We start from the raw sequence: 62,379 nt of genomic DNA on the forward strand, positions 1-62,379 counted from the left end.
TCGATGCGGAAAGTGGCGTTTATTTGTCGTATCAGCATACGCACTGGCAGACTGAAGTTGTGTGACTGATAAAAACCGGTTTTATAAAGACCTGTCGTGACTGCTTCGGTCAGCAAAAAGCAGGGATACAGTAATACTGGCTTGTGATATGAGTGTTGGGGTTGAATGACCCAGGCCGGGAGAAGCACAATAGGATGATCGATTTGGAGTCGATGCTCAGTGTACTGATACTGGAGAGCTGCTGCTTCAGTTGTATGCTGATCACCATTTGTTCGTGGCCAGCAGGAGCTCCCAGTACAAACGCGCACACCCGAGATACTTGGAAGCCACCAACCGCAAGACAGTCATCGACCCACTTGACCACATGTCTGTCCGTTACCGATGGACAGCCTCAATTATAGTTTGTTTTTCGTTCTGGAGTACGCAACTTGACTGTGATCGTGACAATGTGCAAGTTCGGTCATCGCTTCACTTTCTCTCCGGATTACACAGGCCGAATTCCGTCCTCAGCTCCAGTAAGTTTCATTAACTCAACAGTATCGAGTTGGTCTGGCTGGAAAGTACAATAGCACTGCAGATCTTGAAACTACTAATTATTCATTTGTCAAATCCGATGACCTCGACAGGCAGTCCTAAAATCCCAGAGCATTACTGGGAGCCCTGGTGGATTTCGAAGACTGAAGAGCTGAAATTGCCTTCGCTTCATGCAAAAGCCACTTCCTAATTCAGCTGACTCGACAAACCGACCAAAGAAGGGCAAGTGTCCGCCAAACGCTTCTCGAAGTAGATGGAATGGTAATTCATCCGCAGAATCGTCGTTTCGAGCAACGTGCTTCGAAGAACACTTCAGTATGGTTTCTGAAAAAACCCTGTATCTCCAACAGAAATTGCAGGACGAGATGCCATTAACCCTAAGCGACAAGGCACCCGATCTTTATGGTTTATACGTTGCGCTTTTCAAAAGTAGTTAAGCTCTGGTGACCAATCTGACAGCTGTACTGTGGAGGATTCGGAACGATTTAAGAATGTCGGCGGAATAGTACCTGCACCTTGATCCACGTCTTCAAAAATGACCCCATAACATAATGAAGATCACATGCCTTGTGGGCGGGGCATTCAAAGTCACCTCTGGGTCTATTGTCGGGAGAGAAAGGTTCCTGAAAATCTAGCTGGATTTCGCAATGTGCCGGGAGGCGTTGTCCATATCTTGACTTGAGACAAGTTCTTGAATAGTACCATTCTTTGGAACGTATCGTATTGGTCGTTTTTTTGAAGCTGAAAGCTGCTCTTGACTCTGTCGATCGTCAGTGTATGGCCATCCCTTTCAAACTTGTATGCCTTATGAGGATACTGCACGCTAAATCTTGCGGACGGATACAAGTATTTGGCAGGCCTTCTCCTGAATTCAAGGGGCTCATTGGTACAAGACAAAGTTTCCCTCTCTCACCTTTTCTCTCCAAGTTTTCTATTAATGGGATTTTTGAAATTTCTCTTCCTGCCTCTGAAACCTCGGGACATTCACTCACAAAAATTGAATAGGCGGAGAATATTACTCTCCTTGGTTCTGATCCTTAAAAAATGCAAGCCATTTTAGATAACCTAAATGTTCCATTGCACGGTTTTGCGCGTACTTCACACTGCAAGATTTAAAGGGATGCTACGAGACTGGTTGGCATCGAACACAAACCTTATGCTTTCAGACGAGCCATTCAGTGTGGTAGATAAGTTTGTTTACCTGGGTAGTTTTATAAGTTCCGGTGCAATGACTGCAGACCAGATTACTTCTCGAACCCTGAAGGTCCTGGTAGCTTTTGCAAGCCTCTGACACCTACGTCGTCCACATGAAATCAGTTTGCCTGTCAAGCGTGACAGTGCAATTTATGCTGCTTCATGGATCAGAAACGTGGACTCTACTTGCAGGAGACGCAGAAAGGATGTCGGCGACTTCAAACTGTTGGAGGGGTCTTGTGGTAGCTTTGGATTAGTAATGCGGAGGTACACTGGGAGGAGGAAGAAAGAACTCTCCCGCGATAGTTTACTTACTCACGCGTCATAGATTATGCTAGTTAGGAGACGTGCTGTGCATGCCACGGGACTGACTGTCTCTCAGAGCTTTTCTCAGCCAGTACTGTGCTGAGTGGAAGCGACCTAGCGGTAGATGGTGTATGACCCGGCAATAATCAGCAAACTCTGCCGCCTCTGTAGATACGCGCTCCGGGACTCAGCTCAACAGTGGTTAATGACACTAGCAGAAATGGCCCAATGACGCAGTCAATGGCACTCGGCATATTTAGGGTACAGCATCCCACCGACCTGCTGTGAAGACAGAGAGGTTTCAGTTTCCAGAGTTCCGCTAGCATTTGAAAACAAACAACAAATTACAATACAATGCAACCACAGCCCTGGTTGCATGTGGTGTTGCAGTGTTCGTAATTCGACTCCGTGAAATCACGAGGCCAATATTTCTGCACTACTTTTCACTTTACAGTAGTAACGGCAGTTGCACTAATAAGATAGTGATCGTCATTAAATCAGTTGATCAAAGAAAAGATTTGAATCACGCTGTCGGGATTATGTACCATGCGTACATTGCAATGCGATATTTCACCCACGTTCTATAAGGGTTCATGGGCGACGTCAGCTTACTGCCAACGACCCACTGCGGCGAATCGAGATGAATTTCAGCCGACCGAGAGCAGGTGTTCTGTTGATCGGATAACGCCTGGGCAAATGGACGGCGTTTGACGGTCTCACCCACTGTGTTGGTTAGAGGGGCATATGTGCCGGGATCGGCGCGTCTCTGAGTGTTCCAAAACCAACTAACATGATGGCGGCCATAGCAAGAACATAGTGGATGTGGCCATCAACACTGTCCAGCTGCGCAGGTAACTTGCGGTCTACAGTACAACTGCTACCGGTTGGCCTAGTTTAACCGCGTCCCGCCAAACTGAGCTGTATGCGGTTAGCTGAGGTCGCTCCTGGGCTGGTGAGAATGTGGTCACAATATGGTGTCTCAATGTGCACGTGCAAGCAGGTTGCTGTCATTCGATCCCTCTGAAAGGTGTGTAGAATGCGGCGTTTGTACAACTCGACCGGTGTTTTTTATACTAAAAATGGCTGGTTTTCTGGGCTGCCTGTATGTATGTAACAGAGTGTTAATCTAAGAGTGGGGTTCCTGTTTGTTAATAATTTGACAGTGAGTTCAGACATATTCTTGATATTGGGACTATCTGTATGTAACAGAGTGTTAATCTAAGAGTGGGGTTCCTGTTTGTTAATAATTTGACAGTGAGTTCAGACATATTCTTGATATAAATTGGGACTATCCATCTGGCAATATGTTTCGCTCTTACTGTTGCTGAGATATCTTTTCCAAGGTTCTCTTGGAAAAATTCCATGAACGTCGATCGTTCTGTAATACACCGATGTTTCTGTTCCTCATTCCATATTTCTGTGGTGTTGTAATGTCTCCGCCCTCTTGAACAAGTTTTGAACGCACTTGTACTTGCGGTTCATTAAATTGTTGATGTGGTAGTTCAGTATTTGATCGGTAGGTGTCGCTTTTCTGTATACACAGGTTTGCAGAGTCCCATCCACTTTTTGGTTTACCAAAACGTCCGAGATTGGCAGTCTGTTGTTCCTTTCCGGCTAGACTGTTCATTTCGTATATTCAAACGTAGTATTGAGCAGTTCATGAGTGTTATTTATTGAAGACAGCCGATTATAGGGTCGAAAAAAAAACAGAAACACGAACCCAGTGCGGTCGACGACAAAGGTCACTCCAACACTGGCCGGAGTACTAGAGCGGGGAAGCCAACCCCGAAGATCACACGGCAGCCGGCCAGTCAGAACACAAGGTAGCGTGCCAACCGATGGGCCCACCCGACCAAACAACCACTCGTGATCGAAGGTCAATAGCACGTATTTTAACATCAAAAACCAACATTCACTCCACAACCACTGACCCATCGGTAAACTCCACTCCGTTCCTAACAACGTACCCCGACTGGTGATGAAACGTTTGCAATGAGATAAACCGGCGCAGCCAACAAACTAACGACCATCTACACTACATTTTCATCAATATTCTATCATATCTATGAATTTCCGCATTTATGGGATAGCACTTCCGGATTGGTCAAGAGAGCCTTATTTAATGTCTTTTTCCAAGGTTCGTATTTTTTTTTCTACTAACTGATACTTCATTTAATGTCTTTTTCCAAGGTTCTCGTTTTTTTTTAAACTAAACTGATACTTCTGGATCAGAAATACTACAGAAAAGTTCCTCTTTGAACAACCCAATGTTCGAGAAGCGGTTCCCGTCGCCAACAGTCTATGAAACCGGGAGTCAATTTACTCATCACCGTCGACACTAAAGTGAGCTATAAACCATATACAGATAAAGACACAACGTATTGTTTCCAGGTTAATTTTGTTAAATTCACTAATGGGTCATTTGTTTTTCTCTTGATATTAAAAGCCTGGATGCTCGATATACAAAGTGCGCCCGTTTTCTCGAGTTGACCATGTTTTAAATGTGTACTTTTTTCGTTTTGCCCTCGCCATTCATAGTTTAAGATTGTTACGGAGCAAAGCGAGGAAACGAAGACAAATGGTGCCTAAAATCATGCAGAATGATGCCGTATACGGTCCTCCAACGCGTTTCTTATCACTAGCCAGGGAAAAAGTGTGAAAAACATTTTGTTCATGCTGCAATTTCGTGCTCCTGAATTCTAGGCGCGAACTGACAACGATAGTAAAGTAATACCACTAACAACTTTTGAGTGATCTCCGTGGTGCTACGGGTCAGTTGCTTTGGGGTATCATAGCTTGGAATGATCTTCCGTGATATCACCAAAAAGGGTGAATAGTGTGAGATGAAGTTGGTACCACTGTGTCAGGAGACCGCTTTGTCGACTTCACAACCACTAGAAAATTATCATTCGGTGGGATTCCTATAACTCAAGTTTCTATGAGAGTTCTACCCACACATAGTGACAGAGCCAAAGAAAATAACGGGCAGCACGACAACTTTGGTTTCCGCCTGCGTGGGGCTTACAGTGCCGTGATGTAACAATAAAGAAACCGTATGAAACGGAAATTTAACAGCTTGCGAGCGAATTCCGCTTGTCCAGACCGAAACTTCATATCAGCTTTTTTTGAAAGGGGTTCCAACAAAATAGCCTGAATTCGGAGTAGTTCCTGCGAAAAAATTGCTCCAGCATAGATCGGCTTGCTTGCAAATAGACGCCCCACTAAAATTCTGAAATCTCCTCACACTACCAACAAATGTGTAGCTGTCAGACTAGTAAGGAACTGAGGATGAGACGCCACAAATAACTTCTGTGAACTGTCTTTTTACTGTACTTAAATTGACGTCTATACTTCACGAACAATGAAGTTACACGTTGGGTGCTGAATCGCCTGATTACAGAATAGAGGTGAATAAAATCAACCCACCAGAATCTCTGTGGTCGCGGCGACATACTGAAGAAATTGACACTAAACAAGGGCGCCTCAAATGAAAATCCGAGAATAATCTGAAAGGCGGTATAGTTGGGGACAACTGGGCTGACTGGATTTTGCTGATTTTTGTTTCGGAACCAGAGATTTTCGAAATCTAAGGGATGATTATCTTCCGACTGAACTCCAAATCAGTCACGCCAACCATTTAGCTAGCCTGAAAGATGCCCTACAAAATCGACCACGTCCCAGTGAACAGTTTCACGGTGGGCAAGCGAGGATTCCTTTGGGAATGATCACCATCATTCGTTTTGTCAGACTCCCTCCAGAATGCCAAAAGTGAGCAGTACTTTTTTCGCTGTTCGGAAGTATTGCATGTGCAACACCGCTATGTGTATTATGAGCTGGCATACTTGACAAAACTGTACGGGTTGAGAGAACCAACGCCTTTGTCTTCCTATCCTATAGTCGGCAGACACCGCCTGAATCGAATTAGTGAAGATAGAACGTGTTTGATGGACTGATTACCCGTTCATGGACACAGACTCACTGAATAGAGCAGGCTAATGGTATTCTATCCAATAAACGTTCCTGTTTCATTGCAATACTGACGCCAACAGATCAACATAAGAATAAATTAGGGGGAGGGTCTTGTGACGCGTCAGCAGATTCTATGGTAAACGGTCCAGTCCGTTCGCATATTTGCTGTCAAAAACCAACACAACGTAAGCAATAACACAAATGGGAGGTCTTCAGTTACCTGGGGGTAGTCCCTCTCCAGAATCGATACAAGGTGAATACTTGTGCGGATTCTTGGGAGAGGTTAACGTCAGAACTTTTACAACTTCATTCCAATACTGCCATAATTTGAGTAAACTACATAGCGCCCAACTTATTCAACATAAGGGCCAAAATTCGCCCAAATTATCTGTATCCAGCCTTTTTTCATCAGTTGCTGATTTGAAAACCTCCATTTGTGTATTTGTTAAACCTAGTAGACAATTCGAACAACGGGAGAGTTTTGGGCCGATATTCCAACGAAGTGGAATCGCAGTTCTCTTTAAGAGACTAGCAACAATACGCTCAAGTGACCGCTGAAGCCCCAGCAGTCAATCGCAAGAACTTCTCGGAAAGACTTGTTGTTCGACTATTCAGTAAACTCCGCATAAGCTGCGGTGACCTGATAGTTCGGTTCGGTGACCACATCAAACATACCAGAATTGACAATATTCCCGTAAGACCTGACAGTAGGATACTTCGTACGAGCACCTTCCTGCCTAGTAACAACGCATTCAGCAGGTTTGTTCTGCTGTGGTCCAGTCTTGAGGAAACAATCCCCACTTTATGTTCCTTAACTAGGTATCCCAAACCAAATTACTGAGAAGCAGAGATAGAGCTGCCTACTATTGACTCGTTTGCCAACCGGGTGTTACTTTTGCACACCAGCAACTAGGTCTGTCTGATTCTGATCGCAGTAATGAATGCCATTCTCAGTTGATGTCTATTGATAGTAGGATCAACTTAGTACTTGCGGGTTAAGTCAACAAGCACAGTCAAAGCTACGTGTTCGAAGAGACGAATGATCTACTGCAAACCAATCTACAGTCGTTCTCGGAAAAAACAGCCAGAGAACAGTTTGTTTTCCGGCTTTTTCAGGGAACTTTATTCACAGAAGTGACCTAACTCTTTCCTCTGTTTTCACAAAGCCCGATTTTAATGTGACCCTCCGATTTCTTCTACCGCTGCTTCTGTAGTAATATAGTCCATTCTGGCAAACCAGTATACGAAAGAAACAGTGTTTCAGTCCTCTCCGTGCGGCAGATATGCGTTCAATCATTGCATCATTATTTGATTACCTTTTTACGTACAAATATTTGTCTCGGCCACCTACACGGGTGAGAAGAGGTTCAATGTGCTGGCGATCTTGCAAGGGTCAAAGCTACGGACTTTGTCAGGAAAGCCCGCCTCATTTTAATGCATCCCCCCCCCCTAAGACCAATTTTTGTGCGGTATTAGGTTAGAAAATCTGAAGGCTGCTCATTCCACCGGCTACGAAAGAGTACAGTCCCACCTTATATACTGCTTTTGCTGTCAAACTAACTGGATACCGAAAAATAAAATCATCGTGTGGCTGTGGCACCCTCTGGGTGAAAAGCAGGCCATCTCGAGTTGTTGGAGTGCAAAAGCACCGCGAAACGATCTCATCTCTATTGAGAATCACAAGCATTGGCCAAGTTATTGACTTGAAGCGAGATCCCCACCTCTCCGATAAGAGATGGATGCTACCTTTGGTAGTAGATTAAACTTACAACCCATTAGGTCAATCTCAAACAGACGACGATGCGACCTTCGATTGTTGTTGTAACAGATGACATTCCCCTCAGCATGAAGCTGGCTAGAAAAAATATTGGTAATATTCTGATCACAGTTGTGTTTTTGAACTAAAAATTAACGAGGCCATCAAAAACTAGATCAGACATCAATTTGATCAACGAGATAGTCAATCGGAATCGCCACACCAAAATCGTAGTAGTCAGATCCGCACTATTGGGCTACCGAAAAAATCCCGACCCATTTTGACATGATTTCGATCCACATGTAACGGACGAATCAAATCGTTTCTGGTATATCAGAGAAAGGTTAAGGCGATTTTTTCCAGCATGTGAATTTATACACTGTCGCCTTAGTTTCTCCCATACTTCGCATTATCCTCATAACCCCCCCCCCAAACCTGGGTTGTTCCATTTCCGTTTACATGTACTTTCTAGATTTCTGTCACTAAAGTTCAACCAAAACTATACAATTGACCGTGTTGTGCTTAGTAAACGGCCTCGGATCGGAATGAAGTTTTCGTTCAGAGGGTCATGTCATCATCTTCTTACTCTGCATTCGCGAAGATGTGCTAAAACGTCACTGCCGAGGATGAGACGCTCGTTCTTAGATCGTATTCACAGCATATGCATGTAAGAGGTTCATTCACTATTCTGCAGATTCTGGTGTGCACCTAGGAAGCGGCCACGTGTCTGTTCATCACACGAAAATGCTCCCACACAGTCGCAGCACAAAGAAGAATGTCGGTCAGACTGAAAAGCGTCATCAGTTCGAAAACAAAAGAAAACAATACGGTACTCACAGGACAGAAACAGCCGGATGAGAAGCACGTAACACCAGATAAAAAAAGAACAACGCAGAGGCCAAATCGTACGCGCATAGGCATAAAGTAAACAGAGTTGCAAAATTATCACAGATGAGAACATGCGGTTGATAAGTTCGGGTGAATGAATCGTTGTACCGGACAGCAAGGAAGTCAAGCAAAAAACCACCTCTCTTCTGTGCGGACAATAACGATGTTAATCATAGGAATGGCCGAATGTACAGTGGGAACGCAAACGAAGTTAGCTCTATAGTGTACGCATTGCCTGCAGCGAATGCGTATCAACGGACGGAAAGGACAAAGGTTAATCTAGGTGAAATCACTGTATACAGATGAGTATGGGTCAAGTCACAGGGGTTAGGTGGGTGAAGATGAAATAAATGTATGTATACCTAAGAATCTGGCTGCTGGTTACCAGCTTGGTCGATCAACTCCGGAAACAGTACGGTGACTAGTTGGTCGAGAAGCACGTAAGTCAGCTGTTTATTCCACTTTGGATGCTGTAAACAGAGAAGCAACTTATCCACGCGTTCTTCCAGTTCCTTCGAGTCGATGATGAACGCAAGACCAGTGTCTGGATAAAAGACAGACAAAGATTGACACACGTGAAGCAAAAGGCGGGCAAATCATGTGGTGTGGGTAGGTTTTGGCCAGCGTGAATGGTGTCGTAATCTAACATGACAGTCAAAAAGGAAAGCATGTACTTCGCATCAATCACATACCAGGATCGTCTTGGAGTGCGACTGATTTAAAATAACCAACACAACGTACTGGGCAAGTGACGTGTCTAATCAGGCTGATATTTAAGAAGTCAAAGTGTACTTGATATCCTTAATGTGAGTTCGCGGGAAACGTCATGCAGCCTTCGGTTTTAGGATAATCGTACAGGAGATTCATTTGAGTCTCAGTTGAATTTGACGTTCACAGTGTCCGAGTTTTCGAGTCAGTATTCAACTCTACATATGTGCAAATTCGCGTTCACACAAAAAATATGACAAAGGGCAAAGCTGGTAGTACGCTATGAATGAATTTTCAGTAGTAAGGTCGCAACTAAGAATCCAGCTGATTTGCTTCACAGATTGGTCGCTTTCCTTGACAAAACCGGTTTCGCCACTAGCATGAATTAAAGGTGCTGATGAAAATGGTGGATGTGCATCATCGAACCCGTATTGCCGTAGTACCATGGACCTAGGACAATTCATACAACTGAGCGAAACTTACGAATACACCATTTGTCTCACGCCCTAACTGCATTGTTTCACACGACACTTCTGACCTTTCGCGGAGATAACGCCGGCTTAAGTGTGTGTTCTATGCCGTATACCATTGACTCAGGTGACTTCACATTAGGGCCAGGGCAAGCAGCACACAACGGCCTTGGATAAGCGTCTGTAGCGAGTAATGAAGCAGTCATACATTGATGCTGTGATCTATCTTACTGGCCGTCAAGAAGAGGCCGAGCCTTGTCGTGGTATTACGTTTTGTGTGTCTCCATTAACCTGAGAGGTATACTAGAGGGTGTCCTTGTGACACGTAGAATCTTATACGGATAAATAACGCTATTAGTTGAAGTAACGGACGTCATCGTACTTCTACCGAAGGCAAAGAAGCTTGGCGAGACGATAAGTTAATGAGCACACACCCCCCCCCCCGGAGTTACGAGGGATTGAGTCCATGCGTAACTGCAATAAATTGGTCAAAAGAACTTCATATGGTTTTCATAAAATAAACTACTCACAAGGTAGATGAAAATTTCAACAGCCTACGACCGGTTTCGCCCTTCTTAGGGTTAATCACGTAGACACAGTCCCCGAGTTTCCGTCAACCTTACGTTTCACTTGACCCCAAATCGGACTGATTGCGACCAATATACTCACTTGCAAATTAATTTGGCTTACACGGGAGACTCAAGTGAATCTCTAGTTTGTGATGTTCTTCAACTGAATGTGCTGCACGAAGGTCGTCTCATGTCTCAGTTGGTACATTATTCGAGATATCGCGGTATATTTTCATGAAGGAAACTACTCACAAGTTTGCTGAAAACTCTTCTTTATGAAAATATACTGCAATATCTCAAATACTGTACTGACTGAAACATGAGACGGCCTTTATGCAGTACATTCAATTGAAAAACATCACAAACAAGAGATTCACTTGAGTCTCCCGTGAAAACCAAATTGATTTGCAAACGAGTGTATTTGTCGAACTTAATATGGTTTTTCTGTCAATTATGACTGCGTGGAACAAATGTTGTCCATGTAAAACTCAATGCGCCCGTTCGCGTATAAGAACGCTTCCAAAAAGGACAGGACGTCTCGGGATGTTGTAACACAGTAACTGGTCCGGCTACCCAAGCTCGAGAGAACAATATCCGTACTATGATGGCTAGAATTTTTAGATTGAGAGTCGAAACGACGGGCCGGGCGATGGTATTGGAAGATATGTCTCCCATCTGAGAAGGGTATACGGGTAGCACAAGAGAATATATAGTACTTGGATTGATGGAACGCTTGGGACGGTGGACTGGTTGTTAGGCAGGAATCCACGCGGATCCCACTATACCGCACGTCTTTAGGCGCTGCTACGGCCGCGAGGCCTGGTTCGCTCGAGGCTGGCCCAGAATTCGGGACGCTTGCCGGTCCGGCATCAAGACGAGAGCTGATTGGTCAACAACATGGACCCAACAGCCAATCATGACCCAGTATTTGCCAAATGCCGGTTGCCAATGGCGCATCCAGAACGCGTCAGAAATTCCAGATTATAACCGCTTACGCTATATATACGAAGCGCTGTACAACTGTTCTTGACTTCGTTTTGGGCGTTAATAGACCTTGTGCACCTTTGGTGGTTGTTTTGATGTGAACACTAGCTTGGGAGGCTCAGACCGAGAACTAAGCTGAGGAAAATACCGTTACTACAACTGGTAAAAAGGTTACGAGATCCATGACCAACGTTATTATCGGTTTTAGGTGCGGCAAGCTGTGAAAATAACCCATTGATTTTAAGTGACCGGTGTTCTAAAGCGTTCGCGACGCCACAGCGCGAGCCAACGGTGGGGAAGCATTGATCACCAGCTACGATGTATGAGATGATTGGATCCCGGTTTTCGCAAATTTTTAGTTAAACGAATCGAATAACCGTCGACTTCACCAAAAACGGAACACAATATCGTACAGAACAGGAGTCGTGTGCACGATAAGTCAGAGACAATTAGGGCTAATAAACACCAAATGGTTATTACGAAGCCATGCATGTATCGGATTTCCTACAGGAATATGATTATGCATCTAAATTAAAGTTGCCAAAATTAGGACAGCCTGACTGTCAACTGTCGAGCCGGAGCAAAATGTGTAAGCAGAAGTTAACAAAGTTCATTCATGGTGAGAATGATCCAGTAACGAGACGGACCATCAAGGTCTATGATACTTAACTAACCGGTTTGCAAACTATGCAAACAAAGCATCGGCAGGAACGAGATTGCTGCACCGGTATGACCTCGATACGCAGCAACTCAGGTTTTTGGTGAGTGTTTGTGTGATAAACAGTCACCTCAAAAGTGAAGCAAAGACATTACGAAGGTTACGACGCGCGCACTCGAGTCCTGGGTATGATAATGACACGTGAACATAAACAAGTACGGTATGTGCTAAACAGAAGAACAGCAAGATCAGCCGCTCTGTAAGAGTCAATGTCGACGACATTAAATTAGCCATTAGTTATAGGCCCTGAATATTGACCAGGCAAGCTGCGTGTAACATGTGCGTGCCAAGGATAAAGTTGAGGTCTTCTCAAGGTGTAGGTATCAAAACAAAAAACAAATTCCCGGAAAAAATCCGACGCAGATGTATGTGTAGTGTAGAGTGATTTGAAGAAGTACAGACAGGTACATCACAACCTATGCATGAATTGTGAATATCCCAAGAATTATCCAAAACGGTAACGGGAGGCAAAATTCATGATGTGATTTGAAAAACTGGGGAGTTGGTGAGTCGCAGTAACAACGAAGAGACTGAGCCTTATGGTGGGGTGACGATTCGTGTACCCTGATGATTCACTTAACTATAATGAGGGATGCTCAGGCAACACTCACAGCCTCACCTACCAGTTTCGTAAATGGATATACGTCCAATAAGCATATTCCCCTAGCCCTCTAGTTTGGGGGTTGGAACAAGCATGACAATTTGCCGAGCCGACAGATTCACGAATGAACTCTAGCACTAATTCATCGAAAGACGACTGTCATGAACTAACCAGCCGCGTTCCATCACCGAGAAGTTGGCTATGGAGTGGTTCAGTCCTTGACTTCCAAGTATTCTACAGTATGCAGGTTGACTCAGATCACGCTCTCGTTCATTGTCGATTTTCGGGCGATTCCCGCCGAAAGGCTTTGTGGGCCATGAGTTAGGGAAACACACCAAAGTTTACTGACAGTGCTACCCTTGCGCTCCCCTCGGAAGGAACTGACTGCAATTGGAGTGAGTGAATAATGGCTAAACGCAACGCCGGAAACTGTCTGAATGCGCACCCACAAGCCCATTGGTCACTATCGTCCCTTGATGCGAGACGTAGCAGTTAAGCGCCAGTCTGTATAAAGACCGTCGATGATTACGACGGCGATAACCTGATGCGAGGTAATTTATCGATTCGGGCTCAGAGCACAATTCGATGAGGCAATCGATTAGAGATTAGATCGAACAGTGAAGTAAAGCAAGGGAGCATAGCAGTTGAGAATGCAAGGAAGTTGTTTCAGCAAATCCGCATAACAGGACCTAGGATGCCCTCGATTGTGAGGTAATTAAAGATAATACCCCACATAAAAACCTGAATCTTCAATGTGCACTTTTGAATCAAACGTTGTTAACAACGGATAGGAGCGCCATAGCGTTAGGGAAGCAAATGGATGAGGAAACCATTTGGCTGGCTGAAATGCAATCAAGCACAGCGAAAGAACAGAACCACGAGTAGACGGTAGTCTTTAGAAGTCGAAACATTGAGAAGAGGGGTCATATAACAACCAAATTTACGGTGGAAGTCCCCTCATGGTTTAGGATTACGGTGCTCTGGTTGAACCAGACGGTCTATTCCCACATTGCGATACTCCACGATCAATTCCTTTCGGTTTTCTCTGAACAGCGCAAAGGAGAAATGTCATAACAAGGTAACGCCTTGACTCGCATTGTCTAGTCAACAAGATCGATGGTTCACTACCAGGTTTTCGATTATCAGACTGTCGTGCACACAAATACGGGCACATTCCAATATGTATGAAACAATGACATGATCTGTGTATAGCTACGGAGAGATATGATTCGGTGGATAGGATAAAGAGAAAACCCATGGTTATGAGAGCGAAATTCCGCATAACTGAATGGGGAGTATTCAAAAGTTACTTTCCTTTAGTGGAATTTGATCTGTGGCACCATATGCCCTGCAACGGACTGATTTTTCACTCTTTGCATTGGACCTAATAGCGCTTAACACACCGGACGATGTTCGGTCGAGGAGTTCTACACTGTCTTGAGTGATGTGCTGAAAAGTCTAAGTTGGAGTGGTGCGGATAAAACTGAAATAACCAGGTGGCGTTAGCAGCTATACGCAACCTACGCTCCTAGTTAATTCGTCTTTAAGCTCTAATCACTAAAATCAATCGAGATTGGTAGATTTCCGATACCGGTGACAGTAATGCGAGATTAGTGGATGTCTTGAAAAAGTTCGTTTCATTCCACTCTAGTTGAAATAAGGTAGTAATGATGTCATCGGCTTACATGCGTAAGCTGTAAAGATGCCAGTGTCGCTTTAGTGCGTACGCTAGCTATCAAAGATATACGGCAACTATCTAACATGAATCAGTTAGACCCAGTGGATTGCTTGTGTGTATTTAATGAGAATATCGTCGAAGGACCCCTCTCCAAAAGAAAACCACCAGAATGTTGGACACATTCTGGTTCCCCAAATCGCTTATTCGTCCTCCAAGAATAAACGTCATGGTGAGGATCACCGGCTGGTCCGAATTTATCAGCACACCGTACAGTCATCATACCAACTTGCAATGCCGATACACCTTTTTGACTGGACTTGGCTCGACCTGATCGGTAATTTAGCCATGGATGCCATTCGCCGGAACGTTTCAACTGCAACGGAAAGCAACAAAACTGAAGGATGCAATAAAACGATGACGATTCGTTATGCTGTAGTATCAGGAGATTTGGGGTTTTGCCATAAGTGGAGTCCATCCATCTGTACAGCTGTCATTATTTTGCGAGTACGCGAACCTCATGAAATACGAGGGAGATTCGAACCCATGACCTCCGCTCGAGTAACTCAAAACTAAACCATTCGACCGTGCTTTCGAAGCTGGTCTAAGAAATCCCCCAGTGAAAAATTGCACCATCTCCTCCTGTTATCAACGACCCATCAGTGGCTGAGAAGGAAGCAGTCACTCGAAGTTCAGTCACCACATGAGCGCGTGATAGGAACTCCGTGAATGAAGGAGTTGTCTAATATCCTGTCTACTTACAATGACGAGCCTGTCTGTCTTAGACTTCAGCTAGTAACCGGAAGGTCACAGATTCGGATTACCCTGGAGATACGTGAGTCGCACATTGCTAATGAAACGGCTTTACATTGTTCCCCGTAGGCCGACTTCACTTGCAAGACCGAATCTTCATTGAGAGCTCAATAGTCCTCGATAAATGCCGTTTTCTTTTTTCATGTCTTCGTGATGATTTATGCTGTTTGATCATCCTCCGTCGGGTTCAACTGGGTGACAACGATGGTTCGTGATAACGGGGTTGGCGACTGTCTTTTGGATACGCCATGTCCACCTCCCCACAAATGGAAGAGAGCACCGGCCGTTTGTTGGCCGACTTTCAACGGGAAAACATAACCCTCGAGAAGAAACTTGAGAAACCTCCAGTGATGAACAGGAAGAACGGCGAGTGCACAGGTACCACTATCTTGTGTACACATCAGAGCGCCTTGATGAAGCTGAGTACATACAGAGAAGAGAGCAAGCACCAAGACCTCGAACTCGGACTTTCGGCAGCCCACACACCGGTCACAACTGTAGTATGACTGCCAGGATGGGTCATTTCAACTTTAAACGACAAAAAAGTACCCTCCATGTCGACAGAGTGAGTACTGCCATTGTACAACTGATAAAACTAAGCAAAGGTATTTGAATTAACAGATTTCTTTCGTGAGGGGACGAGCGCATGAGAAAAATATTTTTCAGTCAATTCAGAAATGCATGTATCCTTTTTTGTGTAGGAGGGTTTTCCGCTGGCAGCATCCCAACAATACTCAACGGAACAAATGAGGCACTGGTCGTGACAAGTTTATACAAGATTTTTAACCAAAAACGTGAATTGTGACTTGGAAAGTCAGCTTGCACACACTGTGACACGTTTTGTGGCCGATCGAACAAGTGACAGTGGCGTGCTATTAAAAATGTCCTCAGTTCAAGAGTAAATGCATTGAATCAACCTAGTAAGGGTGTCGCGGCTGGAAAAATACGGTAAAAGTAGTGACTACACTCACTTTTTACCCTTTGGCGGAGAGCGTCTCCAGCGGCAGCCTTTCGCTCTAACCTTTCCAAATCAGTACTGAAAAGAGAATACGCGAATAACTTGGTAGATATCCAACCAACCCGCCAAAATGCATGTAAAATGATCACAATCAAGCAAATTCAAGCTTACTTCGGACTGGTGGGAGGATAGAATAACGTGGCTGTAAAACAAACAAAACATAGGTTAGAGCAGGAAAACACTACCAGATGGTGCAAACTGGCCAGGAAGTATAATCAAAAAGTTAAATGATGACAAGTGAACAACATACGCAGCATTCGAAAAGATTCGAAAAAAATATACGCGGTCAAAATCCAGTCTGCTAAGACAAATATACCAACAGGATTGTGTCCCGTTCTGAACAGATACAACCGCCTACACTGTACCGTGCGGGCGTATAAGATCCACGTCACAGTTACACCAAGCAACGGGTCGCAAACCTTCTCTCCCAGCGAAAGTCTGTTGGTGAAAAACAATTGGGTTTAAGGTATCGTCAGCGACATATACAATTCCAAAAGGAAATATGAATTTCCACTATGGGAAACGGAAGGGAGTAGTTAGCCTTTCTTCGAGATTGACAACCAAATTTGGTCTGGGATTCTTTGTAAGGGAAGAATGCGCAGCGTCGTATGGTGTGATTTGAACGTAAATAGAATGCACTGTTCTAAATTTGATTCTCTCGACGGTTTTCCCCTCGTTTGCAAGTAGGCCAGAACAAGATCGATTCGATGTGTCGGCCGAGTAGTCGCATTCCAGAAGGTGTAACGGACTAGCATTAGTGACAGCAACACTATTTTTATACGACCAAGAAGTGCGTAACGAGTTCTCTGAGGGTGATTATGTTCCCCAATCAGTGTAAACGGTATCAACTGCTGCACTGTTTTTTTCAGCTTACGGTATGTTAAACGACGGCCGTGGGGTTTCAAATCGAACGGGGGCTAAACAGAGGAGACTGATCTGTAGTGTAATCTCTTGACTCAGATTAGGAGAGAACGGCCTTAAGTGGCAGAATGAATTCCAAACAACCTATTTCAGGTGCACCGGAAGTTAGGTTCTTTCATGGTTGGAAGACGGACCCGTGTCAAGCAGCTGATGACCCCCAGGTAGTTTTGCGAACTATCAAGCATATCACAAAAGTAGAGGGGTCAAAAAATCCATTCACGACCACTAGACGTAGGCACCTATTAAAGGGTTGACTGTGGGAAATCCTCATGAAATGGTCCCTTCCTCTGGTGAGCAACTTCACAAAAGGCAGTACCGTTCCATTCGTGAGAAATGGTTTGTGACTATAAGACAACCTCACCCCTAGATGCAGGGAACGCCTATTTTGCTATGTTCCACGGAGCTGGAAGCGAGATAACTCAAGTGGTTGGAGCTCGAATTTACTGAAGGTCCGTGGTTCGATCCCGACATCTGCCCATCGAATTCCCCTGTCTAGGCTTGAGCAACCTGGCAGTATCCCAGCCCTAGTGCAACCTTCGGGTAGCACGATAGTTGGGCACCAAAAGGGTGCTACAGGTGAACGTAGATACGGATAGAGACTATGCTCCACTTATAGCTATTCAAGCAAAACTTCCTCCTGACTGTTGTTGGGAGGGTTAGTCTATTGGGTTGCGCATATTGACTTGAAGGGATAAACTAAACCCATGAACTATGGTTGTTTTGCTAGAGGTTACAGAATCTGACAGATATACGGGCAACAAAAACGTGCTCAATTTGACAAGTCACAAGCATGGAAGAGATCATTAGAATAGCATGGTACTTGATGATCAAATGAGTAAGTTGTCTTATACCGTCAACAAAAGTAAAGGAGTGGGTGCTTGTGCAGCTTACAAAATCAGCTGGATTCACGTGGATTAAACCTCCTCTGAGTCGCATGCGCATATTCTACAACTGATGCAGGAGCTCTGGAAGCATCACATTCCACAATGAAAAAGATTGGATTTATGGAGCGCTCAGTTCAATGGCGGAAACTGTATACTGACTAGTCACTGTCTATCTTCAAACTCCAAGAGAACCGGACAGTTTTTGCACATAGATGAACGACAAAGAGATGAACTGTGAAACCCACCTTTTAGTATTTGCAAAGCGTTTGCAATTGTGTCATCCGTTAATGTGTGTTGTATGTATTGCTTAATCCGGCCGATAAACCAAGCATCGATTCGTGTCTTACAATAGCCTCTAAGGATGTAGAAAATCCAAAGCAGGAGGAAACGTAAATGTGTGAATAGATGCTGATTACACAGTCTCCACAGACCGGTCAGGGCAGCAATCATGTCCTCCAGAGAAATCGATACAGTACGATCCTGTCCAACAGTACTGTTAGCCGCCAAGACCGGAGGATATGGCTGTTCTTCCGAATGTTGCACTGTGATTGAGGAATCCGTATTCGAGTGGGCAGTGACGGCTTCTGTGATGGGAGCAACAGTTGGGGCAGTAAGCAGGGCTTCGTTCCAACCAGAACTACCAATGTCCCAGGGCTCAGCAGGAATAATAGACTCTTCCTCTGTTTTCTTCAGAGTGTTGTTTCTCTGTTCGCACATTGTCGGGTGATCGTCATCCATGCTGGAGTCAACAGAGGCAGGGGGATTGCCACCCCCACCAATCGCAAACGGCTTCAAAGTGTATATGGCAAGCTCCAATAAACCTGACGGTTGTACTCCAAAAAACTCACAGGACTGGAAAGAGGGGATGAAAACTGATCATTGCAGACAGTCTCTAATCGGCAAATAACACCAACTACGACCAATCATAAATTTCATAATGAAGATCGCACGATTCCTGTCAACCAATGCACTTGCAACGATGATGGTTCGTACAACGGGCACTTGGAGTGACCATTTTAGAAATAACTACAGCTCGGAACGAAGGATGAGACTTCAGAATTATGCACGAGGTTACGGCACTTGAAAGGCTACGCGCAGATTGCAGCGACTGACGGATGACTCAGGAAGCGGGATTTACGAATAACTAGCTGTTATTATTCAAAGTACTACTTTAAAAATGGATACTGATTCACAGGGGAATTTGGGGACTTTTTCCAAGAACCGAGAAATATCAGATTATCATACTGATGTAACAATGGCAAGAAACAAGTAATGAAGGTGCAGAAAATTGCTGAACTGCGTTTGTCGCGCACTAGGCGGCCGTCTGTTTCGTATCAGATTGAGAGAGCAAAAGCCAGTCTTTCCGAGATTACCATCGTCTAACCCTACAACAGAACACCGGTACCGTATGGGATTTGTTCATAAGTGACACCTAGGATGGCACACACGTAGACTGCATTAGACGTAAACTACTTTCACATTCACCTCAAGTGTGCTTCTTTCATAACATTGTGAGCATCATAACAACCAAGGCCTCCTGATTTCCACAAAAAGGTTTCTTTTAAAACTCTAGCGTGTGCTAGCTTGCAACCTCCGAGCCACCGTTCCTAAGCTTCACATAACGCATACGTTACAGGACATCAACACTTGTTTGCTGGGAGCTAAAAAGACCACTACTTTTATGGAACAAATCAGGGACCACCAAGCATCGGGGTTTGTAACAGAAATCAGCCCAGTAAAAAGCCCACATTAACAAGGAATAATTCCCCCCTACATTTCCTGATTTCAGTCAGGGAGACAGGGTTGGTTACTAAACCGAACTCAGTACACGAGCAACAGAAGGTGATGTGATGAGCTGCATATCGGCAACCGTGGGTGTGAACTCCAGAGTAAGAGTTCGATACAACCGGATTCATGAAATTTTACCTCAAGCTGGAAGGTAGTGACCGCAAAAACCGCCCAAAGCAGAAGGCAAGTTGAACATTAGGGACATATGGGTACAAAGCAAGTAGGCATTAAAGAAACGTCCACTCACGGTTGAATATAAGGGGCAAACACCATCAAATCAATGGTGGTAAATCCGGTCGCTCATGATGAATGCAAACCGACACGGCTGCTTGTACGGTATGAGTTGGAGGATTGTTCGGAAATTCAGGCATAACGCCCATTAGTCGCATTGCTACTAAACGGCCTCTGCAAGGAAATATCAGAGGCACTAACAAACCGTCCATGCTGGGCATACAAAACCAACCGACATTCCAACGGTGAACTCGAACCAAATCGTTTCAAGCATCTGTCTTTGGGGTGCTTGGTTGGCAGTGAGTTACACAGGACGGACTGCGTTCGACAAACAGCTAGACTGACGAAAAACTCACTTTTTTACGTAGGTCGTGTCGTCGTTCAACAGGTAAGCCAGCATTGTTCCAGAACATTTTCACTCGTAATCGATTATCCAGCCAGGTTCGTTTGTAAGACCTGGGCATGATCACATAGGAGCTGGCAACCCCCGGATTTTGACGATGACTTCCAAGTCCTGCTGATGAATGATTTTGGGAAACTGTCCAGGAAACCGTTGTCGCTTCAGAAGCAGACGATGATGACGGTTTCAGGGAGTAGTGATCTGGCGTTGCAAGGGCATCTATCCCCCCAAGTGTTCCAACCCCGCTGCTAGGGAAAACTGTGAAAACGGGTTCAATTGAGGGCTCAACAGGTTCCATGAGAATTGGTTGAGGACTGCAGGAGACGTAAAAGCTTATCAAGAATTGATCCAAGTATTGGCCTCTCTGAAAATAAGAACGGTAACTGCAGTTTAGATAACTTGAGCGTTTATTATCTTATCTACCGAGCCATGTTGTCTAGGTAAAACACCGGATTCACCAAATAAACGCGTGAAGGCAGGGTTTTCGATGTCAGCACCGAAACGATTTCATATTCAGCCGCACTAAAAACGACAAAATTAACGACAATGGTTTTGTTCAAAGCAATGCGGATCCCTTCTTGATTGATACCCATACATAATTCAGCACCAACAACCAGAGTGATCGTTCCTCACAATCTTTCCCCATCGAATGTGGGCCTCCCATTACAAAGGGGTGAATCCGACCCAGCCTTGCGAATTCCACAATCGGATTGATGGGCGGAATACCCAAAGATCGGAAAACATCGGATCTTTCGAACCTATTACTCCCAAAGAGATAAAACGGGAAAAGCGGAACTTTGGCATCGCAAATAATTTTCGCCTAGTGAATCAGGGTGCTCAAAATCAAAGCTTAGTCATACTAATCACCTTCTTCCTGATACAGTCAAATGAGCTTGACAGGTAGACCTCTCTCACAAAACAGTGGTCCTAAGGTTTATAAGACCAAACCCAGAACGTGGACTAATCGTCAGTTAATCAAATTTCTGTAGTCCATGGGACGAATACTTAGAAGTACTGTGGACTCATTCACTCGATGACAACTAGTTCAGGTAATCTAGTAGGATAACCCAAGTCATCAGAAACAAGGTGCTCTTGTCTCCCGTGAGCGAAATGACAATCACCTGGTTCCGTCTAGAACTCGTTACTGCCCCATGGTGTAGGCACTTCATCCGCATGCATCAGCATGACGTGGGAGCTAAGTTTCCTAATGTTTCAGTGCTTTCAAAAACGAGGGTATGACAACTGACCAATATACCAACGCTAATTCATCCCCGAATCAACATTCACTAATTTACCTTACATGGCGGACCGGAGAACGACCAACCAAACAGATCCGAAGGTGAGTGACATGTAAAAGGGGGCTGATTTGACAACTAGTAGAAACGTGGCATAGTATATGTCGCATTTAATGCTATATAGAGAACAGGCTTTCAGATTACAATCTCTAGTATCATCCTGTGTTTATTTCCTAATGTGCAAAAATTGTACCTCGCACAGTATATATATATATATATATATATAGTATGGGATAACTAAGAAGTTTCAATATCTGCTTTCCGTTACGGGTGAATGGCCAGCGATATGAATGGAGTCCAACTTAGCTAACATCACTAAACTCTCATTCACGCAGTTTGCATCCAGCAATTTTGACCTCTGAGTAACAGAATCTCAGAAATCCGCTCAAGCTGCTGACTCTAGGTAACCTCTTCCAAAAAATCGCCAAATCTGACAAGTATGACGTTCAGATTTCCCTGAGTTAAACGATTCTGAGGGGCTGCTCGAGTGAGCAGAGAAGGACGAGGAGGGCGTCCAGAGGTCCAAATAAGCATCAAAACGGCAGTCGACAAAGTAGGGTGGTTAGGCGGCAACATGTTTCTAGGTATCGTCAAGGCCTCTTAACAGCTGACATGAAAACTATCCAGACAAGATCCGTATGGAGAAAAGTGAGGGCAGATATCGGAGAGCAGTAGCCATATATGAGGGGTTGGCGAATACCTCCCATATAAGCCTGCATCAGGTTAAAAACAATGTGTAGTCCTTCAAATGAACTGGAAAGGTGTCTAATAACCCCATTTCCAAAGAAAAAAAAGATTAACAAGTGTCACTGTTCTGAAAAATAATCACTGGCGTTAAAATGACAGAGAAGAACGGGATTCAGAAAGATCAACTAACCTCCTTGATGAGTTTCAGTGGAACGGACTTTACAAAGCGTCCCAAATTAAGTTCAAATAAAAGACTGCTGGTGAATGGCATTTTGGAGGTGAGAAATCCATGCAGAAGTTCACTGTTCCGCAGAAACGGTTGAGCAATAAGATACTGAAATGAGAAAAAAACAATCTGCGTGAGCTTTCTAGTTCAAGCACCGGTAGTCCGACTAATCATTACCGCAGAGGGGCCGCATGGAAACGGTACAATCTTACCAAATACAGTCGGAAACGAACAAAACAAATTCTAGGACTCCGATAAAATGGACACGATCAGAATCGTCGTTATTTTTGAATGGATGCAAGGTGAGTTAGCCACACTTGAAGTCCAGCAAAAGCGTTCAGGTCATCAAAGAATACATATGAAATGTAAATCGATACTACTCTTAGTAGGTGAGTGAGGGGGGTATTGTACATGTTCAAAAAAGGCAAATCCGACACACACTGCTCAAATTTTTCACAACCGCTCTTGTCTATCGACGGAACGAACAGAGACGCCTTCGGAACTGATCACGACAGTTACATTCCAAATAAACTAGCTGTACGATATTAGCTCACTCTTCACCAGTAACCTGGGTTGTCAGTTATTTAACAAGTCAGAAATTCATCGAACAAGCCACGGTCCTCAACGTATCACAAGTGGCCGAGATAAAGCATCAAGTCAGAAGACACCGACCGTATTCGTTGGTTACTGGAGTAAAATGTAAAAAGGGCTAGTGTTCATCGGTAAGGTGATATGTCAAATTACACTTGTGTCTCACTTGGCGTTCTTCGAACGGAATGGTTATATGTACGTTACACTAAATGATGCAGACAGTTTAAAGTAAACCAAAAAAGCACACTGAACTGTTGGCGAGGTATATTACGATAGTGTAAGGCGGTGGATTCACGACACTCGGTTCAGCGGTCAAATAATGAAGATGGGAACATAAAAGGTCAAATGAAAACATTTGAAGCACTGAGGAAACAAGGAGCAACACACAAAAGCGGTGTCAAACGAACAAGAAAATAGAAAAAAATTAGCACAGGAAGGGTTCAGATTACCTGTAGGTACTCCTCAAATACTTCACGTTTACTCTCCAGAAATTCGAAGGTTCGAGGGGTAAATTTCCGAGGAGGAAGCGTCTGAGTGATCGCGTTTCCATGGAATTCAATCAATTTTTGTTCGAGTACATAAAACTCCGAGTATTTCCTCGATAAAGAACAGATAGTATGAACAGAAAAGAAAATACATAGTTGACAAACTTTCACGTAGAAAGAAGCCAGTGCGGTTAAACGCTCGACCAGCGCCAAAGGTATGTGAACTGGAGATAACTGAAGAACATCACAAACTAGAGATTCAGCTGGGATTCATGTGAAACCTCCGTAAAAACCAAACTGGTAAGCAAATAAGTGTAATTTTGGTAGTTAGTGAAATGCACTCATTTGCAAACAAATTTGGTTTTTCAAGAGATTCGCCTCTCTCACTCTCTCGTTTATGATGTTTTGAAGCAAGTGAAGGTGCTGCACCAGGCCGCCTCATGTTTCAGTTTTTCGATATTCGAGAAATCGCGATACATGCATAGACGTAATATACTACTCAAAAAGTTGCTGAAAATCATCCAACAGCTGCTTGAAAACATCATAAACAGGAAATTAAACTGGGTTCCAGGTGAGCCTCCCGCAAAACCAAATTTGTTTGCTAATTTCGTGCAATTTGGTCTCGAGTAGAGCGTAAGATTGAGGGAAACTCGGGGACTGTGCCTACCTGATGAGCCGCAAGAAGGGCAAAACTGGTCATGGGCTGTCGAGGAATTTTCAGAAATCTTATGGATACTGTATTACGTCTATACACCTATCGCAATATCTCGAATATCGTACCAAATGAAACATGAGGCGGCCTGGTGCAGCACATTCAGTTGCCTAAAAACATCATAAACGAGAAATTCAGCAGCGATTTAAGTGTCTCCCATACAAACTAAATTGGTATGCAAATGAATGTAATTTCGCTAACTGGCTAGTTCGTTAAGACAAAGCTCCTTTAATTGCATACCAAAGGACCCCATCACCCGAGGTTTGGCGTATGCTCTCTGATACAGTACAGCAAAGGACTTACCAACCTTGTGTCAATTAATACGTTTGCAAGTATAAGGAACTGTGCTCAAGTGGGCGAGCTACATGCTCCGTTTTACCGGAAAGAACATCTTAAAAACGATCTTCAAACGGGTCTAACAACAATTAAACTGAGCACCTACGCGGAATAATGAGAGGGTGCTGCGATGATGAAGATAGGGAACGTCCATAGAACAAAGACGTATCCCATTCCAGCGGCGAAACCATTCACTTCTGGCCCCCTTTAGTTTGAAAACTGCGATATACATTTTGTACACTTGATGAGGAACGACGAAACTGTTTCAAGTGGTTAGAGCGCGAATTTGCTGACCGGAAGGTCCGTGGTTCGAACCCGACCTCTGCAACTCGATTTGCCCTGTCTAGGCTTGGGCGACCTGGCAGTATCCCAGCCCTCGTGCCTCCTTCGTGTGACATGACAGCTAGGGACCAAAAGGTGCTACGGCTGAACGTTTTTTTCAAAATATTCTTTCGTGAAACAGATTAGCTGAAAACGCCTTCGCTTTGAGTACCTTATGTGGCTCACTACTTCATGCGAGAATAAGGAAGAAAAGTTATCTAAGGAAACGGATAAACTAGGATCGGTCTTAAGGTCGATTCCGTTGGGGATATATTATGGCAGATAGTTCAGACACTGGATTATATTTAGGTAATATGTGTTAAGAAACAATCATCTGACCCACCAGATCTCAAGCTATCATTTGAAACAGACGTGATTAGTCCTGCAAAATACAATCCACCACACTGACTAGGGCTCGGGAACTGATTCTCAAGTTCATACTTAATTTCACGCTCATGTATCCTTGTACACATGGAGTGGCTTCAGCTTCGAGTGGTTCAGCAACGAATCATGCTTATTGATGGTTTCGGTCGAAAGTGCGAGTTCAAAGCTGCAGATCGGAAAGGAGGGTAAAAAAGACGAGTAGGCCACAATGTGAAACCATGAAAACATATACTCCAGGGGCGAGATGGTCCAAGTGGTCAGAGTGCGAATTTACTGACCGGAAGGTCCGTGGTTCGAACTGGACCTCTGCCTCTCGACTTCCGCTGACTAGGCTTGGGCAGCCTAGTAATACCTCAACCGTCGTGCTTCTTTCGAGTAGCATGGCAGCTAGGCACCGGAAGGGTGTTACAGCTGAACGATTTTTTTATACTCCAAACAAACTTCAGCGTCCACTCGACAACAAACGTACTTTCCATCCGTTCAACCCGTTCTTCGAGATCAACCGGACCAATATATAAACATGGTAAACCGATTAAACAAGACAAGCATCAGCCTTGTTTCTTTGCCGGACGGCAAATGACGGAAATAACCACCGCTTTTTGGTCGGAAACTAGAATGTCTCATTGCCACAGGTGGCGTATGCTTCACAGAACATAAGTTGCTATGGTAAATGGCAAGATAAACAATAAGTTACATTTCAAACCGTTTATTTTCTATATTAGGGTCCAAACCAAGTGTCATCGATGTTTAAAGCAGAGATGGAAGGCGGGTTTCAATGTTCTCCAAAGGGAAAGCTGTTTAAACCACACAGGTCACATTTGCAGATCACAAATTCAAGTTCCTAGGTTGAGTTGTTTGGATTCGGTTACAGGATCACGATATGCACTCGACTATTTCATGCACATCTTGTTTGTATTGTGTACTAAGATAGTACGCTTTCTCGTCTTGTATACATATAAAACTTAACGCAGCACAGTCCCGAGCCGCAAAAGAACGTGTATATTTTGGTATTCGGTGAGATGGAAAGACTGCACCCAATTTGTTCACCGCTTTACTTGACTGCAGCTAGCACATGATGGGATAATCGGGCTCTAAGTAAGTGAACCAATACAAACCCCTACTTAAGGGAAAACGGAGCTCCTGGGTTGGAATCGTTTTGAACTTTCCGCTTATCACTGACGTCCGTCTGTGTGCGAAACTATGATACTTGCTTGAATGGCACAAGTATTCACCGGTCTGTTCGTCTAAAAAATGAAATGCGGAGTATTAAGTCAAATTCCGATCACTTTACTTACGCTTTACAAGTTCGATTTTAGTGGCGATCGCTACGTGTTAAACGACCACCGCATACAAAAGACGTACCCACAAAACTACATACCTGTCAACTCGTGCAATCGTCTGTCGCACCCCTCGCACCACACGCTCGGTGCGAACGGTGAACAAGAACTGCGGGGACAGCTGTGGCATACGCTGTGCATTCGAAGAAGCATGCAAATTCTGTAATTCGTCGGTAATTTTGCTCCGGAATGACGCATCATGCGGTCTGGCTGAGTATTGTGCGCGGCGCGTAGGACTGTCACTCCTTGGATTGCTTCCTTGTGTAAGTTGATCAATCAAGCGTTTCCCAGGAGCAACTTCTGGGCGAGATAAACCGGGAATATAGACACGCCAGTCTGAGAGGTCAATCCGACGTGACTGAAGCATATAATGAGAACGGAGCTGATGATGTCCATCTCCGTGGGAACTTATACAGTGTGGTTGCACCAAAAGAGTCTCAGTGCGATGGTTTAATCCTTGAGATGACGATTTTGTCTGGCGGTTTGGAAGCTTCATGGGTTGTCGATTGCTGTCTGAACCAAGACTGTACAAAACTCGTCCCTCTACTGGGTGAAGAAGAGAGTATTAAAAGTAAAAGATGAAGTAAATAGTGCAAAAGCTCCAAACAAAGTGGTTATGTGTTTAAGAAACCATCAAGGGATTCTTGAATTTTGAAGATGGGAAAATCGTCAAGTAAATACGGAAATGTGAATCCCATCTAATTCTAACAATGTATCCGACTTTATTACTTATTGGAACGCTTAGCATCTCAATATCCGCTGTGCGACTGATGTAACTTAACCGCAAGGTTATGGAAAAGAGCAAGAGGAAACTGTTGTGAACAGTTGTCAGAAACCAGACGGGCCGTAGAGAGTCAATCATATAAGTGGCGTCACGAAAAAATGTGTAGCTACCCTTTCGCCGCATACATGACTGTACAGGTCACCGCCACACGCACTCACAAATCAAGCCACACAACCGTGACTCACTTGACTACACAGCTCACAATCAAGCCCTAGATCCCAAGACCTCGTTTTTTCCCCTACACGTACAAACCACGATACACAAGGGTGACTCATCCGATATCGACTGTCTACCGTCTGATACGGTAGCAACAAGCCTTGTGCTGACACCCACGCACACACAGACGTTCCTACATATAGGACAACACCACAACAATACAACACAACTCAACGCAGCTTCGCACGTCACCCAACTCGGAGTAGAGCCGCTTGGAACTACGACGCCTCACTCACGGATATTCAGGACTACGTGGGGCCACTACAACGGCACAGAAAACACGAAACCTGCATCCGTACTCACAAAAGGATTTATCAACTCGAATCGGCAATACGATAAGTCCCTTTGTTCATTTTTTACACTATTGTAATAACTTTTCCTCAGCAAGCTGATATTGTTAATGCTCGCAGTTTTTTTTGTTTGTATAACTAGCTCTCGGGACCTCTTAGAGCATTAACAAATGTACAACCGCCGCTTTAGTAAGCAACATCCCAACATGCAATACTCCCTCCAGGACGTGGCAACTTTAGCAAAACCAAATTCTTCTAAAATGAGATAACAACCAATGTGCAAAAGAAGCTCTCAGAACGCATCAAGGCGTCCTATAAAAGGCATCTATTTGAAGTACGGACTGCTTTTGTATTATTATCACATCTTCCAGTAGCAACTACTTAGGAGGTCAAAACACTGCAGAAAAACTGTCTTAGGAATTGCTAGAAACCAGGACAACAAAGCGAGGGAGAATCGACTGTTCCGTACCAACTGATCTGAGGAGAGAAACTAATTAGGAAGGTCCACTAAAGCTGGTTTCTAAAGGGTCACAGATTCAATCCGTATTGAATTGGCAAGAAGGGTCTTCTCAGTTTTGCAAATGAAATTCAGATCCATGAATAGGTAAGTTAAGTGAGACATCAAACTTCTAATTTAGATATTGATTTCGCCGACTGGTGCCCTTAACCAGTCAGAGGTGTTTCGCTGTAGGGGTGTCAACCTGTTGATGAACGAGATATTCATTCTGCAACTAGAGAGTGTCTCCTATAATCCATGCGTTCAAAGACAGGAAGCGGTCAGATCTCGAACGAACGCTAAGCTGCATGTGTGAGTCCAGTAAGGCCGTGCAAATATACTTCAATCAATGAGATGTGAAGTCCTCATCCATAGTGCGGGTGTTCTTTGGAGAGACTGAAATACGACAGCGCTCATCAGTGTGGCGCGTTACTAGGAATCAAACACTGATACAAACGCTAGACAAATATGTGCTGAGAGCTTGATGTCAGACACTGTTCGTGGGATTTAACGAGTGAGATATCCTCCAAGCTTATTCTTTCTCCTCCTTTCGGCTGAAGGTCAATATAGGTCAAAAAAAGCCACGAAGTAAGCGGATACGACAGGTATGGCTCGTTAAGGGAGGGGATGCTACGTTGAATCGGACATCAGAAGCGAGAGAAAAACTACTCAGACACTCCGACTCTTCCTCTTCCAACATCCCAAAACGCGGAGCTGTCCAATCGGAACCTGGGGCTTAAACTCCCATTTCTACACTTGAGCACAATTGTTGTGTGGAGCTAATCATATCGTCAAGACAGACGGGACGTGAATATCGCATGGCATGCACGGTTTTCAACGCAGAGAACCAATCCGCCAAAAAAGACGAAAAAGCCTTTGGCCTTAGCATAACAGTTTGTGGTGACAGGAACCACGTGGGTCAACTGAAGAGTACGGTGGAACATCTAGACAAATTACTCTGCGACTAAAGTTACTTGTGTAAAGCTTACAGATTGGTATTTTTCGAGATAAGGCTTCCCAAAGAATGCTCAGTCTTTAGTGTAGGGAGGAACGAAGATAGCATCAAAAAACTGAACGTGGACTCGGGCTTGAAATGACAAAGTACTGTAAGGGAAAAACATCCCAAATGAGAGAAGCTTGTGAAGGAAACCAAACAGTCCACCGACTTCTAGCAGCGAACATGGAAACGTTACGCAGAGGTTAAATAAATCAAGTTTATGATATGAAGAAGTTGATCGCTTCCTGGGTTTCTCTACCAGCAAAGCGGGTATATGTACAAAAGATTCCTCTGGATAATCTTCATTATGCGCTAAATTAACACAAAATTGAGGGCAAATTTATGGAAAACATATCAAGTTTTTCATATAATTTATGCTCCGACCATGTGTCAGATTCGTTCGTTGCGGATAAAACAACAGTCACACTGTACGCATGCTCGCGTTTTGTCGTAGGTAATGAAACGGCACAGTCGCGCACAGATCAGAACAAGGCAATGGGAGAATGAAATAAAGTTGTGGGCCCAGTTTGCTAGTGTCTCACTACGACAACAGTGATCGTTTGCCCACATATCGATTGGTGTTCAGTCGTCAGACAGGTAACCACACGGCTGCGACAGGACAGGTCGTTTGAACCATTTCAGTGTAAGTGCTTGCAGAATGCTTGTCAGTCACGCAAAATTTTGAAGAAAACAGCATGGGCAGCGAAGCAAACTCCGCAAAAACATGTCACTCAGTTAACATACGCAGCAGGAACCGAAGATGAGTCATTTCGACGTGTCCATTATTGTTCAGATTGTTCAGCGGATACCAAAACACTTCGGTCCCTAACCCTACACATGCAACACTTACAACAAAGTAATCAGTGAACACTAGAGTGGCCCTGAAATTTCTCCAACACGTCTGGCCTGGTATTCAATGGCTTGTAACGGATTAGTGGACTCAGAACCCGAGATGGAATAAAATGAAACATTAAAGAATGTACAATGATGATGATAAAATATGACTTGATGCCTCCGTTCGAGTTCAGTGGTAAACGAAAGTAACAGTTACATTCTCCGGATATTTTTGCCCACATAACTGAACCTGTGAGGTACTGGTCGTCGCAGTTACGGTCAAAAGAAGTTTCATTTGCCCGCCGTCGAGGTCGATATCTAAACTTTGTTTACCCCATATAAATACTACAGAAAATAATAAACGTCAAGCTGTAAAACTCTTTAGGCGCCCAGCTACCATATCACCGGATGGAAGCACGAGGGTTCAGTTACTGTCAAGCTGCCCAAGCCTGAACAGAGGCAGTCAAATTGCTGGGGTTGGGTTAGAACCACGGACCTCCCAGTTAGTAAGTCCGCGTCTTAACCAGTGGGCAATCCCCAAAGCAACAAACGAAAGCCGTCGTGTATAAATGCGATCGTCACACCAACCAACTGTATTTTATCACCCATAATTCAGTGGCAACTGGATGCCAAACCGACAAGGTGCGAAGCCTAATGCAGCAACCAGCTACTAATAGCGGGGAAGCCGTAAGCTTGATCTTTTGTGCACGTGGTCATGTTTCTGCTGAAATGAATCGGTAAGCACTGAGTGTATTAGCTATACAAATATTGTAAGTGACAAGAGCGAGCCCATTTTCTCAAGTTGCCGACTGACCGGACTGGTCGACAGCCGAACGGTACCTGCTGGAATGTGAGACCGGTAAGGTATATAGGTAGGATCAAACCTCGGGACGATTGTCAACAGCACGCTGAAAAAACGCATCGATTAAGTCGGCCGCTTCACAAATAATCGTCTGACTACGCATTTCGAAAAACTGGCATTAGTCCTGGCTAAATAAACACCAGAAAGCCTGAAAATATGAACGTTCGTTAGGTTACAGCAGACTGTTACGTATTCCCGAAGATTGGTGTTCACAAGAGACGGACAGGGTGTTAAAGACTCCGAAAAAGCGGTGTTACAGATGGATGGTTTGGTTGGGATACTCGATTTCTACGGCCTCAATTGGATACCTGAGTTGACTAAGTTATCCAGATCATTGAGCCTTGCCTGTTATTGCTCTGGAAAGTACATGGATGTAGTTTGCTTTGAACGGCATCAGCTACACGCTTTGACCTCAAATGGAAAGGATCAGCAACGAAGAACGACGAGAAGGTGAATCGTAACTGAAAAGATCGACGATACATAGATTGGACACTGTTCTCAGAAAAATTTGGTAACCATCGCTAGATTGGACGTATTTTAGTACGTACAAGTTGTCTGGCAAAAACGGTTGCGTAAAACCACCTACGAAGCAGTCAAGCGATGAAACATGTGTTCGAATTCCCATGGGGGCGTACAAACGAGCTTTGCTCACGCTTCCGTAGCCCACAGTTAGCGTGCAATTTTGGGCAAATGGTATAGGTGAGCCACCATTTATAGTTTTGCCGTCACCGGACGGTTATTATGAACACATTTGTTCGTCCTGCCCAGGGTCAGGGGGGGGGGGAATCCAAATACAACCACATACTTGGTTTCGCCTACTCGCGTTTTCTGAGACAAGAAAAGCAAATTGCTTATTATGACGAGTTGACCGTTTACTGTTAACCTGATGTTTGAAGTGAAGTGGAAACATGTTCAAGAAATGAACGACTTCGTCTGGTTCCTAATGGGGGAGACAAACAGAAGCATGTTCAAGAGAGCATAAAGACAGTGAGGGGAAAGTGAGGGGGCGAGATAGCCCAAGTGGTTAAAGCTCAAATTTACTGGTCGGAAGGTCCATGGTTCGAACCCGACCTCTGCCTTCCGACTTCCCCTGTCTAGGCTTGGGCAACCTGGCAGTATCCCAACCCTCGTGCAACCTTCGGGTGACATGGCAGTTAGGCACCGAAAGGGTGATACAGCCAAATGAACGAGGTGAAAGCGATCTGCTGGAAATGCTGAAATAGTATTAAAAATGACACATGGACAAAACAACAGTCAGGTCGTGTCAGGCAAAAAACCCACCCGATCCCATATATATGAAAAAAACAGTACAGGCACAATTTCATAAAATAAGTGTGCATACCGGTGTGACCCGCGAACATGCCTTTCAATGGATTTTCAAACCGACTGTTAGGTTCCGCTTGTGATGCACGTCTGGAGGAACTACAAGATGGGCAGCGATAAACACTAATTAAGCAGCTGTATGTATCAAAGCGCATCATGAACTAATGAAATTGGATGAAAATAAGACCAGGCAAATATGCACGTCTACTGCTACCGATAGAGACCAGCTGTGGACTTGTTTGCTGTGTGATTTCAGTTTTTAGGAAAATAAGCGTGAATAACATGCCTAAAGGTTGGGAAGAACGAGGTCCAAAACATGGGTTTCAGGAGGTTTAACATATGAAATAAGCATTGTCCTCCCAAGGGAATAAATGCACAAACAGTTGGTGCCATTGGAATTCGATAGGCGGTTAGAGTGTCATCCCCAAAGAGAAAATCAACTCAATAAGCTGAGGTTTCTCGGAATGAACAAACATTGTAGACTCTGGAGCACGGGAACAACCGGGTGAAGTACAAGATCACCACACAATGAAGCAAACTGTACAGTAAAAAAAAACTATGAAGAGCCGCATGCAATGCATATACAACTCACCCTGGTGTATGTGGTCGGTCGGGCAGACAAAACCAGGATGGACCAAAAACATGCGCCAAATATTCTGGACTCTCCAGATACATGGGTAGGAAATGTAGACCGATCTGTCGCGACGCTGTATGATATGCACTATACAAACAAAAAGGAGCGGCGAGAAATACATCAACACGCGACGACTGTTTCAAATCGAGGGTGGTTCGGTCGAAACCCACAAATACATTACAGAACGATTAAATTCACTGGATTTAGGCTTTCCACAAGGATTACGTATTTCCTTTTCAAGGGAGAGAACAACGTGACATCCGAGCTATGTGGTACAGACCGTGTACATTCGATTACAAAACAGTTTTAAATCGTGTGTGATGGGTAGCTACTGCAGAAACAGGGGAACCCCGAAGAACACCGGCCTATTGGTTTAATGAGCCAGTTTAGATCTTTAGTACAATGGGTAAATACCTGGGATTATTGATCAAACCTACTAGACCACTTGATCGACAGAGGCCAATTATATAAAAACCCTAATTAAACTTGTGTGAACTGAAACGACGTTATAATCGCACTTAGCATCCTGTTCTTGCTCGAATGAAGACCATTCTTGTGAAGATTGCCACCCTGCTCAATGGTCGTCAAATTAAGTTAGGTGCACGGTAGTTTTGGGAGACCGGTAATTTCCAAAATACCTTTAAGCGCCCACAAAAGTTATTGGAACGACTAAGCATGAGGTACATAAATTACCCTAAGACAAACGACTCATCAAGACGGAACTGTAATACGCATCCCGCTTCATTAAATACCAAGCGTAGGCAATTGTAACTGCAGTGAATAACATCCTGAGGGATGGGATGATGTCAAATCGAATGGTTCAGCACAAAACCCACAAGATTCCAAGTTACCGAAACGGTGCTCTACACGAAATACCAAACAAACCAGTGGAGGATGTTCATTGACCTAATGCGCGTTGATAAATCTGGAATTTTGAAACGAGCAGCTGCGAGCAATGATGCTTCTGAGGTTCGCAATGCGCCTTCCCGTCAGGGTAAAGAGGCTTTGCGACAGGAGGAACAATATGCAAATTACAATAGTAGCAATTTAAAAGTGTCTCCTGACTCGGCGCATTTGGGATCACAAAAACGGTTGGAATTCGTCGCAAGCTGCAGTAGATGCATTCAGTGACAAACACGTATTGTGTATTTAAAGCGTTAGTATAACTGGACCCGAGTAACCTGGTTACATTTGAGTAATGCCTTCGATAGACCCTGCAATCGGCAACAGACAAATCTTAACCTGAGTAAAGCATACTTTTTGTCACCATTCTAGAGATTCGTTAGACCGAAAATGTGTAGTAGAGTAAATTCACAAAGCTTCATTTAACACAAGCTGACGGACAGACGCTTTCAGGAACTCGTCTTCTAACCAATCACCGAACCAATCACAAAATCGGTGTTCAAAACTGATACCATGCTGCCGTACAACCACAATCAACACAGTTGAAAACGACAAGAAAATGGTAAGACCCTAGGACAATCAAACAGATAGATAACAAATGACTCCTGGATGGACTGTCCCAACCGAGGTTAGAAGCCGAAAATTCAGCTCCATGACAAGATACCACTAGCCTATTGTTCGTTTCTCCCAGTTCCTATTTGACAAAGTAGCAACCGATACAGAACGGCTGCTATGACGACCTTGTGTTATGGACACTATACATGGCACACCTGCGTGAGAGTTTTCACAGCGAGAACACATGCATCTAGAACAGCGCAAGTATTAGATATGCACAGCGTTGCAGGAGCAACAATTATGGCGTCCAGCTAGGATGGTTGAAGAAATGGATGAAAAACACAAGCTATTCATGATAAGAGGGTCGGACAAGACCCAGCTACACAGCTCAACCATCGGTAGTGGCATTCTAACCAAGAAGGATGAACATCTCCCAACAAAACGCAAACTCCTAACTTAAGCTATCCAAGTGAGTATGTACCCCAACTTATAACGGATACGCAAACGGTGAGAAATCTTCAGTGTTTCATCATCAATTGACAATAAGGGTTATACACCTCATTTGTTTCCTGTGGTTCACATAGAAAAGACTTTCACTTCCACCGAAAGAGCCCGAAAATCCATTCGAGTAGCCCTCCTTACGCCGGTGCCCAGAAACGTTGTCTGAGACTTGCACACACTGTTTGCGAGAGTGAAATGGCCCCTTCATCCTCTCTACTCTGCTCTTTGTGGTAGTCAGACGCATTTATGAAAGGAATTCATTTAATGATCGGCCAATTATTCCATTATAAGGTCTGCTGTGACATCCTTTGAGCACTACATAGGAAACGTGATACGGATTTCGTTCTCCGTGGCGTAAAAGGCATAAACAAAGGATTCAAAACACTTTGGCCATTAGGCCACCTCAAGTTTGACCAAAGCTTCAGAAGCAACATTCTCAGATAGGTTTGATTTAAAAGAATTGAGAACGCTTTGAAGTACATTGGCCAAATATAGTTCGAAGACTGTCTGGAAGACGGAATTCTTTCGCCAAAAAATCAATTCGGCAAAGCGGACAAAAATATTCCGACATCAGGAAGGAAGGTGTCTTTATCACGTTGAATTCATTAACGCTGGAATATCAAGACGAAGTCAAAGTCAAAGTGATTTGTCTTTTCTAAGCCAGAGGTTAATGATCATTGACACTACTAAAGGAAATGACAGACCATTCCCCGTGTGTTGTCTGATTGCATCAGGAGTGATGAGGTGCTACAAAGCCGACAGAAATGAGTGGCACTCATGTATTAGTTCGGCAGAGTTGCGTGCAGTACACGTCTTACAGAGCTTCAACGTATCAGCGCCCGTCCATCGTCCTCTCAGAAAATACAGTTCTTTGAAGACTTATCGCCAAACCAGACCAATGCCTTGATGAATACGCCAAAAGAACAACTTCAGTTTAAACAGTCATTTGAATACTTTGACCCAACCGAGAAGACAGGAAGAATGCCACTGTACCACGGTACTAAATCCAGTAAAACTGAGTTTTTAGCTTTTTAGAGGGGTAAACAGACGAGCTACATCTGACTAGACCCCAGGGGCAATCATGTTTCGTTCTAACCGCCAGAAAATATGAGACGCAACAGTAAAATGTCCAGTCACTTGGTTTCACTGATGAAGCTCCTGAGCGCCAACAACAATACACTCGAAAACCACAGTTTGCGCATTTTAACACAATAGATTTATCAGCTCCTGGAGAAGGAGGAAGGATTGTCAAACTTCCACAAGTTAGTTCTGGCACAAAACAACGGAACTTACTCTCTCCACAACGTGGAATGAACCAGTCCATCCAGGGAATCTGCATCAGTAGGTTCGGCTAAAAAGTCCGTCAAAAGGTTCTCAAACTCAGCTGACAAAGCAAACAGGCGAGGATTCTGAGTTTTGCGGTCCGGCTGTGGCTCGGTGGTATCCTCCTCCTCTCCTCCCGTCGTAGGACTACGGTGATCTGTATCAAGGTTCACTGAATCGCGCACAAGTGATAGAAGGTGAACAACTTGGGATCGAATTTCGCGACAAGTGTCCGGCGGAAGAGGGTCACGAAGGACGCGTCGATTGATGTTACCTGATGAGGATGAGGGTACACATAAACACCAAGTGTTCAGAGGAAAATCATTACGAGGAGAACCTTCCAGATCTTACGAAACATCGAAAATACCAGCAAACCCTCAAAAACTTGAAATGTAAGAAAATTTGTTCGAAAAGTTGACATGCCTAACGGAATGCAGACCAGAGCGTTTACCGTTCAGAGGAGTGGGACTTCTTAGTCACAACAACTCTTACACTCGGATTCTTCAAAACGGCCTAATTCAAAATCACTCACAAAAGTGTACAAATGAAGAAATAAAAAACCAAAATGGGAGACAAAGATATCGGAAAAGAATTCCGGCTTGGATTAAGCTATCATTAGATAGCTGATGAATGTGGTTGTTCACCAACAAGTCAACAGCTTCAACGATTGGTTTTCTGGTTTTGGTTCCCAATACTTTGAAACAAGGGCATCTGTATGCAGTTAGCCACGTTCTACACATACTAAGGCCAGACAGCATGGGGTTAGACAATCGTCTTGCAATCACACTCATTCGGTCATTTGAAAACCTGTCAAATTGCTTTTGGTGCACTCAGGTTGAGTGCTTGAGACGAATGAACACAATGCGAAGTAAACATAATGTACCTCCTAGATTGTGATTCAATCGATGATGCGAATCTGTGCCGGGGAAACAATGGAACCTGTTTGTCTTAGTTCTAAAAATAGTCAAACCAAGAGTACAGAGAAATAGATATTAGGGCCAGAAAACTGTGGCATACAAAGCTGTGCAACGGTCAGCCGGATGATACCTCAGACGATCCAAGCAAAACGTTTACTATCCATTGTGTCATCAGGACATGAAGTCTCCTAGTTAAGCCATCATTTTAACTATACAATGCAATCCACGCTTCTGCTGAGACGTAAACAGTTGTAGCGAGATCAACACGCTGAACAAGGATAGTCGTATGTGGGTAGTGCCAGATCAAATTGCGATCCTGAAAATGCAATGCGTTTTGATATCCAGAATAGGACGTGGGGTACCAGTGAAAGGAAGAAGGCCTTCGCTGCGGAGTCATTTATTAGAAAATGCCGGCTGAACAGGGAAGTAAAACTCTCATATGCATCATGTTTACAAAAACTGTATACCCATCTTCTCTTGAACGCGTCTTCCTGAACTTTCCTGAAAGATAACTGGGAAAGTCATTTTGGTTTGAATTACTGGATGAAGTCCCCGAGTGCATCACCTTCTGCTTTACAAACCTCCCGTTTCTCGGTCACCTATTGCGAATTAACTGATTACAGCTTATTTCAGATAAAGTGCCCGGACATCGGTGGTTAAATATCTGAGGAAGTCCCACATCTTCCGCCCGAAGTGGCCACGTCTTACAGGTCACAAATGTCTGAAGAGTAGACTTTCAGAGACCCTCCATAGTTGACACAAGTTGTAAGTTGCAACACAGCAACAACTTCTATCAGCTCCAAAGATGAGCTGATCGGTTGTTGGTCTGAATGAATCCAGGAATAGTACCCGACTCATCAATGTCGAAGTCTGAACGAGGCAAAGATACTGGCGTTCATGAACGAGGAAAAGACAGACAAATTATAACCAAATCCAATAATACGGAATCGGAAGTGCATAGAACGCTTAGGAAAACACTTGGGAAGATCAACGGGAATACATTTATAATGCTCCAGAAGAAGCAGAGACTGAGTCTAATCAAATAAGAAGGGCACCAAAGATAAAAGTGCGTTCTAAATCCCGGGAGAGTAAACGAGTTCACTAAGTTCGCGTTGAATCCATCTGCAGCAAAAACTGAAGAAGACAAACAATCAAATCATTAGGAAACAGGGATGAGAAAAGTTTAACCCGGACGGTTCAGAGTCCCCGTAGGTGACTTAAGTGATGAATCATCAGTTTACTCAACAGCTGGAGTCCTTGGTTGGATAGCGATGTTCCCAATTGAGACTTACCACTAGCCCGTGCTCTACGGAAAACAGCCGCCCTACTCATATGCAGCGACAGTGAATTACTACCACTCTCTAGCTACCGTTGAAATTTCTCAAATCAATCCGATTGTTAAGTGATCCCGTATCGACGCCCACTAAATACACTACGGTGACGGCGATCGGCATGCTACTGCATTTGGTTACTAGACTCAGCAGCTGCTAGTCCGAACTTACGCCGCATTCACAATGTCTAAGAAAGCGTCCTGAGACAAGTGTATGAACTTAACCTTACAATTCAAATAACCGAGTAACAAGGAAAAGCAAATGGGAATGCCTTGTTTCGCGTAACGCACACACGCAGTATGCTAGGGGATACGAGTTGGTATATTGCATCACAGAAGCCTAGACTTGGACGCCCGGGTCGAGGCTTGGGCAACCTGGTAGTATCCCAGCCCTCGTGCTTCTTTCGGATGGTATGGCAGCTAGGCACCGGAAAAGTGCTACAGCTGAACGGTTTTTTTAGACTTGGAAGCCACTAACTGAAGTGGCACAGATATACGCGAATAAGGTATGCCGACTTGGATTACGCAAGTCCAAGATCTCACGATGAGCGGTACAGTGAACTGAGAGAAAGTTTGAAAAACGATCCAAATGATTTGGAGCAGACTTGGAAAGACATGTCACGACAATGGATACTTACTTATCAGAAACACAGCTATCAGTGGCGCAGCAGATTTAATGGACTTCATGTACTGCATGAAAGGATGGAATTCCTCCTGGTTTCGCAACAGGCGTTCCAACTGGAGGGTGACAGGCGGCTGGAAACAGAGAACCATGAGGAAAAACGGTAGAGGAAAAACTAATACTGGTAGCAGCACGGCAGTGAACATGCACAGTGAATGCACACCTTAGGACTATGTTCAGATCAACTGGACGTTAACGAGAATATTCACAGTTGACGCACGTGAGCAGTCTCGAAAAGGCTACGTTTTCCCTGTCTGGTTAACCCGGAGCTCCCAGTTGGGTTCCTCATGACAGATCCAGAGAACCTATTAACCCCCGCACCCAGTCCACTTTCACCCTTGTGGAATCATCAATACAATGACGAAATACACCAAGAAAACAAAACAGTACCACTGCAGAAGAGATGTGCTTCCAAGGGGGGCAGACGATACGGTCATCATTCATCGTGACATTAGGATGTCATGAACAAGGTTCTGTTTATCAAGGGGATTTTTCAGAGGTCGGGGGGCGAGATAGCTCAAAGAGCCAACTCTGCATGGCACTACCACTGAAATCCAGATAGAAAGGCCGTTCGAGCAAGGATTATGTAACACCAGTTGTGTGTGGATCTAATTAGCACCAAAATTCCAATGTGAACAGGAAAATGTGGAGGAGGCAGAGAGTTTGTGAAGCTGAGAAGTTATCCCTGAACGAGCCACTAATTACATGACCATGTGATGTGGTTGCCGTTATTGAAGGGCGAGTGACGCTATACCCTGTCTAAGTGAGAGTTAATCACAGTGCTGATCAGCCACTCGTGGCCAAAGTGTCTAGCCAATGGCCGGAGGGTTGCGGGTTCGAAGCTCTCTGACTTTCGTGAGATGCGCATTGCTGGCGATTCTCAAGACGGATGAAATAGCTGTTCAGTGCTTCTCGGTTTTGCAGCATAGATTATCTTCACTGACAGAATGAAGTCCCCATTGGACCATTTTTAACATGACAATGCGTAGAAACTCATATAACGAAACAAAAAGGAGCGTCACCGTCTGACTCACTTTCTCTGATATCCACTGCTCCCACTCTTGAACGTAAGTATTCAAAACCGGGACTTCGTGCGTGGCTTCGATGAGACAGTCGGTTGAATCCTACAGTGAAAAATAGTAGAAATTGAAATAGGGACTGAAGAAACTTCGTGAGATGATTAGGCAGACATAACCGGATAACACTGGACGTATGAAATGGTTCAAATGATACGCAGTCAGTTTGCACAACATTCATTCTGCTGTATACCATCAAATGCATAAAAGCAAGTGGATAGTGGTTTCGACGAGGGCATAAAACAACAATTGGTGGGGGGCACCTGTCCCTTTGCTTTTGGCTTACCTGGAGGGCACAAGTCGTTTTTGTGGAGTTTCACACGAATCTGATGCAAAGAATGCCCTCAGCACCAGTTGGAAACTGGTTGAATGTGCATCTTCAGCCTAAGCACATCCAACTGCGACGCGAAACGTAGAGGACTCGCAGGGAGCACTAGATGAACACCACCAGAATGAAACTTCATTCTGAGGGTAACTTCATAGTCTAGTCGACCAGAGCTGATTCATGTTACCGCCGTTCGTTTGGGAACGATGTTCAGCCAGTTACTCTACAGAGATAGCCAAAGGAACCTGACATCGGCTTCCAGTCTTTCGCCTTAGTACCAACACCTCAACGAGAAAGCTGCAGGTGGGGTTTTCGCAACAGAGGCCACACGGTAATACACCTCCCAAAACACCTAACTCCAACTATGTCGTTCCCGAAGGCACATTTTTATAACTTGCCACCATGTCTTATGAAGCTGAGAACATACTAGTTAAAAGAAAATGCCCATAGATGATTTTTCTGGATGCATAGTCACGGCTGAATCGCGTGCATAAGTGACCATGGTACTCTCGTCCACCGAGGAAACATCTAGGTGCGCCCAAATGTTTCCTCAACGGATTAGGTCGTGATTACAGTGAGTTGTATTCATAGGTGAAAACAGAGTTGGCAGTTACGTGCAGAAAATCAACTCAAACTACTAATCAGTTAGTGGAAATGTTATTTCCGGTGGATTACAATAATCTCCATCTGAAGGAAGCAGTTTCTTTAACAAGGAAAAAACAAACCCATCGTAGGTATTGTTCTGAGGATCGACTGAAAGCCATCCATTGCCGGTTTCACTCAGTTCGAGTAGGCGTAGTGCGCGAATTTGAATCTAGCTTTCTTCCGGTAAACTCAACACTTCATGCGCATTCAATTTGTTCCCTATCAACATTCGGCATACTCAAAATAGCCGGCAGTGGACAGCAAGAATTTCAAACAGATCATTTTTCAACTACCTTATGCTAGAAGTGGATTAAGTCTGACTGTTCACAGAATGCCAGGATTTGAAATTGAGTGGTCATGTGACTACCGAACTATGAATTACTTGAGGTTCAAGACAACTACAGTGCGTTCAAACCGAAAACTCCAAGTTGCAAATACATCATTCTCAAGCGGAGTGCATGAGTCAGTAGCATCCATCCAGGGCATAGTCACAGCAGAGGAGATTTAGAAATGAAACATATGATAAGCTGTACATGCGTGCAAATCAGGCGCACATGCATGTGCATAAGACCTTGCCATCCTGAGTCTAAATACCTACCGGCACAGGACTGGTTCTACTGAGAATATGTCTATAGAGTCTTCTAGAATTTGATACACAGGAGTTTGGTGATACTTTTAGTGAACACCATGTGGTAAAATTGGAGGAGTAAGGGATTTGTTACTCCCCTACCACATTCTGAGGTGCCCAGGCCTCCAAAATCCCATTCAGGCAATCGGAATAGAAGCTGACAACAAGGAGGTTACTGATATCGGTCAACAGCCATATGTTGCAGCGTCTCGAATCATGCGCAGGGAAGATCACGCTAACGCCATTCTGGAAGGTGAGTCGCGTCGACAGCACCCACAAGACCTGAAGATGTCTCAGTGCCGCTGTCTCAGCCCCTGAAATTCAGAGATATGCCACTTTATGTCATAGGTGTGTCAAATCAGCAAACACGACCCGAGTCTGGCAGATTCGTGCATTTATCTCACCTTTCATACTACAATCGGAACCTATACAAATTCCAAGACATTTGAAGCGCTCCAAAACTTCGATTGCTTGTCCCTAGATTGTTAGTGGTGCTTTAGGCGACTGTAAGTCCATCACCTTACACTTTGTGCGGGATGACTTTGGTCAGTTCATTCAAAAACACCTGCACCTTTTCTACTCCTCGAAGACGAGAAGTGTCACAAGTATCACACAGATACCCCTAGTATAGCACACAATAGTACACAAATCATCTCGTCAGAGTAAGGTCCAATCTCCCAATGACAGGAAACTGATCTCAGGTCAGCCAGATAACTCTAACGGCTAAAAAACAAAATAACTACATTTGTCACCTTTTGATAAGATCACCTCTTACGATGCACCATCTTTTTTATACCAACTCTGGGTGGGGAGAGGACAAGTGTATCACCAAGAGGGGAACTCTAAAGTGTCCAAAGTATATTGGAGAGAGATTAGGACGAAAAAGTGGATGTAAATGTTCGAAAATGAGAAAATCTCCTGGCAACACTTACTTCAGTCGGTTGAGAATAGAGCAAGATGAACTTGTTGAGCAGATCCTGTGATAAAGGGTGGGAAACGCGAAGCCGATTAGCGATAGTGCAGCTTAATGGAGACAAGTATGACAAGAACAAGAAGTAACCTGAAATCATAAAATGACTCGACCAGAGATGTAAGTGGACAAACACATTTGACTAATGAAAACACGTACTCAGGGTGGTTGATTATCATAACGCCAAAGGAGGTGACTGGAGAATGTGCCATTGTCATTTCGGTTCAGCTTGCTAATTACCCGACAAGCCTGGTTCCAGATGATCTAGGTGGATGCTGTTCACTCAGCTATTCTACCCTGATAATGACCTAGCATGATGGCCTCAATACATCAGGAGCTACGCTGACTGGCAGTAAGGAGAGTGCTCCTGTGCATGGTCTCAACTTGAGTTGCGTCGCATGATATGTAAGTCACAATGGCACATTTGGTCTATATTAAACAACGCTGAAGCAAACAAGCTCAAGCAGAAAAAGATTATTAAGTTAGACGTAATACGCTATTCATAAGGTTGTTAAAAATTCTTCGACAGCCCACGACCGGTTTCGCCCATCTTGGGGCTTATAAAGTGGGTGTAGTCCCCGAGTTTCCGTCAACCTTATGCTTAAGTTGAATTTATCCGTGATGCCTTCATCGTTCAGAATTTGTACAATCCTCAGTGGACAACGCCCGCATTCGTTGGCTGGTTGTCAGGCTGGTTGCTGTTTTTATATGACAATATCGGCCAACAGTAAAAATTAGTAGTCTAGTAAACGAGTTGTTGTGGGGTCAGTGAGCTGCAACTATGTATTCTACCGACCGTTAACAATTTTCGTTGCATCAATACGCTAACTCAGATGCCAATAACTCGAAATGGGCTATCGCGAATCGGAAGTTCAACCTTAGAGTTTTCCATATTCAAATAGGTATAAAAAGCATCCTATCTTAGATGATCACCAGCGTGAGCTGCTGGTCTAAATTTGGAAGTCAAGCTGGACAGAAGCCAAAAGTTGGGATAACAATCAAACCGTGAAATTTGATTGGACATCGGGAATATGTTAACATAGGTTGTGAGTTGTCGATCGATGTCGATAACCGGTGCTGCCTTGTCTCCTACAACACTAGCGTGGTGCCAGAATTCACCAGCAAAAAACACGACTACAAGAACGACTGCCCGACTTTATGTATGTTTCCAACTTTCCAAGCCTCGGATTTAACTTTTGAAAGTTGGGACAAGATCTGAACTCACAGGAAACCAAATGTTTATGCGTTCTTATGGGTGGAAATAAAAACGACCGATCAATTGTGGCAATTTTTCGGAACATAGCTGCCATACACCCGAAAGAACCACGAGGAATGGGATACTATCAGGCTGCCCAAGTACAGAGAGAAGCAACCGAGAAGCTTGGGTTGGGTTCAAGCCCCGTACCTTCAAACCAAACGTCACGTTGCACGACTTTGTTGTCCTCGTCGCAGTGCCGAATCTAAGTTCCCTTGTTCGAGGGGGCACTGAGGAACAAGGTCAACCCAAACACTTGACAAACATAAACCCATGAGTGAAGGGAAATCAAACCAGTGCTCGGTTCGCTCACTTTAACAAACATCGACGAAAATCGGAGTTTGTAGAAAGTGAAGATATTTTGAGTTTTTGATCTTACGATTAAAACAAAGCCGTGCCGAAAGGCCAAAAAGCACAAGCGGAACTGTTTCAATTAGCAATCGTGGGCAACCAATGAACAGGTGATAGGGCTTTATTTTTCTGATGCTTCCTGTATAACCTGATCGCAATATGTTTTCACGTGTAGTCCCAACAAGCATGCCCACTTCACTCGCTGCTAAACACAAGTTTTCAAAGTATAGGAGAGTAACAGAATGATGATAGGGGTCTTGCAAGTCACTTTTGAAAGTGGTGGACCTCGTAGAGCAAATTCATTACCACAATGCGGTCAAATAGATATGAAACGTCCATCTAATCAAGAAAATTCACGCATCCCATGTTGGGGAATCCGCGGTGGGAACAATTTGACAACCTGGCTCCGGATAAAGAAAGCCCACGACTTACGGACAGTGGCAGCGGATTATGCAAATTACAATGGACACCATACAAGACGCGAATTTAAACTGCATCAAATATCACAAAAAAGATGTGCTGATGACTATCAAGACACCTTTGACGGCTTAGATTCGCAATGATCTCCCAAAGGTATTCACATATGTAAAGACGTGGCCCAATTTACGATCCTCTTCTACTCAGTTTGAAGTCTTGTGCCTTCCATAGGTAAGGCGGTTGCAAGCGAAGTGGATCAAAAGCGTCGGTCTGTGATATGAACCTGAAGCAGTGCTGGAAGCAAAGTAGCTGAAGGAGTTGTACGTTGGACCGAAAACGCACAGCCGTCACGAAAAAAAAAGACAAATTCGGAATGGCTTACAAAGGTAAGGCGGTTGCAAGCGAAGTGGATCAAAAGCGTCGGTCTGTGATATGAACCTGAAGCAGTGCTGGAAGCAAAGTAGCTGAAGGAGTTGTACGTTGGACCGAAAACGCACAGCCGTCACGAAAAAAAAAGACAAATTCGGAAATGGCTTACAAAGTTGGATAACAGACTGCATAGTGTACTATCTATGACCATGGCGATAAGTTTGGACTAAAAAGCTGCATAGCGTTTTATGTGCAATATCTGCAGCTGAAGTTCCGGTCTGCATTAGACCTATTGAGCGCGGTTGCTTCTCTCGCCTATCATTGTTTCTAAACTGCAAGGGCTTGGCGTAAATTGGGTTATTGGATGCATATCTACATCCTGGGTGATGACCACGCAAATGCGGCTGCAAAACAAGCTACCTTTCCGCAGTTTTTATTGATGACATAAACTGGCTCCTGGTGGCCTGAGAAGAGTTAAGAGAGTACCCTGTTTTAAATATCGGAATAGCGATAAACCAAAATGCACACTTTCTTTTCTCCGATGTTAACTTAGCATTGCGATGCCTCACAAAAATGAAGTACTGCTAGTGTGTCATACAGCCATTTGCCATTAGAGTGGAGCTCGAAATAGCACAGTGGCTGAGGCAGCAGACTACTGACAGGATCCATGTTTCGAACCTGACCTGTGTGATTGTTCTTGTTTAGGACTGTACTCTGGTGTTTCCTTCGAATCACACAGAAGCAATGGACCAAAAGGGTGCCACGTCGGATTGATAATTCAGTTCAAGTGTCAAACAACTCAATTACGAAAAATTTCCCCAAAATGTAAAAAGTGAGATCAGGAAGACTGAATAAACTTACGGGATTCGCAATGGCATCCATGGCGGGCAAAAGGACACACGTAGAAAGAATCTCAACCAAGAAGCTGTAGGCAGCACTGAAAGAGAGGTAAGGTGAAAGGAAGAGAACGGGAGTAAAGGAGTTTATCGTACTGAGAAGTAGCACTGACAGAAACTGAGAAAAGCTCAGCAAAACTTGATGTGAAAATTCGGGCGATCTAAGCTAGAACCTCGTATACATGGCAATCGGGAGACGAACGATGCATCCCGGGAGACTATTAACATTAACACCAATGATAGCAATAAGTCAGTAGCAAATACTGACCACATGTTTTATGAGCTGCACACGGATGGTCCAGCTTGAAATGCTCTTCGAGAGAACTATTCTCTGCTTCGCCTGTTAGAGGAAAATCCATGCAAGTCAAGTGCATAGCACAGAAGCCGGGAGAATGGATCCAGGAACAAATCATACCGTAAAACTAAGACACCACACATAAAAGGGCACGATAATAGATGAACCAATGAGGTGTGGATTTAAATGAAGGAACGGTACGGGATTCGTTTGTGCTGTGTGTACTCTTGGTTCAGGGACGACCCAAGATGCCAGTAATCCATACTAAAGATCTGGAACGGTAAGCCAATACAGCAACTGGTCAGCGCCAACTCCCTGTCACTTGTCTCAGAGATGCCAACATAAACACAAATTTGCTTTTCCACTAAGGCAATATCTTACCGTTTTAACAGGAGTACCTGATGGTATGACCTACTTCTACCGTAAATCGCATGCTCCGAGTTGTGATGCATCCCCAAGGTGAAGAGCACACTTGTAAATGTGAACGTACCGATTCGCACCCAATGAAACGTGTTCACTTTGCCTGGTAGGCAGATTTTGGTTGGACAGACTTCGATGCACCGGAACAAGTCGTATCGAAGATGATCTAGCGGAACTTTGGCTAGCGGGGCGCTTCAGCTGTGAAAATGCGTGTTTCAGGGAGTCGGGTTTGAGGAATCTTTCTACGTTGATGCTGCTCGGAGTGACCAATCCCGGAGGATAGCTGATAAGTGGCAAAATGCGGTTCACTAAGGCTCGCATGTAGGCAAGTTCAGAAGAACGGGAAGCCATACAGATGTGAAGATGTGAACCAAAGGCTCGGAGAACCGAATCTTCCAACATGGACTCCATCCAGTCATCTGTGCGGATCATAAGGAAAGCAAGCTCGCATTTCATCTTGTTATTTGATGAAAAAAATCTGTATTAGGACAACTCCGAATGATATCCAATAAAGCTTAGAAACGGTCAAAAATGAGACGATTGTTCTCACGAGCGGCACGGACAATGAGACATCCCAGCTGATACCGAGCGCAGTCAAAAAAGGGTAGAGAAGTTCGTAGATTTACCGCGGGAAATTGGTCGTCAAGTTACAAATGCAGTTGTAGAGATTGGGTCTTAGTAAAAGTGCAGCACTGTAAGCGAACGGCGGGGCTATGTTGACCTATGAACCTCGTTTACCTCATCCACCAGGCTATGGATTCGCGCAAGCTGTATAGCGAAAGACAGGCTGGTTGGCAAGGAATATTGCACTTACATGACACTCACGGTATCTCCTGCTAGTTACAAAAACTTGCTTTCAAGAACTATTAATGTGAGTGGTAAACTATATTTAAAGGCAGCTGAACATCATTGAACACGTGGTTTACATCAATTAGACTTTAGAACCAGAAATCTAATCCAAGCGATCTGACGAAAGATTGCGTTTGTAATATGTAGTAGCAGATGAAGTGTGTATGCAGAGAGAAGAAACAACAAACAAATCAAGGGTGGACACAGACTAAGACCATCGCATTTATCCGGACAAGTGTACAAAGCGTTCGTCACTAAAAACTCACGGTTCTGCGATAATACATGATAAATAATAACTTTATAGCCACTCTAATCTTCCTGTAACTTTGAGACAGTGCTGAATATTCGTCGACGAACTGAGTCGACAACCGTATGAAAAAGAAAACATGGAGGATTATACAGCCCAAAATTCTTGCGACAACACGTACTCTCAGCCTGTATATAAATGTAAGATACATAGATGTAAATGATCATGTTCAACCGTGCGGCTGGTGCTTTCAGAACTAGACTACTTCCTAGCCAATTAAACATTTGGGTCCTAGTTGCTGTCGACCTAATCATATCCATATGAGGCAGCACAGACAGCACACATTCATTTGAAAATCCATACGCCTAAACACGTGAACTGGTAGCACGTTACAATGTGCACCAGAAAGCGTTAAGGTAGTACCGTGTTCGTGCATGCTGTTAGTATAGATCGGTTAGACTAATGAATAAATCTTTGCTGACAAAGAAACTCGGTGACGCGCTTAAGCAACGAAAGAGTAAAGAATCCAAGCAGGAAAAGGAACTGGAATTGTTCTACTGAAGCGAAGAAAAAATCACCAGATCCTATCCGTTACATAATGAAAAAGGTAATGCACATGCGATGGGGAAAAAGTTGACATCCGCACCAAAAAACTGGTTGATGAGAAGCATGCCAAAGAAGAATTTGAAGATATTACACCGATTAGAACATGAGTTTCTATTCTGTGTGGTCAACAAGGCTCGGATATCCTACAGCACTCGGTGTGGCTGCAGTTGCCTTCATTACACATTGCCGTGTGCTCCGCGAACTTTGCGCCAACAATCTCATGGGGAATAAAACTACTCTTCAGTAAAAGGCAGTTATGTATACGTGCAACTAGCAGCAAACACTTCAACTTGGTACGTTTATTATGTTTCCCCGATAATTCGGATGCGTTACCAAGTACCCAATTTCTCACAACCCGTTACGTATTGGCTGCAGCCTCGATTATCCGTGCGTTGACGCCGTGTGTTACAGTATAACGACAGTTAACGCAATTGCCAAGGGAAGTCAACGGATCAACAAACTCAAGGTTTTCATTCCGATGTTTCAAGGAAGAAAAAGACGATGGGAAACCTCGAAATACGACTTCGTGAGTTTAAGGTGTAAAACCCATGGGACCACTTCCGATATTCTGCCTGAATCATTTTAAGCAGACAAACAATCGTCAAATGAGAAAAAATATCTCCAAGTGCACATTCAGATAACCTGGGAACTGTCAAAACGAATGTCACTAGCATCGATTTATTGCACTGTCTCAGGCTAAGCGCAGGGGGGCTGGCACGGGGACCTCATCCGTGAAATGGTACTGCACTAACAACACCCAAACTCTTCGTAATCTCTTTCACATCCTTCAGCCAAGTCATACGTTGTCTACCTCGTGGTTCGCGCCATCGTGAAGGAGGCACGGAGGACAACACTGGTCTCGGTGAATAGTGTTTTGGCATGCATAGCACATTGCCGAGCCACCACAGTTGACAGTGCTGGGACACATACAAATAAACTCACGCCAAACCGTCAGCCAGGTCGCCTTACTCGCTGCATACAGGAGGGCGGGTAAGCGAAAACAGGCTAATGGTGACGCCTCCCTTCTTTCTATTTCTCATATTTTCTCTCCCCCATTTCTCCACTTCACTAATAACTATCCTTGTAGGCCCAGCAGTTAAAACTGATGACTCGCCCTGCATCAGTTTTGCAAACATCTGCGCGTCATTCGGCGCCGACATCCTCAGATATTTCGAGATCAATTTTCAAGCACCGACGCCTAGTCTATCTGGCTGCCTTCAATGTCTGCAACCAGAAGCAAGCAGGACAACAAGCTACTATTTTTATCACACTGGACTCGCTTGACATTGATGTGTGTAGTGCATCAGAAACAATAATTCAGGATGCAGACACAGTGGTTGAGCTAACCGCCCCATCACTCTCTATTCGCTTTTGACTGCGCAGACTGATGCGGTAGGAAGTACAAAGGGACGATTTCGTCTTAAGTCGCCAGGCGGAAGGATCCTTGCTTGGCTGGATACCCACTGATAGTCGCTTCTCTGCGATTCGTATGGCAAAGTCTGTGAAAGAGTCTCACAAGAAGGAAGTCTATGTCTGTTTACGCTCCAAGTGACTGTAGCTCCGACACCATCAAAGACAGGTTTTATGACGCCCTGAATGCACTGTTTCGGTGAGCCAAAAGCTCAGATATCGTTGTAGTTTCCAGAGACCTGAACACACAAGTGGAAAGGCTTAGTGCAATTGAAACTCGATTAGGAAGTTAACATGGAATGGATCCGGTGCAATGGAAAAAAATGATCAATGATTGCTCTGGGTATATGCTAATCGTAGGTTGTTTTATGCAGTACTAACTTCCGAAATAGTCGAATACTTCTGCTCACATGGTGTCCCCCAACAGCGTACCGAACACGAACTCAAATCGATCAGATCATCATCAGTTACCGATAGCTCGGATCAGTAACTGATCACCTGTCGCTTTGGAACACATTTGTGGATTCCGAACAGGCGCTCGTCCGTAGTCACGTCTCCATTCGTTTTGCAGGTAAGGTGCGGAAAAATTGCATGGTGAGTGAGAGACTGACAGATCCTGATGATAGACAAATTTACCAGAATCGTCTTCTGGAGTCTTTTCCAACTGTTCCACCATCAAATGTGAATTGATACTGAGACGAAATCACCACCTCTTTCCACAACGTTGTGACCTTTGCCTGCGGTACGGCGCTACGAGGCACACCCAAGCACAGGATATCAGACCGAACACTGACACTGCTTAAATCTCGGAGAAATATCCCAGCCGGTCTCGAACATAACTTCACCCGACGAATTAGCAGACATCAAGTGAAAATGAGCATGCGAGCCGACCATGAAGTCTGGTGGACACGAAAAGTCAAAGAAATGGAAAAGGCCCAGAAAGCTAGTAATGCCCGTGCGACCAGCCCCGGAAACCATCTGTGAGCGAAACAATGGAGGGTCAGAATGGCTCGACCACCTTGAATGAAGAAGAATGCCTCATTTGTTGAGCAGAATACCTCAAACAACAGTTATCGTCACCACCTCTGCCACTCATCTGAAGCCCATAGTTGACGTAGAACCATGGACGGTGAACGTGGAATCCTCTATAGCCTCCGGGGTTTAAGAATGCATATGGTCTCAAGCGCCACCAAGCTTCTGGTCCGGATGACTTCCCACCAGAATTGTTCAAGCGTGGGTGAAGTCCTCGGTCAGTGCTTGTCTGATCCGTTTGCCTGTTTGGGAAAAGGAAACCGATCCAGACATGTGGGGAGAGTTCGTGAGTGTCCACTTTCAAAAAAGGGGCCATGTTGAGAGCGTGGTAACAGTAGGGGGATAAGCCTGACCTCGATCGTAAAGAGACTGCTGGAGTCACCTATTCTTCGTCACCTTATGGTAACCCATAAAACCTGACTTGGGAGCAGTAAGCGGAATCCCGGCCTGGTAGGGGTTGTCTCGACCAAATCTTCACACTTCGCAAGGTGCTAGAACAACGTCGCGCGTACCAACGACCCAATTTTGGTACTCCTGGAGTTTCAGAGCGCTTTCACCTCGGTCACCCAGTCTGTTCTCCCTGACGCGCTCGCCCGGTAACTGCCCTGGAAGTTTGTGAAAACAACCAGTCCTTCATATTTTCAGGCTTCCAGGCTTTTGAGAGTATACAAAGTGGTGTCCGTCAGGTGTGACCACTTATTTCATTTTTATTCCATTTTGTAATCGATGAAATCATGAGACGAACGCTGGAACCCCAGTGTTCAAATGGCCTCTGGCAAAAATCCTGTCGATCTAAATCCTGTCTTCATCTTCAGATGAGAAGGCGTAGGTGTTTTTGGATGAACTGACCGAAGTCATTCTGTCCTTTGATATGCACTTTGCACTCACAAAGTGTAAGGTTGTGCTCCTGGATATGTAGTCACTGAACATACCGCTAACAATCCTGGGAGAGACACTCGAAGTTGCGGATCGTTTTACGTATCTTGGACGTTAAATTACTTTTGAGTATAGTGCAAAAGATCAGGTAAATGTACGAATCTTCAAGGCTCGGGTCGCGTTTGATAATTCGAGAAACCTATGGCGTCAAATCGGTACACCCCTAAATCTCAAGGGACGTGTGCATCAAACTAGAGTACAGGCTGCTTTGTTGCATGGATATTAGACCTAGCCAGTTCTAGCAGCGGGACTGAGACGTCTTCAGGTGTTCGAAAACCGTTGTTTCAGAACCATAGTTCGTGTGCGTTGGTGTCGGGGAATCCGTAACGAGGTAATCATAAAGCGAGTGGTCGGTTGTGCAACTGCAACAAATTGCCAGCACCAGAAGCTGCGCATGCCAAACCATCGTTTGTCGAAGACTGCTGTTTTCGTGCTCAAGCGACTGAGCCATAGAGGTGGCCATCCCTTGACCTGACAGAAGGGTATCAAAGAAAATACAAAACGTTTGAGTGCTGTCGGTGCTACTCGCCTTCCGGGGTGAGGACCACGTTATTCTCATTTCGGCTGGTTGGACGCAATCAATCAACTGTGTAGCGTAGGTACATTAGAGTCAGTTTCTACAGTTTCAACCACCGGAAAACGGGAGTATGGGATGTACAAACAGAACTTATGGACGAAAACATTTTCAGTTGGTTCGGAAATAGGATAGCTGAGCATTGAACGCGACAGCTTTGATGCACGAGCACCACTGACTGCGCGGTTGGGCCATTTCTACCAATGTCATTAATCATTGGTGATTTGGGTTTCGTGGTCTCCATCCGTGGAGGCGGAATTTGCTCACCCGACTAAGTTTGCTGGTTGGTGCTTTCGTACTTCGTTGCCAGATCATACTGTCCACCGTTCGGTCACTTAAACTCACCACGGGGCTCAGAAAAAGAGCTCTGCGATGCAGACTGTCCTTCGACATGAGGAGTACATGTCCCAACCAGCGCAGTCTATGAAGCGTGAGTAATTCAACTATCACGGGAGAGTTCGTTCTTCCTAAGATCATCTGGCGTACCTCAGCATCACTAAGCCAATATTCCCACCAGACCTGACCAATGCTTCTGAGATATTGGCATCTTCCGTACGTCCTCTGCGCGTAGGGGTCACTTCTCTGATCCACAAAACGGTATGGATCGCACCACCACAGTGTAAACTCTTTCCTTGGCAGACAAACTCACGTCACGTAGGCGAGATGGCTGAAGCGGTTAGAGTGCGAATCTACTGACCGGGAGGTCCGTGGTTCGAACCCGACAACTGTCTCTCGACTTCCCCTGTCTAGGCTTGGGCAGCCTGGCAGTATCCCAGTCCTCGTGTTGCCCTCGGGTAGTATGGCGTCTGGACACCGGGAGGGTGTTACAGCTGAACGACTGATTGTTCTCACGTCGGCGTCATAGGTGTCGGCGGTTGGCAAAAGCTATCCTGGCCTTTTCGATTCGAGAAATAGTCTCATCTTGGGCCAGTCCACCAAAACGTATACAGCTGCCCAGGTAAACAAATTCATCTACCACGTCGATTGGCTCACCTGCAAGCACGAGGTGTGGGTTTGATCCCACCCAGCCTTGTAGCAGCACCTTACACTTTGCAAGTGTGAAGCACATGCCAAACCATGCGACAGAGTTATTCAGGTTATGTAAAATCGTTTGCATAAAGGAAACTACTCACAAGGTTTCTGAAAACTCTTCGACAACCCACGACTGGTTTCGCCCTTCTTGGGGCTCATCAGGTAGGCGCAGTCCCCGAGTTTCCGTCAACCTTATGATCTACTTGAACCCTGTGTGCAGCACATTCAGCTGGAGCACATCATAAACGAGAGATTCAATTGAGTCTCCCGTGAAAACCAAATTGATTTTTAAATTAGTGTATTTCTTATAAAATCGTTTGCATTTGGGAAAGACCTGAACCAAGGAGAGAAATCTCGTTTGCATACTCGATTTCTGTGAAGGAACGTCCCGGGAGCATTTCGACCCCCGAGGTTTCGGACGCAAGCAGAGTAATTTCAAGCAGCATATCAATAACAAAGTTGAAGAGGAAAAGGGAAGGAGAACGGCTCTGTCTTACACCACTGGACGTGGTGAACTCAGGCGAGAGCTTCCCGTATACTCGTACACGTTCACAGGAGTTCGCCTACAGTGCCCTCATTAGGGAGAGAAATTTGGAAGGGATTCCTTCGACCGACAGACACTGCCAAAGTTGCTGGTGACCATCAGAATCAAAAGTGGCTTTCAAATCCAGAAAAACGACCAACGTTGGACGTCTGAAGGAGTGGCAGTGTTCAAGAATGTCCCTAGGTTAAGATGTGGTCGACACATCCTCGACCGGGGCGAAACACATCTTGATTATCACGAATCTGTCTCTCTTGATAATCCATCGACCTGCGCGAAATAATGCCAGAGAGCACTTTAGATGCGACGGATACCAGGCTGATACCACCATGGTTTTCACATGACGTTCTTGCTCCCTTTTTGAAAACTGGGATGATGATCGAGGAGCTCCTCTCGGCTGGTATTCTCTTTTCGTTCCAAGTCTTCTGTAGTATGGTTAGCAGACTTCACCAGGACCTCTCCACCTTCTTTGAAGAGCGCGGGGTGAAGACCATAGGGGCCAGGTGCCTTGTTGCGCTTCAGAATTGAAATCTCACGCTGGATTTCGCTTGCTGATGGTGGATTGGTGTCGATGTTCCATTCGGGCCCATTTGCTTCTTCCAGCGGTTGTGTTGAAGAAGACCAGGTGAACTGTTCTTGGAGGTGCTAAGCCCACCGCTCAAGACGGCGTCTGAAGGAGTGAATTGCTGTTCCGTCTTTTTCACATATTGTCTCACTGACATCTGCCTTCTTTTGACCCTTTGATAAGATCAGTTGAGACAAGGCGCGGCTGTTGCCTGCAACGAAAGCCTTCTCCATCTCTTGTGCCTTCGAAATCCACCAGCATTTTGTCATTCTCTAAGCTCCTAATTATCCGGTGGTTGAGGGATTACAGTCACTAGTTGCTGATATGGCCTTTCTGGCAGCAATAAGATCTGCTGATCTCGAAGATATCCAGTGTTCATTGAGTCGATATGGGCTGGACAAACAGTTCTGAAAGCTCAGAGTATTGCTCCTCTAACCCACCTCCACTCAACCTCCAAGCAATCTTCGTCGTCCACACGACTGTGCATTTTCAGTAGCTTTCTAGCCAGATCAGCGCCGTGCTCCTCAGCTACTGAAACTTGTCGAATTTGATGAACGGAGCTACTCTCCTCTGGCATGCATAATGCTGGCGGAAAGCGAGGTGCTAAGGGGGCCCGCACGGTGGTGCGTACCCCAGAAGGAACGCCAACCCTCAAATGAGGCTATCCAGCGGTACCTGATAGCCACATGGTCCGATTGAGTCCACGACTATCTTGTGGTAGGTGGTCTCCAAGTAACTCGATGTCAGCAACTGTGCTGGATGTTCGTACTGGTCAGAAACAGACGATGATCTGCACACAACTAAAGATGGCGCCCTCCGTTATCCGTACGCTCAGCATCGATTCCAAATCGACCACCTAACTGTTCTTCTTCTGGACTTAGTCATCCAACTTGGCCATTCATATCACCCGCCAGGACTAACATATCCGTCAATCTTGCCGACCGAGACAGTCGTGACATATCTTGATAAAACTCGTCCTTCTCAGTCCCATAACTGCTATCTGTCGGAGCGTAAGCTGACACGACAAAGAAACACCGTTTACTGCATCGACCTGCGTTAACCTTAATTGGGCCGAACAACCACACAGCGCAAAGGCGACTGTTTATTGGAATCCAATCCAGTAGGGCGCTTTCAGCCTTGGGGCTCAGTGCAACTCCCACACCATAGATACCACGAGCGTCAGGATCACCGGTTACCCGAAGAGTGGGCTCGTGGTAAACGGCTTGATGAGCACGACCGAACTGACGTCTAGTATGTGTGCCTCGGAGACACAACATACATAAGGAGAAAAAGGAAGGTTTCAGCAAGGGATGCCTGCTGCCAAATTGGACAAAGAGTACGGACATTGAAAGGGTGCAACGTGGATCAGATTTTTGAGGTTAGTAGTTATTTTGGTTTATTTTGCAGAGGGACGGTTGAGAGACAGCACAGTGGTTAGGGAATTAGTAGATGGGTTGATTGCGCTGCATTGTACGATTGGTGGGGAGAGAGTGTTGGAGAAGACCGCTGAGCGAAGAGCTTCAAAGGTAAATGATACTTCCCGGCTGCCCAGGCCTAAGAATGGGATTGAGTTGAGGCTTTGAACTTTTGACTCAAAAGTCTGACCCACGGGGCAGTGGGAGGATATAGGATTTTGATCGGGGACCCTGCCCCTAGCCTGACTCGAGTCTGAAACGCGAGACAGCGGTTTTTAGGGTTTTCTTGAGAGACCCTTCCCGGAGCCAGTGACTCAATAGTCTGACCTACTTGGCTGTAGACAGCCGGCCTGGCCCGAGGGCGCGGGGAGTAGGGCTTACTGTCTCACTCCTAGTGCAGCTACAAACAGCGGGTGCCTTTTGAGCAGCACCGGACTCTGTGGTTTTAGAAGAGTTTTGACCGTATTGAATAATGCGTTGGTGGTCACAGTCAACCGTTTGGTGATCGGAGTGTGCGGATTTGGGGCCGACCTTTTCTAACCCGTTCTTCCTCGGGGGAAGGCAGCATTGCTGCTTCCATAAATATGAACATGCTGGTCACTTGGTGGAAACGCCTTACTGCCTTCCCACTCCGATCGTAGAGGACAGTACGGCTTACCTCCAAACCGCCTCGTAATACGATTACTCACTAGACTTTAGGAACTGAATTTCGGCCAGTATAGCCCGCGGGATCGTTGCAGGACAGAAGTCCGACCCCCACGACAAGATAACAGCTTTGGGTCGGGCTGGTTGGAGACGCTGCAAGATATGGCTGTTAACCGATGCCAATGTTCACCGTTTCTGTTCAGATGGCCTGAATGACTGTTCGGAAGTGCAGGTACGTCGGAATGATTGTAGAACGCTAGCAAGTCCCTTCCCCATCCACTTTTATTCGTTTCTCCACAATAAGGCTTCCAAATAAATCGTGGTTGTGAGGCCGCGGAGTATCAGTGTGGAACACTGATGTCATGCTGTCGATGATGATGCAGGGGGAGTCTATCGCCGAGCCCACAGAAAAGACATGGTCCTATCAGTGATCCAGTGTTTGGATAACGTTGAATGGGTTGTGCGGCTCTGGAAAGCGCTTTAGATGTCCTTTTCCAGTGGCCATTTATATCCGACATTGGACTGTCCGACAGGCGTTCAAGGAGCCGGTTCTGATATTCTCGTTGAATTTCTGAGTATACTAGCTTTTCAAAGACTAGGGGAGAGATGCTCATTTTGCGTAGACGTGAAAAGCACAATGAAAGACCGACGCGTGCAAGCCCATGGTCAGAGGTCAAGCTAGTATTCCAGAAGGAGCGGCAGGCAGTGACCGACCCTAACCACCAGTAACCGACGGCGATAAAGACTGTTTGGACTCAGGACTGGTTCGTTGGTAGGCACTAAGTTACCAAGCATTTCGGTTGTTCCGAAAAGTGGTACAACAAACGGACAGCCCGGCACACATCTGAAACTGTCCGTGCGTCTTGTGTCCAAATCCAAGACGGCCACCCAATCAGGCCTCAACAGCATTCAACCTACCTACATGAGCGTCCATGTCAGTAAACAAAAACGATGTCGCAGCTTTTAGCCCCTTGTAATACAACACCTAGCACCAGCACATAGATCGTCTTTGCCAGATTCGGGGCTACATTTCGTTGGGGTGCAAGCAGATACAATAAAGAGGGTCAATGGCCCCAGATGTTTGCTAAATGAACAACGCAGCGAATGGCGCTCACCCAAAGGGTGTATGACAGAAGTGAGCTGACTACGGTGTGACGATTTGCTAATCTGTGACTTGTCGGACTACCGAGGATATTGTTGGGGCACAAGGACAGTCTCTCACACCAGAGGATTCACAAATAAATGGGACAGGAATATATATAGAAGCGGAGCATTCAAGGCGACCTGTTTTGCAGAATGCAATAGTGCACTAGCTAGCAGGCACCACCCACCAACTTGTTCAGGACAAAGACTGCCCTGTCCAGAGGTGGGCACTGCAATTGTATTCCAGTCCGCAAGCAGCCACGAACATCAAAAAATGACTTAACGCTGCATCACTTCATTGCCGGATGCCAACGGCCGTCGCACTACTTGTCGGTTAAGAAGAAGCACACCTTTCCCCCTTTATCTCCATGGATTTTAGTATGGGGGCTGGTTGCATCAAATTTAGCGACAACAAAATTCCAAATAATCTTCCGAACCAAGGAACTCAGTGCATTTGGCCAGTATGCTCTAACGAAAAGAAGAAAACAGGATGTTCTTGCTTGTTAGGTGAATCTGCTTTGCACGACGTCCTACTGACTGTCTCAACACTTTCTTCTTGATTTACGAAGCGAGCGAAAGATGCCGCAGCAGGTGATGTCAATACAGTTACTATGTTGGATAACTAATATTCTTGTCACCAGGTTTATGAGGCAGAGTGACGCAACAACAATACGTGACTGACCATCATATAACACCACAACCGTAGTCTACGTGCAATTGATATTATAGATGTCAATTTGCACTACATAGTCAAGATCGCTGGTGTATCGAAATGTGCAGTCTGTCAGCCACATAAAACTGCTGATATCCTGAAAGACATGATTAAGTGCCTCACAATCACCCTTAATGCCCCTAACTTCCGCCTTCTGCACATTTACATGGGTATATATGAAACTCAGAATTCTCTAGCTAATAGTTATGTATTTACCTGAGGGCAATGCGGATAGAATGTGTTCGAAATGTCCCACAGCAGTCATTATAATGCGATCCAGTACTGATTCTGTAATCTCAATCTAAACCTTCAAGTAAACTGGGAAGGACCATACCGATTTTATTCGATGGACAAGTGACGCGGAAAGATACTGAAGATACAGCTTTACTTGTAGAATAAAGTCAGGGTCATCCGACAAGGTTCTGGAAATCATTCGGCACAAAACCGTAGCTTACCTGTACCACGAAAGGACATAATGGTCAAGCAGGATATCGAAAATCTGGAAAGTGAAGTAAAAGAGGGGAACGTACAGATTCAATGGCATCACTGGTCTTTGAACCAACCGTCACGCGTAATGGGTTGAAGTATGACGTGCTGTGTGCTTGCGAACATTCTTGACTTCTATAAATTACCGTCATTAGACATGAAGTGAATGGACCTAATGGTCTCCTTGAGAGATATGCGCCCCGAATCTGTCAGTCCTCTCCCTCCTGGGCAAAACAACGGGCTTACTATAAAAAAACGCGGAATCTTTCATCTACCCAAGTAATATTTTTAAATAATAGCCCATCAGGAAAAACAGAGTGCCGACACTCAATATAACAAGCATCATTCACGAGACGCGCATCCTCGTAACTCCCAATCCGCACCACGCGGGCTGCGTGAAGGTCGGCAGTGTCGTGCTTACCAAGGAGATTAGGTTCGATGTGTTTTCAAAGATTCACGTATTTATTCACAGGATCGAGTCTTTCAACCAATCTCCCCTCGTCGGGTTTGTTCTGGTCGTTCAATAGCTCCCGTTCACATGAAAGATACAAGCGAAAAAGGGTGTAGTACCACTCATTATGTTCTTAGTGTAAGCTTGCCAGCGCGAGGACCCAAATGAATAGAACACTTAAAGTGCTTTGAGCCGGGTAACAGATGCACCGTGAACAACCGCTGGAGGAAGGTTAGTCCACGCACCAAATGTTCAAAATAAGAACAATTATTGCTCAGTAATAGTGTGCGTCCTGAGCCTGAAAACCTTACCATGCCTCCACCGTGCACTAGTGAGGTGAATCGGGATAATCCGTTGACAAAACCTCGTGCAAACAGTACACAAGAAATTTCCAGGTCCCCGCGAGGGCGACGATACTGTAGTGGAGATAGGCTAAGCACCATGAGGCACATTTAACAGTCAAAAGCTTTGAGGGCAGCTTAACCCAAACCCAAAGGAAAGACTCGTATTGGCTGCCATATGGCTCAATTTCTCAAACGTACTCGATTGATTCCCGCACGTTCCGCTTCTCCACAGGTTCGAGCCTTATGGGGTCCAGGGAGAAAGTTTATGCCATATTAGGGCTTTACCACCAGACAAAACATTCCGAATGAAAGTAAGCTCGACCTACATTTCTTCGGCACCGGTCTACTCTGAAGTTCCTCAAGGTTTAGTTTTGGGGCCACTCATGTTTCTGATCCACATCAGCAACCTTCTAGATGCGTTTTCAAGTCCACCTCTACCTCTTTCAGGTGACTTAAAATCCCTAGGTCCCAACATCAGAGCCCTCCAAATGTTTGTAAGCAGTGCGAGGCTGCCAAACAGGCACCTGCCTCTGAATGGCGAAAAGTGCGTTATCATTCCATGTTATTCCGTGGAAACCCAGCGAACGCCTGTGTTGTATGTGAAAATACTGGACCATTAGACATCATGAATATAGATGCAAAATAGAATTTAGGCATCTGGCCTCTTTCAAACTTGTTCATATCAATCCGCCGTGAAAAAATCCCGAATTGTTTATTTTGTAGTTTCGCCATCATTTTCCTGAAAATTGGGGTCTCAATTGGAACTCAGACTGCCAGTGCGGAGTTTGGGGCTTGAGGTGATGTAGTAGGTAGGGAACCAGAGAGGGGTGGGCCCGTTCAACATGTGCCTGTGAATAGACACTAGCAGTGGATTCGACGCTGCAACACGTTTTTTTAGAGAGACCAGCTTGGTACTCGTAAAAAATTCCGGAGCAACAAGCCTCCTTGCAGCCACAGCCAAGTTGGTCCTCATTTCAGGATTAATTACCATGTTGTTCGTAGTGTCATAATGTCTTCTGTATGGATTTATATGAAAGTTAGAAGTGCCAAATGTTTTCACAGACAAGGTAAGTTTTGAGAGGTCCAATCAAAAACAACCTGATTGGAATCGGTAGTTTTTCACTAGGCCCTTCTAAAATGATGACTTCTAAATCAGATCCAAACCTTTTTCAGTTGATTGGAGACCTGATAAGAAATTCATGTGGAGCTTTCAAAAACGGAGGATTTCAGATCGAGCGTTGAAATCATTAAGACTGTTGAACCTAAACCACTATGTGTGTATCCTGCTACTCCGCTGGCCCAGTGAATTTTCTATCGGCTTTTACTCACTCTTCCCTTCAGGATTGCGATTGCCACTGAAGAACGAGAAGCGCATTAGCCAGAGACACTGTGGCAAATAACCTATGCCGCTTAAAAGGACATCTTAAATCCATTTCGTCTATTTGTAGGTCTTGGAGGCTCAAAAAGCTGTCATTGGAGGAGCACGTGGAACAGAACTCATGGTAGAATGTGGCAGCAAAATTGCTTCCGTTTAACCACAGATGCTTTCCAGATGGACGTCAACATTTGGCCCAGGGTCCTCACAGTCTCAGACACCATCACATAATTTTGCAAATGGTTGATCAGTCAAAGACCCGCTAAAACGCACAACTACCCACGAAGCTGAAGCCTTCAGGCTTCCTGAAGGAATATATAGCAGTGTTCCAGAACCCCCCATACTGAACGATATTTTACGTTTGCTGACCTCCTGGGCTGTTCCTGCTTGAAAATTGCTCGCATTTTACAATTGGGCCTCACACTCTGGTTAGTGATAATTTTGCTCAAGGCTGGGAAATCGTGATTAGGCACATTCCGGAAGTTATGTATCTGATCATCAGGGGCTTCCTGGCTGACTGTCGGTCACAGTCTCACAAGCTCTTGAAAAGTTCAGCGAAATGCACTGGGTTCCTGGGTGATTCAGGTCAGTCATGCCGAAAGCAAGGCCAATTTTCCTTTCAGTTGCGGCACCAGGGACTTGGATCTCCGGTCCATAAGCTTGGCGCGCACGAAGCACCTTGTACATGTTTTCGGACGGTCAGTTTCTCTGAGCGCGCCCTTTATGCCCGTTCCAAAAAAGGCTCAAAAGTGAATCAATCTGTGAGGTCTGCCTAAATACCTAGCGAAAATAACCTCTCGTTTAGACAAATTTGTTCCCGAACTCGCAGGGTACTTATTTTATGAGGCATTGCCGGGTCATTATAATGCGTTCAAAACAACGAAACAGAGGGGAGGGCAAGAACATGTTGACATACTAATC

General features: G+C 44.9%; 3 protein-coding genes across 3 annotated transcripts; 2 read left to right on the forward strand and 1 right to left on the reverse strand.

Moving 5' to 3' along the window:
- Nucleotides 1-8,555: 8,555 nt before the first annotated feature.
- Nucleotides 8,556-59,301, reverse strand: T265_05358 (hypothetical protein; the record flags this gene model as incomplete). The annotated part of the gene is made up of 17 exons (XM_009170349.1): nt 8,556-9,191; nt 16,157-16,221; nt 16,315-16,345; nt 18,254-18,860; nt 20,384-20,791; nt 22,600-22,743; nt 23,676-23,823; nt 26,843-27,347; nt 32,623-32,702; nt 33,196-33,324; nt 36,490-36,793; nt 39,405-39,522; nt 40,483-40,572; nt 43,055-43,099; nt 46,346-46,421; nt 47,166-47,514; nt 59,258-59,301. 17 exons carry the CDS (start codon nt 59,274-59,276, stop codon nt 9,010-9,012), a joined length of 3,300 nt encoding a protein of 1,099 aa, XP_009168613.1.
- T265_05359 (hypothetical protein) lies at nt 15,434-15,691 on the forward strand (the record flags this gene model as incomplete). Its single annotated transcript, XM_009170350.1, has 1 exon — nt 15,434-15,691. One exon carries the CDS (start codon nt 15,434-15,436, stop codon nt 15,689-15,691), a length of 258 nt encoding a protein of 85 aa, XP_009168614.1.
- T265_05360 (hypothetical protein) lies at nt 34,132-34,368 on the forward strand (the record flags this gene model as incomplete). The annotated part of the gene is made up of 1 exon (XM_009170351.1): nt 34,132-34,368. One exon carries the CDS (start codon nt 34,132-34,134, stop codon nt 34,366-34,368), a length of 237 nt encoding a protein of 78 aa, XP_009168615.1.
- Nucleotides 59,302-62,379: the final 3,078 nt, after the last annotated feature.

Source organism: Opisthorchis viverrini (genome assembly GCF_000715545.1).
Source record: "Opisthorchis viverrini unplaced genomic scaffold opera_v5_100, whole genome shotgun sequence".
NCBI lineage: Eukaryota > Metazoa > Platyhelminthes > Trematoda > Opisthorchiida > Opisthorchiidae > Opisthorchis > Opisthorchis viverrini.